The sequence below is a fragment of the Lotus japonicus genome, chromosome 5, assembly GCF_012489685.1.
Source record: "Lotus japonicus ecotype B-129 chromosome 5, LjGifu_v1.2".
NCBI lineage: Eukaryota > Viridiplantae > Streptophyta > Magnoliopsida > Fabales > Fabaceae > Lotus > Lotus japonicus.
In genome coordinates, this window is record NC_080045.1 from 64,982,152 (window position 1) to 65,047,955 (window position 65,804).

General features: G+C 34.8%; 10 protein-coding genes across 14 annotated transcripts; 5 read left to right on the forward strand and 5 right to left on the reverse strand.

The window, feature by feature from the left end:
* Positions 1-274: 274 nt before the first annotated feature.
* On the reverse strand, positions 275-3,827 carry LOC130716959 (fruit protein pKIWI502). Its single transcript, XM_057567029.1, has 5 exons — positions 3,118-3,827; positions 1,844-1,943; positions 1,659-1,754; positions 1,490-1,570; positions 275-481 (listed from the first exon to the last, which is right to left on the reverse strand). The coding sequence occupies exons 1-5, from the start codon at positions 3,654-3,656 to the stop codon at positions 419-421; spliced, it is 879 nt and encodes a 292-aa protein (XP_057423012.1). The 5' UTR covers positions 3,657-3,827; the 3' UTR covers positions 275-418.
* A 2,978-nt stretch (positions 3,828-6,805) lies between these two features.
* On the reverse strand, positions 6,806-10,458 carry LOC130717166 (ATP synthase subunit beta, mitochondrial). The gene is made up of 9 exons (XM_057567303.1): positions 9,895-10,458; positions 9,251-9,326; positions 9,056-9,144; positions 8,837-8,954; positions 8,651-8,754; positions 8,395-8,553; positions 8,084-8,308; positions 7,684-7,995; positions 6,806-7,194 (listed from the first exon to the last, which is right to left on the reverse strand). Exons 1-9 carry the CDS (start codon positions 10,375-10,377, stop codon positions 7,078-7,080), a joined length of 1,683 nt encoding a protein of 560 aa, XP_057423286.1. The 5' UTR covers positions 10,378-10,458; the 3' UTR covers positions 6,806-7,077.
* Positions 10,459-11,982: 1,524 nt separating this feature from the next.
* On the reverse strand, positions 11,983-17,887 carry LOC130718763 (protein DETOXIFICATION 16-like). 4 transcript variants are annotated; one of them, XM_057569386.1, is made up of 10 exons: positions 17,678-17,887; positions 17,391-17,484; positions 16,789-17,054; positions 16,024-16,568; positions 14,070-14,156; positions 13,765-13,821; positions 13,403-13,641; positions 12,859-12,977; positions 12,657-12,743; positions 11,983-12,328 (listed from the first exon to the last, which is right to left on the reverse strand). In XM_057569386.1, the coding sequence occupies exons 2-10, from the start codon at positions 17,398-17,400 to the stop codon at positions 12,263-12,265; spliced, it is 1,476 nt and encodes a 491-aa protein (XP_057425369.1). In that variant the 5' UTR covers positions 17,401-17,484; positions 17,678-17,887; the 3' UTR covers positions 11,983-12,262. The 4 variants fall into 4 exon arrangements, with proteins under 4 accessions (XP_057425369.1, XP_057425370.1, XP_057425371.1 ...); XM_057569387.1 differs by having other exon boundaries at positions 16,789-17,059; positions 17,678-17,886; XM_057569388.1 differs by lacking the exons at positions 17,391-17,484; positions 17,678-17,887 and having other exon boundaries at positions 16,024-16,564; positions 16,789-16,928.
* Positions 17,888-20,571: 2,684 nt separating this feature from the next.
* Positions 20,572-25,109, forward strand: LOC130720359 (protein DETOXIFICATION 12-like). Its single transcript, XM_057570984.1, has 7 exons — positions 20,572-20,918; positions 22,769-23,313; positions 23,438-23,524; positions 23,790-23,846; positions 24,023-24,261; positions 24,481-24,686; positions 24,854-25,109. The coding sequence occupies exons 1-7, from the start codon at positions 20,664-20,666 to the stop codon at positions 24,914-24,916; spliced, it is 1,452 nt and encodes a 483-aa protein (XP_057426967.1). The 5' UTR covers positions 20,572-20,663; the 3' UTR covers positions 24,917-25,109.
* Positions 25,110-26,016: 907 nt separating this feature from the next.
* LOC130718539 (protein DETOXIFICATION 14-like) lies at positions 26,017-30,179 on the forward strand. The gene is made up of 7 exons (XM_057569140.1): positions 26,017-26,508; positions 27,542-28,086; positions 28,286-28,372; positions 28,506-28,562; positions 28,676-28,914; positions 29,230-29,435; positions 29,704-30,179. Exons 1-7 carry the CDS (start codon positions 26,269-26,271, stop codon positions 29,764-29,766), a joined length of 1,437 nt encoding a protein of 478 aa, XP_057425123.1. The 5' UTR covers positions 26,017-26,268; the 3' UTR covers positions 29,767-30,179.
* An 826-nt stretch (positions 30,180-31,005) lies between these two features.
* LOC130717059 (uncharacterized) lies at positions 31,006-34,534 on the forward strand. Its single transcript, XM_057567163.1, has 4 exons — positions 31,006-31,143; positions 31,255-31,348; positions 32,042-32,251; positions 33,738-34,534. Exons 1-4 carry the CDS (start codon positions 31,063-31,065, stop codon positions 34,460-34,462), a joined length of 1,110 nt encoding a protein of 369 aa, XP_057423146.1. The 5' UTR covers positions 31,006-31,062; the 3' UTR covers positions 34,463-34,534.
* Positions 34,535-35,643: 1,109 nt separating this feature from the next.
* LOC130717060 (sec-independent protein translocase protein TATC, chloroplastic) lies at positions 35,644-38,933 on the reverse strand. Its single transcript, XM_057567164.1, has 4 exons — positions 38,588-38,933; positions 37,529-37,836; positions 36,453-36,743; positions 35,644-35,979 (listed from the first exon to the last, which is right to left on the reverse strand). The coding sequence occupies exons 1-4, from the start codon at positions 38,817-38,819 to the stop codon at positions 35,770-35,772; spliced, it is 1,041 nt and encodes a 346-aa protein (XP_057423147.1). The 5' UTR covers positions 38,820-38,933; the 3' UTR covers positions 35,644-35,769.
* Positions 38,934-39,780: 847 nt separating this feature from the next.
* Positions 39,781-43,824, forward strand: LOC130717058 (origin of replication complex subunit 4). 2 transcript variants are annotated; one of them, XM_057567161.1, is made up of 15 exons: positions 39,781-39,922; positions 40,032-40,179; positions 40,267-40,314; positions 40,805-40,855; positions 40,944-40,987; positions 41,063-41,126; positions 41,328-41,414; positions 41,673-41,764; positions 41,844-41,925; positions 42,328-42,413; positions 42,496-42,605; positions 42,839-42,934; positions 43,004-43,068; positions 43,184-43,327; positions 43,558-43,824. In XM_057567161.1, the coding sequence occupies exons 1-15, from the start codon at positions 39,816-39,818 to the stop codon at positions 43,585-43,587; spliced, it is 1,254 nt and encodes a 417-aa protein (XP_057423144.1). In that variant the 5' UTR covers positions 39,781-39,815; the 3' UTR covers positions 43,588-43,824. The 2 variants fall into 2 exon arrangements, with proteins under 2 accessions (XP_057423144.1, XP_057423145.1); XM_057567162.1 differs by having other exon boundaries at positions 42,842-42,934.
* A 2,103-nt stretch (positions 43,825-45,927) lies between these two features.
* Positions 45,928-49,471, forward strand: LOC130718623 (palmitoyl-acyl carrier protein thioesterase, chloroplastic-like). Its single transcript, XM_057569238.1, has 6 exons — positions 45,928-46,346; positions 47,030-47,163; positions 47,764-47,877; positions 48,067-48,235; positions 48,322-48,390; positions 48,798-49,471. Exons 1-6 carry the CDS (start codon positions 45,984-45,986, stop codon positions 49,143-49,145), a joined length of 1,197 nt encoding a protein of 398 aa, XP_057425221.1. The 5' UTR covers positions 45,928-45,983; the 3' UTR covers positions 49,146-49,471.
* A 690-nt stretch (positions 49,472-50,161) lies between these two features.
* LOC130717119 (CDP-diacylglycerol--serine O-phosphatidyltransferase 1) lies at positions 50,162-57,282 on the reverse strand. Its single transcript, XM_057567236.1, has 13 exons — positions 56,793-57,282; positions 55,299-55,492; positions 55,113-55,178; positions 54,959-55,018; positions 54,047-54,137; positions 52,985-53,039; positions 52,581-52,660; positions 52,346-52,462; positions 52,116-52,200; positions 51,541-51,632; positions 50,986-51,239; positions 50,660-50,748; positions 50,162-50,563 (listed from the first exon to the last, which is right to left on the reverse strand). The coding sequence occupies exons 2-13, from the start codon at positions 55,460-55,462 to the stop codon at positions 50,436-50,438; spliced, it is 1,281 nt and encodes a 426-aa protein (XP_057423219.1). The 5' UTR covers positions 55,463-55,492; positions 56,793-57,282; the 3' UTR covers positions 50,162-50,435.
* Between the last annotated feature and the right edge of the window lie 8,522 nt (positions 57,283-65,804).

A 65,804-nucleotide genomic window follows, 5' to 3' on the forward strand; every position in this document is an offset into this window, starting at 1 on the left:
GAATCAATACAATATTTACATTTAAATTAAGTCGAACTTGATCAATTAAGGAGCCAAAGCTTGGCTATTTCGAGAAATTATTGTTAGCTTCCATTCCTATAACAAAGGACTCCCTTCGTTAATCTAATCTATTTTCTTTGAATTTTTTCATGCCTGGAATTCCATCCTATATTTGAATAGCGAAAATGGTTTCCAATAAACAATTAATCAAGCGGCCTATTCCATCAAATAAGATAAGGTACATGGAACAAGTAATGCTATAATGGGCAGAGCATCGTAAAAGTGGTTTCTATTATATGGATTGAATTCCAAAAAATGTTTATGCTATATTCCATGCTGAGATGCTTGATCCCCAGCAATGGCAATTTGAAAATATGTAATTCAAAATTAATACAACAGTGTCAAAATTTCAATTTGGTCAGAAGTTCTTCAATATCTTCTCAGCTGATACTCCATCAGCAACAAGAATAGATGTAACTTCCTGCAACAATAACATGGACTCTGAAAGGTCATACTTTGGAATTACGACATAAGAAATTCTAGTAAAATACTATTTGTCAAACTTTTTTACTAGTTCGCCTAGATTATTTAGTTGAGCTCATATGAAATTTTCCCACAAACAGCGTTTAAAAGAAGGAACAAATAAATGTTACTAGCATTCATCACCAGGGCATTGTAGAAAACATAAAAATTATTAGCTACATCGATAACAAATCTAGAAGTTATTTGTAAGAAATCACTATCCTTTGCCACGAGGCAAGCCAACTAATAAATATGCACACATGAACAATAGTGATATGTTATGAAAATCTATTCCATCTAAAGAATCAATTCATTTATACAACCAAATTCTATTTGGCAAGTTCAGTTTAAAGGCACAAAGCTTTATGATATGCAAGGATGTAAGAAATCCTATTCGGTTATGAATAATCTCTTACGCACAGATGCACCTTACTCTCATCCATTAGTTGCCCAGCTCTTCAGCCAAGTTTGAAAAGTTAAGAAAAATGAGAGCAGGAAAAAAAACTATAAGAATGTAGTGAACATACATAACTGGCAAAGATTACCTTGTCAGTTATTTTGAGTAATTCCATTGTTGCAATTATCTGGTTGTTTAAACTTTTAGTTGTTATGGTTGCTTAAAATCTTAGTCGCAATGGTTCCATTTGAAGTCTACATAAGGAATTGACCACAAAAAAAGAAGTCTACCAAAGGAGGAGGAATTTTTTTTTATTGTATGGAAAAGGAGGAGGAAGTTAAGAACATACACAGATATGTTTTTTTTAATTCAAGAGTGCTATTCCTAGGAGGCTCAGTTTCCTCAAACAATCATTATTGTCATGTTTCTCAAATTCTCTACTTTAGGTTTCTTCCTATAACCTAACCACAAAGACAATACTACACTACCAGTGACCAGAGGGTTTTACTCAAGAACAATTTTCGTAAGTGTTTCGGCAGAAAATTAAAGCTGATTAAAAAAATAGCACACCTCAGTCATCTGTTTCTGCCCACAAAGTACAGCACCAGTTGACAAAGGATTAGATATTTCCTTTGCTCTTGTAAATGCAGCCTGCAAAGGTAATCATGTGTCAAAACAACCTTTATATCACGAAGGTGATCATGTGAAAAACTGGTCCTACATGCCCCAAAGATTTTACCTGTACATAGCCACTTTCTCCAGTCCAACTATCCTCTGGTTGAGACAATACAGGCACGATCTTCACGCCAGAAGATTCCCATTGTTTAAATTTGTCCTATAATATACACGAAATTGTTGTTAGAGCAAGCTCTCGTTGAAAGTACAAGGTTTCCCATTGTCAAGCCAACAAACAAACTAACTAACCTGATAAGCCATTCTCTGAAGGTTTCTGGCCCCATAATATACTCTCACATCAGATCGCTTGTCAGCACTAAATCCTGACTCAATAAGCGACCGAATTGGACTGCACATAAAGGAAACAAATGAATAACAGCAAATATCAGAGTAAGGAAATAGTCTAAGATTCTAAGCACATTAGATCATTGTTAGCAACTTAGCAATGACAGACGCAATGTAAACAGTATCCAATGATCTACACACAAAATCTGTAGAGAGTCATGGCAACATAAATTCTACCTTACACTAAAAAAGGAAAGAAGAAATTCCGAGAAAAGGATAATAGGCTAATATCCTTAAAAAGAGGAACAACAAAAGCAAATACAAAACCAAGATGCCAAAGCACGAAAGCACTGCAGTTACTCTACTAGCCCACCGAGGAAACTTAGCCATTTCACAGCCACCTCAGCGAAAGTATCTAAACTTAGTCAAATTAAAACACAGCAAGTGTCAAGGGAAAACCTAAGTTCGAATCAGACATTCACGTCCAACAATGTTACTAGCTGCCAGACAGAAGCTACAAGACAGAGCAACACATATACACTAGGAGACAATGCTCTATACCCTTGGAGACAATGCTCTGTTAGGCCCAAATATCTGCAGTTCTGCACCATATAATTAGCAATAGCATTAATCATAATGAGGACCATAGTGCAGATGGGCCACTTAAGAGACTCCAGATTTCCTAGGGGGCTGGCTGGCTGCTTTCCAAACGAAAAACTCATAATGAATACGAAAGCCGATGATGGTCTTAACAAGAAAAAAAATGCCACATGCTGCAAGGCAATTGTACATGGGATGCAACGACTACTAATTTATTTAATCTCCCCAACCTCAATACCAAATCCTCAAACCAAATTATCATCTTGCTTCCTCTAACTATGAAAACACAAATCAAGCATCAACACAATTCCTCACCAATCACCAGTCACCACATAAAATTGTCAACCTATTTGGATCTACCTTTCTTCACCCCAAAAGTAATTCTACTTTCAAGCTCCCTCTCACAACTTCATGCTATGATTGTGTGCTCAGTGCTCACCATTGTTCTAAATACATACTATAATTCTAAATTTGTAGTTCAAGCTAAACAACAACTAATGAATTGCACATTGCATTGATAATGGATAGGAGGATTTAGAATCCAGCTTTCAAAGTTCATCAGCATCAACATCAAATCATATGTGAAATAAATCAATACAAAATCTAATTCAGAAAATGGGGCAAATCATGGAACTAACCTAATTCCAGATCCAGTGGCAAAAACGATAACGGTTCCAAATTTCTCCGGCGGGTCGATCTGAGCAAGATCAAACCCGTTCCCCATGACCTGGCTGAGCTCAACCACATCCCCTCTCTTCAACGCGCACAAGGCTTCGGCGGTGGACCCGGCCACGCTCTTCACGAGAAACTCAAACACGCCACGAGCCGAAGCGAGCTTCGGCGGCGACGCGATTGCCAGAAACGACGGCTTAGGTGCGTCAGGGACGCGGAGCTGGAGGTACTGCCCAGCGCGGGTGTGGGACTCGACCAGGTCTTGCGCGTCGGAAACGTCGATGGACACGTGGAAGAGGGACTCAGCGGCGGGCTCGATCTCGGAGAGAGGTGCCGGAGTCCAGACAGTGGTGTCCTGGCGAACGGCAGCGGCGACGGTGGCGATGCGGCGGCGGTGGTGGTTAGAAAGGTTTAGGTTGAGGCGGCGTAGGAGGGACATGGGAAACGGGGAGGGGCTAACGTGCGCATGGGGGTGGAGGGTAAGAGGTGAAAGTGAGAGTGACATGGCTTTTTATTGTTTATGGTGTGTCTGTAGATGAGATTGGTGAGAGTCGGAAGCGGCGGCAGAAGTGGCGGCTTGTGATAAAATGCGCCTAGTGTGCGTATTATTGAGGTGAGGCTTATCGTGTGCCACGTGTCAAGCTTCGTTGATGGTCCGATAGAGCTGGAGTTGAAGATGATGTGAGTAATAAACAAAGAGGAGGTCAAGAAAGAAAATTGTACTTTTTTATTTGTAGTTGAAAATATGAAGAATATTAGAAAAGAAAATGAGAAATGTAGGTAAACCAAAGTCTTAATTGAGTAGTTGTCCACTCATATCATTTTGTTAATTAATTAAATCAGATTTTTAAACACATTTCATTAATCAAGAATGATATTCAAAATATGTATTTACCTTCCCAAATTTTTTATATCACATGTTTTAATTAGTCATTATTAATTTTTCTTAATGTGTTTGATTTTCACATATATATCCCATTTTTTCTGATTAGGACAACCGAATTTAAAAATCAAGTAGAATTTTTTGGTTGAAATGAAAGGGAGATTGACTATAAGCCATATATATGATGTAGCTCTCCTTGAACATGATGACAGCAAGAAATTAAATGGCCTCTCCTTTAGATTAACATATAGGATAGTTCACAACTGAAGCTATACGTGCTAACTTGCTACTCTTGAGGATGACACACGTCACACTACCATGTTGATAATTAAATAACCAATAATATAACTTCTCATAGCTTATAGTAGTAGTGTTTGCAAAAAAAAAAAGCTGTGTGAGGGAAGGATCGAGTTTCATATCACAAAGGTGGGAATTTGGACTTTTGAAAGAGGTAGGTGCTCAATCAAATCATCTATTTTTCAATATTTACCTGCACAGAGGCTTGATCAGCACCTTCTATTCAAAGTTCACAAGTTAGAGAAGACCCTATTCCTTGCATTGCATTCTTTTGCAAACTGCTCAGAGGAAATGAAAATGAAGGTGTTCTATGTTGTTGTACGCCTTTGCTGTTTAGTTCTCCTCTTCCTCCAAACCATGCGGGCCAGGTATGCATAACTATTGAGGAAAATGATCAGTACTAATTTCCCAACAATCAACACCTGTACATTGTGGCGACCAGCTTTAGATAAAAAAAAAAAAAAAAAAAAAAAAAAAAAAAAAAAAAAAAAAACATGTGCGGTTTAAGCTCATAAAATTTACAATTTGTAAGTATTGAATGAATGTCGGGAAATAAGAATGTTGATCTAGGGTGACTTAAGAATTAAATATGTACTAGAATATATAAAATATGACATCAGTTTCTTTCCACACCATAACAAGTTAGGCGTTTATAAATTGACATTTTTTTCATCAGAATCAATTCTGAAACTCATAAGCTACTCACATATACTTTTCATGAAATTGATTCTCCTCGTTGGAATCAATCATAAAAGATTTTCCAAAATGCTTAACTTGTTTGTGAGTTATATATAGCAAGGCAATACCATTAGTAAACAAATGGTTTTGATGTGTTGTTGTTGACAGGCCACTTGGACGCTGGCAAGACCAACCAGTACAAGCTTCCCAACTTTCACCACCTTCTGGTGGCCCTTCCAATCGTCCATGACAACAATCAATCGCGAGCACTGGTTAATCAGTGCAATTATCTGTTGATTTATAAAGTCCGAGGCCTAATTTACTGTGTGAATTTGAGTTTGAATTTATATTCAATAATCGATTTGTCATATTCTCAACCAATTATTTTGTTCATAAGAAAGCCTTGATTTCATCTAGAAAAAAATAATCAAGGTCACTTTGATCATAATCAGTTATAGTTATAGTGTGCTCATCATTAGTGGATTATTTATTGGATCATAATCAATTATTATGTTCATGGATTGTGATTTTTTTTGCACAAAATCAAACTTCTTGAACCATATAGTGCCGTAACATGAACTACCTACATTTTCTGAGTAATTCTCTTTCCTAAGGTTGTACATAAGGGTAAGGAATTTAGCTTTGCGAGAATTTAAAGACTTGTGTTTCCTCATAGAGAGACTGATATACCTTTTTTTGACAGAAAAAAAAGGTATACCTGAATGAATATATCTGAATGAATTACGTTCGCCTTTCTTGCTAAAATATTAGGAATATCCCAGATAATCAAGAAATGAAATCATGACAATAACTTCTTTTTTGATAGTAAATCATGGCAATAACTAGACTAGACGAATAAGAAATGATTTTATACTCATTTAATGAGTATGACGTGGTTAGTAGGAACATTATAAGAAGAGAACTATGGTAAAAAGGAGGACCATCATTATTCACCAATCTATCTTGGTTTTCTGCGATCACTATGTTAACAATGTGTATCAATTAACTAACTAATATATAATCTCAGGCAAAAGCTTGGGGAATGGACAGAAGGCATAAGAAGTTCATGATCAAACTAAAATAGACTGTAGTTTGTTATTCTCTACTCACTTCAATTTTGTTTAAGATTGTTCATTGGTAGGGAAAGTCATGAAGAACCTAAGGGTCGATTGCTTATCAACGCTTGTTAATAACTATAATTAATCAACTTGAATACATTCAAATTCACATTTTTTTCCATCTCAATTTTACTAGCATTCTCCTCTTATCTTTTCATCTTTTTTATCACATCACTTATACTAACTTTCAAATATCCTTGCATGATTCTCCATGAGCCGGTACTTAACATTATTCCTTTTAAGCTTTTATGGTGTTAAATAGATAGATGTCATCATTTATTCAGAAAACTCAAGTTGTCACTCCAAACAACAGCCAAACAAATGATACTCAGAGGGTTCAAACTTGTTAATCACACTTAGAGGGATCTAGCTTACTTACAATTAAACCAACATTTCATTAGTAATTGAAATTTTATTTCAATTTTGGATTAGACACTCATCTAAACTTTAAATAAAATTAGAACTTAAATCTATAGGATTAGTAAGTTACGTGGAAATTTGAAACATGCACACTTTTTTTAAAAAACAGTGAATGTATAATTAATTTTACAAATAAAACTAATCTCTTCCTAATATTGCATAATTGAAATAAAATATCACCATTTGGACTGCATAATTTTTTTACTCACAAAAGCAAAAACTAAAAAAAGGAATCAACTTAAGCTGCACATAGAACAGTTGATGCATCCAACGTTTTTGAATCAGGAAGTAAAAATGTACAACCTCTGCCTCTCCCCTTATTAAAACAACACACCAGATAAAAAAAGGGAGCATTTGGTCACCTCAAAGTCCGCAACATTAAAATGAAAGGAATAACCTTACACGTTTCCAAACTTTAAAAATGGAAAATTGTGGTTTTGGCGTTGCCAAGAAAGAGTAGAGTTCCTAGATTATTAAATTTCGCCATTGTAAAATAAACAAGTGATGATTAAAATGGAGGTGTAATTTGATCAAGATGTTGCTGATTCCTTGGAAATCTTTTCTGCCTTAGCAATCACCTCCTCAATACCACCAACCATGTAAAATGACTGCTCGGGGAGATCATCGTACTTGCCATCCAACACGCCCTGTCAGTTACAATAAAACAAAGGTATCACCATTAACCATGCATTAGTCCACATAGAAAACCATGGTAAAACAGGTTATGGAATATGATTGAACCAATGAGATTGAGCAAGTACAAATAAATCGCTAGAAATGAGCCAAAGATATTTAAAACGAAGTCCTAAAGTAAACAAGGAAAACATAAAATAGGAATAGCACTTAAGTCCAGATAAGACAACCAATTGCATGAACTCCCACAATAAGAGCTTCTATTTGACAAAATCAATAAAAAAAATAAGGGTAACAAACAGAAATCAAAGTGACATTGCAGGTGCAGCTTAATGGAAACCAAAATTCAATTTACATGAAGATATAGGATGGCATTCATGAAGGGGGGGAGGGGGGGAATTTGCCAAACAAAATAACATACAGCACATAGCAAGATGAGAAACCAAAGCCTCTGCATACTATTTAATGTCATTTTAAAAAATATTAAATGACAAAAAAATTACCTGGAAACTGGTGATGTTCTCCTTCAAGTCAACATATTTGCCTGGGGCACCAGTGAAGACTTCTGCCACGTGGAAAGGCTGGCTCAAGAATCTTTGAATCTTTCGGGCACGGGCAACAGTCAATTTATCGTCTTCACTGAGCTCATCCATTCCCAAAATAGCAATGATATCCTGAAGATTCTTGTAGTTTTGAAGAACCTTCTGGACACCACGAGCAGTTTCATAGTGGTCCTCACCCAAAATAAGTGGGGAAAGCATACGAGATGTGGAATCCAAGGGGTCGACAGCAGGATAGATACCAAGCTCAGAGATCTGCTCAAGATCATCAAATCATACTATTTAGCAAACTATAATTATAAAATATATCAGCAAAATGGTCATTATAAATAACAAACCAAACCTGTCGTGACAACACAGTTGTAGCATCCAAGTGAGCGAAGGTGGTAGCAGGAGCAGGATCTGTCAAGTCATCAGCAGGCACATAGATAGCTTGGACAGAAGTAATTGAACCCTTCTTGGTTGTTGTAATACGCTCTTGGAGACCTCCAAGATCAGTAGACAGTGTCGGTTGGTAACCGACAGCAGATGGGATACGTCCAAGCAAAGCAGACACCTCAGAGTTAGCCTGCACAATACATAACAATGTAAATTGAACAGTGGCAAACAATATCATCAACAAAAGAACAGTTATTCTAGATAAGATGTCCATACTTGGGTAAAACGGAAAATGTTGTCAACAAAAAGAAGCACATCCTGTCCTTCTGCATCACGGAAGTGTTCAGCCACAGTAAGACCAGTGAGACCAACACGGGCACGAGCACCCGGGGGCTCATTCATTTGACCGTACACAAGAGCGCATTTGCTTTCACTCTGATCCCATGAAACGCCCATAGTTAATAAAATTTGTTAACAGAAACTAGAATTATGAATACTGTTGAACATGTATAGAGAACGGAAATGTGCTCACCTGCTTATCACCTAGCTTAATAACACCACTCTCGATCATTTCTCTGTACAAATCATTACCCTCTCGGGTTCGTTCCCCAACTCCAGCAAATACAGAGAAACCACCTAACAAATGAAAACCATAAGCATACAGTACAGAAAGGTAAAAGAATATCAACTGAAGATATGAAGTGCATTAAGAACAAACCATGGGCCTTGGCGACATTGTTAATAAGTTCCATAATAAGCACAGTTTTTCCGACACCAGCACCACCAAACAACCCAATCTTTCCTCCTCTTTGGTATGGTGCAAGCATGTCAACAACCTGTAAGGAAAAAATTATGCAAAATCAGTACTGAGTCATAACTCATAAGCTCCACAAACTAATTTCAAACAATAAAAAAATAAGAAACATAAAAAGAATACCTTGATCCCAGTAACAAGAATTTGCTGTTCAGTTGCTTGCTCAACAAAAGAAGGAGCTTCTCTATGAATGGGCAGATAATGCTCGGTTTCTAAGACAATTCACACAAATTACCATCAGTTAAAAGCATTCCACAGATATCATAGAAGATTTCTATCTATTAATCAGTTTAAAAAAAATATTCATAGGTTACTTACTGAAGTCACCCTTCTCGTCAATAGGCTCTCCAATAACATTCATGATTCTACCAAGGGTAACCCTTCCAACAGGAACCTAAACAGAACACACACAAAGCATATTAGAAAATTAGAAAATAAACACTATTAACAGACAAAAAAATCAAAAATTAAGTTGCCAAATCCAAGCCTGCAAAATGCAAGTCCAGCACTAGAGGACACTGTAGCAGTTGAATCAGATAACAAGAACAATGACCATATACTTATTCATTAACAAACAAAAATGGTGCCTCAGGAAACAACACAACCCTAAAATGAGTTTAAATTCGAATTCAAATCACACAGGAAATCTAGACTACCCACATGAAACAATGAAACAGATTTCAAAATATTGAGAGAATCACGAAGTATACAGTGACATGACAGCAAAATCGATAAAAAGAATCATCGATCGATTCAAAAGAAAATTGAAACAATTGGATCTTCCAATCAACACACAGTAGCAAACTAGTTCATACAAAACATCAAATCAACTCCAATTTTTTCAAATCTAGTCAATTCCCAAATCGCTAAAACAAAAACCTAGATACAGAAATGATCCAAAATCAAATCAAGGATTTTCAGTGAAAAGAAAACGAAAATGGAGCAAGAGATTGAGCACTTACAGTAATAGGAGACCCAGTGTTGAGCACGCGCCACCCTCGAACAACCCCTTCAGTACCATCCATAGCAATAGTCCGAACAACACCCTCACCCAAATGCTGCGCGACTTCCAACACCAACCTCGAAGTGTGATCCAGAACCTCAAGCGCGGTCAAGATCGGAGGCAAACCCTCCTCAAATCTGACATCGACGACGGCACCGATGACCTGGCAAACCTGCCCGATCGCGCCTTTTCCAGTAACCTCATCAGTGATCTTCCCACCACCGGGGACCTCCTTCTTCGCCGGAGGCGAGGAAGGAGCAGCAGCGGGAGCCGCGGCGGAGGTGGCGTACTCGGCGACGCGGTTGAGGAGGTAGCCGTAAGGGGCGGCGGAAGCAGGTCGGGATTGGGAAATCCGCGATGCGGAAGCGGAAATGGAGGGTTTGGATTGAGATCGACGGAGGGAAGATCGAATCAGAGACGATGCGAGTCTGCGTGAAGCCATCGTTAGAGAGAGAAAGAAGAGAGAGAGTGAAGATGGCTGGTTAGGGTTCGAGTGAGGTAGTGGAAGCTAGCTATATGCAGTGAAGCTCATCGAAACGGTGCCGTTTCGTTCCATTTTTGTGTTTTTATGGTTTTACTGTTTTTGGGGGGAGGCACGTGGACGACGTCGTTCGAGTCTCTTGGGATGTGATTCGTTTTCCGCATGCGAATATGTCGTTTGAGGCTTTTGACTTGAAATGGTTAAATGGGATATGACGTGGCATTACTTCAACCCTTGTAAATTTTTTAGTCTATTTGGCTTATTTCCAAACTCCTCATAAACTAGTTTTATACCCGTGCATTCACGGGTGACATTTGGTATATATCAGTAATCATTTAATATGGTTTATAAATTATAAATTAAATAGTTTGACTAGATTCAATTATTTTTTACTTCACATTCATTTTGCTCTTTTTTTTACATCGAAAAGATACATTCATTTTACTTTAGTTATACAATTTTAATATTTTAGCATGACGTTTGGATCAACTCACACGAGGTTATTTTAGTTTATTTGGCTTATTTCCAAATTTTTTAGTCTATTTGGCTTATTTCCAAATTCCTCATAAATAGTTTGACTAGATTCAAATATTTTTTACTTCACATTCATGTTATACAATTTTAATTTATTTTACCCCAAACATATACAATTGACAAGAGGTTATTCTCACTTAAAACATTTATAATGATGTTTCTTTACTTAAATTAGTTAACACTATATGTGAGCTGAAAATGCCACATAATAATTTAAGCAATGTATAAATAATTCATGCAGGTTTTACTACAGTAGTGAGTTTAAAAAAAAAAACTACAGTAGTGGTTCTTAGTTTTATTGTAAACAACTTGTATAAAAAAAATCAAGAAAAAAGTGTTATTAATAATAAAATTTTAAAAAAAAACTTCTAAGAATTGGCTCAACAATCATTGCTTAATTTTAAGTAACAAGCATCTCCATGTAAATAAGTGTGCTCTAGGTGAGAGAAAAATAAGTGATGATGCTCAGTCTTAATAATTGGTTAAGAATTTTGAGTCTGTCTTTTTTAAAATAAGTGAGTAAGTAAGTCATCAAACCATGATTAAATTGTTTTTATTTGCTTTTTATCAAACTAGTGAAGGAGAGAAATGAGATTTATAATTCTTCAGTTTCATTTCGTACCTTTTGTCTTTTTACGTAATAAAAATATATGATTGTGTAATACATCTCAACGAACCATCAAACATGTAGAGAAGCTAACATGAGACTAATCCACCCTAATTTGAAGTCTCGGGTTTGAACTTGGGGTATACAATTACATTAAATATTCATAGGGATAGTTTTACTACTTATAATGATAATATCCAATTCATTATAAAAAAAAATTATCACATCCAATTCAATTATGATTGTGTTATGTGGATGATACATTTCTTTTTAGTGTTATAATATTTTTGGCGTATTGGTAAGATTAAGATGATACTTTTGGGAGAAAATTTTCCTCTTTATTAATGAGACCAATTCGAGATTTCAATCAACAACAATAAATTTGTTGACAATATCATTCAACCATATTTACTAGCATATCGCACTTTGTATCAAGGGGATTTCATTCTATTTTTAATAGGGACTTATATTTGTATACAGAAGTACTTGACAGCTTTGAAAATATTCTGCACCACCAATTATGAACAGTGAACATTTATATGATGGCAAGCCTTCCTAATACTCAATTTACCAAAGTAATGAAATATCAAATCAATGTACAGCACCACTCCATCGTAGTAAAATCACTATGTGGCTCACAGAAATATTGCCATGACTTCCTTCTCTATATTGCTGACTGCCTCTGATGTTTATGACATTGTCAACCTATGGTTCTGTTTCTGTAACTAGTTTAGTATTCAGAGACAGAGTCGAATGAACTGCTTTCCTAGCCTGCATGAATTCAACAACAAATGAAATCAATTATAGCACATGTTTGGAATTAACACAACAATGGTCATTTTGGCTTTTTAGTGTCTGCTTGGATACCAGTTCAGTGCAATGTGAACGAACTTTCATCTCAATCTATAAAAAAGAGTTTAGTACCCGTTCACTTTTTGTCCCGTGCACTATGCCAATGAGTATCCAAACATAACCTCAGTTGTTTACTCTTGGTCAACATCTTTGTTAAGTTACACTTTTCAATAGATTGGGTTCTTGTTCTCCTTATGCTTTCAACCAATTTATATTATTGAAAGTTTGAAACATTAAATAAGCTTACCTCTCTATCCCAATCTGTGCAGGCATTTACTGTAATCAGGGCTATCCCTTGAACAGAAAGTGCACATATGATTCCTATCCAAAGTCCCTGCCAATACCAATTTTAATTTCAGTGAGCATGAACACACAAAAACAAAAAGGAAACACAAATTTAAAAGCAAATACTGCCTCCAACAATCAGAATTTGCAACAAAGATACCCACCATCCCACCAATATGGAAGACAAAGGCGAATATGATAGCACAAGGAATTCCCACAACATAGTAAGCGCCAAGGTTCATAAATGCACATAGATTTTGCCAACCACACCCTCTGGCAGCCCCTACAGAAACCAGATATTAAAAGGAAACCATTACTTACTGTATGTTGAACCTTAAAATCATATTTCACCGAGTAAAATCACTTTTGAATGACAACATAGATGTTTGTGAGTCATCTTTGAGAATTGAATTCAGTCTCACAATCAATTCTGCGTAGAAGCTTATGCATTTAACATTATCAATTGTGAGATTTTACAATTGAATTCCACAATATTACTCTATAAAAATCACTATTTCATAAATATGTACAAACATAAATTACTTCACTTTTAACACACTTCGACTTACTTTTACCATAACCAATTTTATCCAAAATTAATTATGATAACGTTGCTCCAGACACACTTAATTGATAAATAGGTATTTATGAGCAGCTTAATAATCATATACATGATCACAGGATTTGGTTGTTGTGCAGAATTAGAACCTGAAAGCACACATTGGAAACCATCAAGGAAGTCAGAAAGTGCCAGCAGAGGCATCATCTTGGCAACATATTTGATAACTTCATCATCATTGCTGTAGAGCTTTCCCCAGACATTCCTTACCAAAATGGTAACCAATCCTACTGCTGTACCCTCTAGTATGGAAATCACAACCATGACACGGAGAGCCAAAAGTGCACCTTGTGCGTTCCCACCACCCAATTCATTTGACACTCGGGTGCTTCATTGATATCATTTGGTCAGTAATTATATCAGTAACAGAAGAACAACCCATGGGAAAAAGTAACAAGCATGCAGCATAACAATGCCAGTATTATCAAGAAGGAAACCTTTTGTCACTGACCTTATGGCACCTCCAAGACCAACAGAGATCATATACACCATCCAACAGGTATTAAGGCTGGAAGAGAAAAGAATATATGATTAAAAGCATGTTTGGACTTTGGAAATTCTTCTACAATTGATTCTAAAGCTAAAATAAATTATGTGGAGAAGCTTCTAGGTTCCATAATTTATTATGAGAAAAGATAAGTTAATCCAAACATGTTATAAATCTCAGCAAATTGTTTTTTTCTTTTTCCTTGAGCAGTTAGTTAACCATGATGAAGTCTTTATATAATGTATTGTATCAGGGGGTTAACAGTTTACCTTATTGATAAAACTGACGTCTCTAGTTGTGGATTTGGCAGAAGACCCGAGAGAAGAACAACCATCTCAAAGGACCAATATTCAAAACTGTCAATGACAAAAATCCAGGAAAATTAAAAGCAAAAGATGGAAAGGTCAAATCATTTGATGAGTTAACTATCTCAGAAGTTTTAGCGTTTAAACTCAACCTTTTTTTATTAGAAAAAAGAGGCAGCAAAGATCGAAGGCTTGAGTCTAGACTGACCACTTGGTCATAAAAACTCTTATACCATGTCATGAATCAACTATTTCAAAAGTTAAGTTGTTGAGTGAATACACATTGGTGGTTTTATATTATACTTCTAACAATAGTGAACACCTTAATGATTAGCAGTGGCAACATAAACTCTACCTTTCACTAAAAAGGAAAGAAGAAATTCTGAGAGTAGGATAATAGGCTAATATCCATAAAAGAGGAACAACGAAAAGCAAATACAAAACCAAGATGACAAAGCATGAAAGCACTGCAGTCACTCTACAAGCCATTTCACAGCCACCTCAGCGAAAGTATCTAAACTTAGTTAAATTAAAACACTGCAAGTGTCAAGGGCACACCTAAGTTCTACGAATCAGACATTCACGTCCAAAAATGTTAATAGCTGCTTGACAGAAGCTACAAGACAGAGCAACACATATACAGTAGGAGACAATGCTCTGTAAGGACTTAATATCTCATAATATAATTACGATTAATCATATTAAAGACCATCGTGCAGATTTCCAAAAGGGCTGGCTGTCTGCTTTTCAAGAAGGAACAACTCATAACGAATAAGAAATTTGAAGATAGTTTAACAAAACAAAATGCAATTGCTGCATGGTAAACAAGGGATGCACTTTCTATTGATTTATTAAAAGGCATCCAGTCACTCAACAAGCCTGCCAAGGAAACTTTGCCATTTCGCAGCTGCTGTTGGAACACATTGCCCTACTTACCTCTGCCATAATACATTAGTCCAAAACATTAGTACAAATTGCAACTAGCTGCAGGGTAAAAGCTTCATAATAGGGCAAGACGTATACACTAGGAGACAATGCTCTGTTAGGCCCTAATATCTGCAGTTCTGCACCATATAATTAGCATTAATCATAATGAGGACCATAGTGCAGATGGGCCACTTAAGAGACTCCAGATTTCCTAGGGGGCTGGCTGGCTGCTTTCCAAACGACAAAACTCAATGAATACGAAAGTCGAAGATGGTTTTAACAAGAAAAAAAATGCCACATGCTGCAAGGCAATTGTACATGGGATGCACTGACTACTAGTTTATTTAATGACCCCAACTTCAATACCACATCCTCAAACCAAATTATCATCTTTTCCTCTGCCATATATGGAGACACAAATCAAGCATCTATACAATTCCTCACCAATCACCAGCCACCACATAAAATTGTCAACTTAAATGTGTGTTTGGATCTACCTTTCTTCACCCCAAAAGTAATTCTACTCTAAAGCTCCCTCACAAGCTTCATGCTGTGATTGTGTGCTCACCATTGTTGTAAATACACACTAAAATACTAACTTTTAGTTGAAGTTAAACTACAACTAATGAATTACATATTGCATTGATGGATAGGAGGATTTATAATCCAGCTTTCAAAGTCCACCATCACCAGCATCAACATCAAATCATATGTGAAATAAGTAAATACAAACTCTAATTTCAGAAGAAAAAAAGTGAATTTTTTTAACATTTAACGCAAACTAGGGCAAATCATGGAACTAACCTAATTCCAGATCTAGTGGCTAATGGTTTTGTATTTGCTTTTCATTGTTCCTCTTTTTAAGGATATTAGCCTATTATCCTACTCTCGGAATTTCTTCTTTCCTTTTTAGTGAAAGGTAGAGTTTATGTTGCCATGACTCTCTACGGCTCTTATCAGTTACACTAGGAGAAAGATGGATGTTAATTACCATATCATAACTGCAGAGGCAACTGCAAGCTTTAAGAAACTAAGAACATCATCCAAGGCCTCTTTGGTAAACCCTTTCCAAGTGGAATCACAAGCTGAAGCTAAATTTATGTACAATAATAACAGGAACACATTAACCCAACATGACATACTGATTGCCAAGGCTGCTCCTTTGCTTCCCAACTCAAATTTGAAGACTAAAACCCAACAAAATAGAACATGCACCAAAGCTGTGATTCCAGAGCTTACCAGCATTGGAAAAACATTGTTTTGGGTTTGTAGAAACCTGTTGAGGCATTGAAGGAGACCGTAAGCAAAAAGGGCAGGGATCATCCACCGGTTGAACGTTCCTGCTTCGGCTGATATCTCATGGTCTTGGCCTAATGCTATGAGAATGTTGCTTGTGTAGAACCAAATTAATGCCAAGGGAATGCTTAGTCCTAGAAGGACAAGCATTGCCCTTTGAGTGTGAACACCTAGCATGTGATATTTCTTGGCTCCATAGGCTTGGCCACATAGTGTCTCCAATGCACTCCCCATTCCTAACTTCATTTGAAACATAGAAAGTTCAGAGAAGCGTGCAACCATTATAATACTAATCCATGAGGTAAAATTTGCATTAAAATATGCTAAATGACATAAACATGTTTACTAGGATTATAAGTTGCGTAGTAAATTAGTTTTAAATGCTGTGAGGAAGTTCATCAAGTACATGTTTGAAAACCAAATCAAAGATGTTTGCAGAAATTGAAGAAAACCCACTTACCAAAACACTAAAACCAGTGACTGAGGCGAAGGAGTTGCCCAAGGAAGCACCTGAAAGAGGAAGCTTCCCAAGATGGCCAACAAACATAATTGATATCAGTTGTAAGCTAAATTGTAGCAGGCTAACAGCAATAAGCGGCACTGATAGACGCAGTTGCAATTTAACTTCCTTAACAATATCTTCTCTGAGGCAGCAACATTGTTCAAATGTCTCGGAGTGGAGTTCATGTTGGTTTGAAGTCAGTGGAGTCTCAAGATTCGATTTACCTGCTCTTTCCATCGTAAACATGAGGACAAGATATTACATAGTCCACAATCAATATCTAATGTATCATGTATGTACGTTTATGTGTTTACTTCTTCTTCTTCATCAATCAATAACACAATGGTAAGAGCGGTTCTACCTCCAATCATTCTATATATTACAATCAAAGCATAATATATTGTTGAATCATTGATTTTTTTTGGTCTGCAGTTGGCAGTTGATGATTTGCATGCATACGTTCAATGAATTTTTCCTTCTAATGGATACAAATACAAGTTTTAATAATCTTACAGACAGAGACAGTGAGATAAAATCAGAGTAACCACCATTAAACTTACCGCTTTCCATTTCAGCGTTGCAGAAAATTAACTCTTGAAGCGAATTTCAGATTCCCCAATCAAAATGCTGTATTGGTACAGCACACAAAATCACCTATTGTTACAGGTAAGTAACCGGTTAATACAAGAAATTGTAATTTATGAATTTGGCCATGAAGTTTAAAAAACTATAAAGAAGGACCTAGAGTTTTTGTCTTTTGCATATTATGATTCTAACAAATACTACTGTACTGTAGCCTCAATAAAGTGAAGTTGGAAAATTTTAAAAAGAGGAGAAAGCATCATACCAGAAATTGGGAGAAATTGGTGCGGAGCAGATCCATCAGAGGCACAAGGCGGTGGTCGTCATCGTCGGCGGAAGGAGGAGATGAAGAACGCCGTTGACGACGGAGGAAGAGGAGATTGGCGCGTTTTTCTCTATTTTCCCAGAGAAATTCTTGGGTGGACACACACGTAACACATCACTTTTGAGCACAACCACTAATAAGTTTACACCTAATCAAAATAAAAACAAAATTAAAATGGAAAAGAAAGGGCACGTCTCCCTGACTTCTCATCTTCTTCTCGTTTGCTTGGTCCCTGCATTAAATGACTATGTACAACTTATTTACACTATCGGTACATAGAAATTAACCTCTTTTTCAAATGTCTCAGATATAGATACCTATTAAAAAATTAATTCACATGTGCTCTTTTTTAGTAAGATCATATAATTAATTAATTCCGTCAAAAAAAAAAAATCATATAATTTTTTTTAAACTAAAAAAGATCATATAATTAATAAAACATAATAAATATGTATAAACTTTGTAACCAAACAAAATATGACCCAGTTTGAAAGAGTTTATTTGAGCTTATCTGACAGCATAAGCTCTTATGCCAGTGTTTGGGAGAGCTTATGCAAATAGCTTATGACCTGCCATAAGCTATTTTCAGCTTATTTTCATAAGCTACTCATGACAGCTTATGAAAAACAGCTTATGCTTATATACAGCTTATTTTTTATTTATTTCAATAAATTTTTAAAAATAGCTTATGAATAAGCGCTTATGACCATAAGCGCTTAATTAAGCTGTTTATCCAAACGGGGCAATGTATAAACTTAATTGCACACTACTTAATTTTTATATGGATATTGTATTTTTGTATCGGTATTACTTTATATATTATATATTTATTTTAAATTAATATTACTTAATTTATAGCAACTATACCGGTTAGACCACAATTGAACCAATGAAGCTTGAACCAGTGTCATCACCAATTTTATAACCGGTCTGGTTTTGATAACCTTGCTCTTAACTCATAATCTATGTACGTATTCACACACACAAAAATCTCTATCTATATATATATATATATATCACAATATCAATGAAAATTAGAATACTCTAATCTCAAGTGTGACTTGGTTTTACAATATTAATCTTTAGCAGAAAACAATTATTTTCGAGTAGTGAACATTCACAAATGGAATTAATTTTTATAGCACAAATTTTTCCATACACTACAGTAAATGTACATATAATGCATGAATGAACCTCCCGTTAGTGAATTAGTCCATATATTATAAAATAAAAACCATAATTATTTGTAATTCTTAACACATTCCTCACATTTCATTAGACAAAATAAATTTATAGGGTTATTAGCACTTTTGGGGTTTCTAATTCATACCATGTGTTATTTTGGTTGCTTTAGTTTATTTGAGCAAATTGAATCCAGTTACGTTTTAAATTATGCAAAATTAGTCTTTCTATTAACTTTTTTATAGAAAAATGCTTATCTTTACAAATTGAACCTCTACGAATGTGTAAGAATAGAAGTGATCGGAGTATGGATGACAGCGACTTGGGTCAGGTGTTGCCTTTTCTAAACCCAAACCCAATCCATCAGGTTTTGGGTTTACTCAAACCCATTGTAGCTTTAGACCTATGCCCTAACCTGACTAGATGCATAAGTTTTTTTAAAAATAAAACGCAGCTTATGTAATTTTGTTGGAAAATAAAATCATTTTATATTATTTTGCAAAAAAAAACATGGTACCTTACTATTCAAATATGATTGAATTGACAACAAATTAAGAGATAAAACCCACTAATTTTTGTATATAGAGAATAGAACATAAGAGTATTCAACCAATATAGGTTACAAACTCTTATATCCATGACTTTCAATAGTTAGTTAGTCACCAATATAATATATATATAAATAATAGAAGTTTTATAATTTTATATATATATCGATGGGGTTCGGGTGTAGATATCACCAATATCAAACTCGAACCCAAACTCAGTTATAGTGGGTTTTACCCGTTAAGTCAGGTCGGGTTCGAGCGAGTACCCACTGATATGGATTTATTGCTAATTCCTACGTAAAACCTTCCTTCTATCATAACGACTCTTCTATTTTTTATTTTAGTATTCATATCTTTGTTGCTCTTTTTAGGGGTTGTCATGGTCTACTTAGATCCATATTCAAAGAAAACAAAGGGAGGTGAAACAACAACTTCCTCTCGCAATTAACCACATAGGGAAACCGTTTCATGATTCCGAACAAGAATTATCGCGCTTCCTCCTGCAATGTTTTCGATTATGATAGTTATTGTGTTGATTTCCTCATAGGTTAGCCCGTCATGCTAAAAGAAACATTAATAAAAAATTAATAAATAAATACTTACCAACAAATTGAGTCTCCCTAATATACACCACTCGATCATAGCAAGTCATTACATTTTTTTTTAAAATTTAACATATAACAAAATTTTAATGCCTTTTTTTTGTAAAAAAGATGTGTCTATGATCGGTCAAAGCACATTTATAAAATTGCACCACTATAAGTAATTGTATATTAGGGAGAATCCGACAAATCATCAAACCGTAAAGAACAGCGTTGTTCATGAACCTCAATATTTAAACTAGACATATTTTCCAATGTTTTTGTCAAGTGGACCCGGATTGCATCCAGTCGCTCATTCAGTATCGAGTGTAAACCATAAATAATTGTTGAATATTGACTTAAAGAAAGCCAAACAAAACACAATTGCAACTCTTATATTTATATTTCTACAACAAAGAGAAAAAGAAGTGTGGAACGTAACGTGATAGAGAAATAATGATTTTCTAATCAATTAAGAATTTCTATAACTCTTATAATATCATATATCATATATAAGGTACCAAAGAGGAGAGGGCCAAAACTTTCATACTGACCCATTCATATCATATATCAGACTCTGTCTGTGGGTTTGTGAAAGGACATAGAAGAGAAAGCATGGAAGAAGGTCTTCTAGCAAAACAGAGGGATGAGAAAACAGAGCATGAACAGCAGAGCAAAGTAACATGGGAAATTTACGGTCAAGAAATGAAGAGGATTTGCCACATAGCAGGGCCTATGGTGGCGGTGATTTCATCCCAGTATTTGTTGCAGGTTGTTTCAACCATGATTGTTGGTCATCTTGGTGAGCTCTATCTCTCTAGCGCCTCCTTAGCCATCTCCTTTACTGGTGTCACGGGTTTCAGTTTTCTTGTAAGTTCACTACTCACACTACCCCTGTTTGCCTCTTTGACTTCTTCTTTTCAATAATTGCATTCAAAACTAATATGGCTTGGTCGATAAGTATGAATCATTTCCTTTCGGAAGATTATGTGTTTGATTTTGATTGCGCTGTGTTTATGAGTGATATGTAAAGTAACATTATGATTGACTTCTGGTTTAATGCTCTGGCCCCGGACCCACAATCTCATTCAAAGTTTTTCAATACTCATAAGTGATTTTCTCTTGTTTGATTGACCATGTCTCCGTTACTCTCTTATTTATTTTGTATTTGTTGTTATTAGAAAATGAGCTTGGCATTCTTATGTTTTATTCGTCAGATTGATTGTATTTTGGAAAACTAGAGATGAAAAATGTTACTACTTACTAGACATGTTCCACCCTAAATAAAGGATGAGAGAGATACAATAGAACAACTCAACAACAGTCACAAAGATAGATACATTTTTATGTGTGTGTGGAATAATGACATTTTGTTAAAAAAACAATTAGAATATAGGAGTTGGTAATTTGGTATCCTTCCTACTCATACAGTCATTTTGAAAGTTCTTCACATTTTGTCCTTGAGTGAAGAACAACTTTTTCAATTTTCTCTGTGCTTTTTATCTTTTTGTTGTTTATTTAGGGTTTATGGGGTCCATTTCCTTAATGGTTGGATCTTGGATCTCATTCATGAATGCTGATTCATTTCACATTCTTCACATTTTCCTGAACGGTTTCATACAATTAGCTATTTGGGATAGTTTATTTGTATTTCTGTTTTCTAAGGTAGCAATGAAAAAATATGAATGGAGTAAGTTTTTTGTTTGAAACTAATGGAGTAAGTTAATTAGGCAGGAATCGAATTCAAAAAAAAATAAAAATTAGGCAGGAATCTAGCTGTATACCTTCATCTTTGAAATAAGCAAGTTGGTTGGGATTTCCCCGTATACTATCGCTTGTGGAGAAACATTTATTGGGAGAGATCTACACACTTAATGTGATCTCAGAGCTTCGAAGGATTAGTCGTATGACTACCTACTGTGGAGATATATTGAGAAACCAAAAAAAGATAGTAAAGCAATATTAGCCCTAATTAAGCTTAAGGGGTGGAAGTATGGCCAATCGACCTGTTAGGGGTCGCGGCCCGACCCATCAAAGACCTGACTGGTTTATTATAAAGGTCAAACTTAGACTTTTAAAAAGTCCAATTAACTATAAAGGTTAGGTTTAGGATTTAAAAACATGATTGGCTTGATATATAGGCTAACATAATATCATTTTTACTAATAATATAAATAAATGTAAATGCAATGTAAAATGACATATTTGTCTGTTGGCCGGACCGTCTAAAAGGCTAGGACATATCTAAAAATTTGGCGTGTAACAGGCCACATGTTAGGTTTGAGTTGTAAAATTAAAATGACGATCAAGCTTGAGTTGTACAAAGTCTAACCTAATCTATTTTCACCCCCAAGCTTCACTATCGTTTCAATTTCTAGAAGGAAGATAAAATACATCACAATTGTTCTCTGTAAACTTTTATATTATGGAAATACTAAATGATTTTCATATTTTTGCAAACAATTCTCTATTAAAATCTAAATAACTTCACAGTCATTTTGTATTTTATAATTCAAAAAGCACTTCAACCTTTACAACTGTCATCATATCAGTATTAAAATGAACTCTATAAGCAAATACAACAATAGAAATATTAATGGTTTCTACCATGTTAGTTTATCATCTTTATCAATAATTTCTACCATGTTAGCTTGTTCAAAATTACCAAAATTTTCTTGTACCAATTACTCAGTGCATTGATGATTTGCACATACTAACAGATGGGAATGGCTAGTGGACTTGAAACTATCTGTGGACAAGCTTATGGAGCTCAACAATATCACAGAATTGGAATGCAAACCTACACTGCCATATTCTCCCTCATAATTGTTTGCATTCCATTGTCTTTCATTTGGATCAACATAGAAAATATTCTAGTTTTCGTAGGCCAGGACCCTCTAATTGCACATGAAGCAGGGAGATTCACAATCTGGCTTGTTCCAGCACTTTTTGCATATGCAATTCTGCAGCCACTAGTTCGGTATTTCCAAATACAAAGCTTGATTCTTCCCATGCTTTTAAGCTCTTGTGTCACTCTTGTTATCCATGTTCCACTATGTTGGGCCTTGGTTTTCAAGACTGAGCTGAATAATATTGGTGGAGCAATAGCAATGAGCATCTCGATCTGGTTAAATGTGATTTTTCTTGGATTGTACATGAGATACTCTTCTGCGTGTGCGAAAACCCGTGCTTCGATTTCTATGGAGATGTTCCGAGGAATCGGGGAGTTCTTTCGTTTTGCTGTACCTTCTGCAGTCATGATTTGGTAATTTATTATCTTTCCCTTCAACTTAAATTCAAATTGCTAATATTGATGCTTTTTCAAGAATTGTATTGTTTTTTCCTTAATAACTCTATAACATGTTTCCTTTTCATGTTGATGACTTTAGCCTTGAATGGTGGTCATATGAACTGCTTGTCTTGCTGTCTGGTCTGTTACCAAATCCACAACTTGAAACTTCAGTTCTATCAGTTTGGTATGTTCATCACTTTTTTCTTTTTGAAACTAACATATGATTTTCGAGCCCCCTTTTAAAGCATGTTTGTATAATATTTCTTTCCTAAGATTCAATTATGAAATTCATAAGCCACCCACACAAACTTCTCCCTGAAATTGACTTTGGCTCCAGAGTCGATTCTGGTTCTAGAAGAATTTCCAAACATGCACTTAGACTGCAATCTTCTCTTTTGAGATTTTGTGTACTAATGTGATTTTACTAACTCTATCATTCTCATGTACAGTCTCAATACCATTGCAACTCTCTATACAATACCCTTTGGAATTGGTGCTGCAGCAAGGTTACATTAAGATACTTTTTCATACTACATGTCATAATATGTTTGGATTAACTTATTTTTCCTCAGAATCAATTCTAGCTCCTACTCACAGAAGCTTCTCTCCAGAATTGATTCTGCCATACATGCACTCACTATATATCTAAACTAATTATCCTTACTCCTATTTGATTATGCAGCACAAGAGTTTCAAATGAATTAGGAGCTGGGAATCCATATGCTGCCCGCGTAGCCATGTTGGCTGCAATGTCTCTTGCAGCCATAGAGACGAGCATAGTGAGCGCATCGCTCTTCGCCTGCCGCCACGTTTTCGGTTACATCTTCAGCAATGAAAAGGAAGTTGTTGATTATGTCACTGTCATGGCACCTCTGGTTTGTTTATCTGTCATTCTTGACAGCGTACAAGGTGTCCTCGCAGGTACATGTCTCCATTGTCTATGCTTGACTAAGTTAATGTTAGGATTTCTTTTCTAAAATTGATTCAAAAGCCAGAATTAATTCTGGAGTGAAGCTTTTGTGAGTAGTTTTTGGCTGTCAAAATTGATTCTGAGGAAAAACAAGCTGATCTAAACATTCTATAAATCTTATATAGAAGACAAGCCTTTTCTCAGTTTATTTTACTATTCTTTTGGTTCAGGGATTGCTAGAGGTTGTGGATGGCAACACCTTGGGGTTTATGTTAATTTAGGGGCCTTTTACCTATGTGGGATTCCAGTTGCAGCTGCATTGGCATTTTGGATAAAAGTGGGAGGAAAAGGACTTTGGATTGGTATTCAAGTTGGTGCTCTTGTTCAATCTGTTCTCCTTTCTATCATAACATGTTGCATAAACTGGGAACAACAGGTATATAAGCTCTTCACCCTTTTATTCTGAAAAATTACTCCAAACTTCAAATTTCATGAAGTTAAAAGGGCAATAATAACATATACCAATTAATCTTGTGGTTAATATTTTTGTTATTCTTAATAAAAATGAATGCCCTTCAAATGTTTTTGGTCTTGCTAATGCAGGCAATGAAGGCTAGAAAGAGGTTACGTGATGATCAATTTTCAGCAGACAGTAGATTGATATAAAAGGCAATTTTTGAAGGCCAATTTTTGTGATGAGGGTGACAATTCTGCACAAAATGAGGAGTAGGAACTTATTCCCATTATTTGAAGTGTGGAACTAAAGTTTGACATGTATCATAGATTTATGGTAATTTCATTGCTTATCCTTGACAGTTCCAGTATTAATCTTTAACTAAAATTGTGCCATTCTATTCTATGAACTAATGTTAAAGAGACACCTACTTGCTAATAAGTAATAACCCAGATAAGTGGTGACATCTTTACCATTTGCACATTTCAAAAAAAAAATTATTTACCATTTGTAATTGCGAAAAAAATGAATTATAAGTCTTGAACTTAGTCCAATTCAGACACGTCCATGTTGAGAGAAAATTAAAACCATACAAAAACCAGTGATCGATTTGGACAAAAGGTTAAGCAGGTCACGCTCGTTGATTGCAACTTTTGCTCTTGCTAAAAGCCAAGCATCATTGTCACATCACATACACTAGAAGCTGCTTATAAAAAAAAAACATGCATTAGAAGCTGAAAATGTCTGCTAGCCTGGATCAATTGGTTAACATTTAAGTTTGCGCTTGTATTTACGTTTAATTTAGTCAGCACATTCACATGGAATGATAAGAAAACACATTCGATTTATCTTAAAATGTCCACCGATAAAAATACAAACACACCCTAACAAGTTTGATGTGATGATGTTTTCCAAAACCTTTATAGAGTAATAAATAAATTATTCAATTGTTTTAGACATAAATAAATAAAATATTCAATTTCTGAAAAAAAGCCATGGAGCTAGAATTCGCAGTTGCGTGAGCAGTGCAAACGGCTACAAAGGAACACATTAGAGATAGACATTATTTTATGTATAAGAAAATAATCTTGATTTTTTTACATTATTTTGTATTTTTATTTGTCTATTATATGATATCACTTATTATTTTTGAATCAAAACTTCATCCCTAAAATAGGTCAATCATGTGTCGATTTATGTAAATGGGAAAAACTCTTTTGTCTGCCCTACCGTGCTCGGACCATGAGACACATCTACTAAGGGATGGATCATGGATGTTAGAATAAAAGTGTATTACTTATTATATGTGCATCTTTCTCCATTTTTTTATAATCTCGTGTTGAGGGTTAGTTGTAGCACTTTTCCTGAAAAGAGAGTGACAGAACGACATTCTTCAAATAAACAAAGATCGCATGATACGAATTAATAGTATTCTTTCTATAAGATCATCTTCAAGAAAACACCATCACATGGAAGTGCAAGTGCCGCTATTTATTCAAATAACAACCTAAAAAGTGTACCAAACGCCGAGGCTCTGGCTTTTGTAACCATCGAGAGAGAGGATATGGAAAAGGGTCTATTGGAGAAAGAAAGAGAGGGTCTCTCATCAAGCATAACATGGGGTGTCCTTGTTCAAGAGGTGAAAAGTCTTGGTTATCTAGCGGGGCCTATGATTTTTGTGACTTTGTCACAGTATTTTCTACAAATTATTTCAATGATGATGGTTGGTCACTTAGGTAAACTTGCTCTCTCTAGCACTGCGATTGCTATATCTCTCTGTGCTGTCTCTGGCTTCAGTTTTCTTGTAAGTATTCTCTTCCTATGTCTTGTGATTAATTATCTCTCATAGCGTGTTTGGTTCTGCGATGGGATAAACTACAAAGTGTAGCTTCTAGAGTTGCGGTGTTATAGATTGTGTTCCGCCACAATTCCAAACATGTACAATATTAGGCACTTCACATGATTTAAGAGCTACAATTGCGCTACGTCCAATCAGTATTGCTTACTGCTTAGTGCCTATTTGACAATGTAAACGAAAAACACACATCCCAACACATTAACAGAGAAGTGAAAATTTGTCACGTTAACTCAAACGTGTACCCATGTTGAGTTTAATGGAAATTTGAACATACACTTATAAAGCAGGAAGGTTACATTTAAAAAAAGAGAGAGAAAAAGGATTGGGAATGTTTTGCATAGTCAGATAGGTTATCTTTTTGTTGATGTCCATGTTCTTTGAGTAGAGGTAGAATTTATACTATGTTTAGATATCCATCAAGTTATGGAATGAAAGGGAATCATATGGAAATGAGGTCAGTGGAGTTAAATGAAATGAAATGAATCATTGTTTCATGGTTGGATGTTTTAATGATTAAATTAAAGAAAAAAACTTGTACTATCCCATTTCACCAAAAAAAGGAAAAATGTGAGGTATCAGATGGAATGAAATGAAATCCATTTTACAATATGTAACTCATTGTCATACATTCTACTCCATCTAATTTTAAACTATCTAGACCACAGACATCTAAATTCTAATGGCTTCATGCCATTATATTACATTGCATCCCTTTCGATCAAATATTTGCTTACTGCTCATTCGAAAATCTATCTACAATTGATTTTAAAACAAAAATCGATTAAAAAGAAAAACTTCTATGAGTAGTTTAATTCTGGATGTCATTATTGATTTTGAGAAAAGAGAAACTGATCCACGCTATTAGTTTAGATTCTACTATTACTTTTTCAATTGGCATGGATTCATGCTAGGACACTTTGTACTTTATCAGTTGGAACTTAGAATTGATTGCACTTTATATTTTATACATGTGAAACAGTTTGGAATGTCATGCGCCCTAGAAACTCAATGTGGACAAGCATATGGAGCGCAACAATATCGAAAATTTGGTGTACAAATTTACACTGCTATAGTCTCTCTTAATTTAGCTTGTCTTCCTCTGTCTCTTTTATGGATTTACTTGGAGAAGATACTCACTTTACTTGGCCAAGACCCTTTGATTTCACAAGAAGCTGGAAAATTTGCTCTGTGCATGATTCCTGCTCTTTTTGCTTATGGAACACTTCAGGCCCTGGTTCGGTACTTTCTGATGCAAAGTTTGACAGGTCCTCTTGTCATAAGTGCTTTGGTTACTCTTTGCTTCCATGTAGCTTTTTGTTGGCTACTAGTTTTCAAATCTGGATTAGGAAACTTAGGAGCAGCATTGTCAATTGGTACTTCATATTGGCTGAATGTGATTTTACTTGGATTATATATGAAATTTTCTGCTGAATGTGAAAAGACTCGGTTTCCTATTTCAATGGAGATCTTCCATGGGATAGGAGAATTCTTCCTCTACGCTATTCCTTCAGCTGGAATGATATGGTGAGTTCCTTCCTCTTACATTTGAGTGCATGTTTGGAAATCCTTCTACAATTGGTTATGAAGGCAGAATTAGTTATAGTGAGAAAAGAAAAACTGATCCATAAATTATGTTTTATTGAATCTGATCTTGTATATTGTGTTTTTAGTTCCCCATTAATTTTTAACCATGATCTGTTTCTTACTTATTTGATCATTGCAGCCTTGAGTGGTGGTCATTTGAGCTTCTTACCTTGCTTTCTGGTCTTCTACCAAATCCAGAGCTAGAAACTTCTGTATTATCCATATGGTACAACTTTTCTTAGTTTTTTAATCATGTTTGACCTTGTGTTTCAAAAATTGTATTGAAAGTGATACTCATGGTTACATATTGTTTTCCATCATAGAGTGATGCTAATTTATTGCTTGAATGTCCTGATCAGTTTATCAATCACCACAACAATCTATACAATACCGGAAGCAATTGGCTCAGCAGCAAGGTTTCGATTCACCTAAGTTATAACCCCATCAATTTGTGCATGTACATTTTCCTTTACTATAATAGTAAATCTATTCCTTTCTAATTGGTTTCTCTTTTGGGTGAGTTATTCAGCACTAGAGTTTCAAATGCATTAGGAGCTGGAAGGCCACAAGCAGCGCGAGTGTCTGTTTCAGCTGCCATGACTCTTGCAGCTTCTGAGGCTCTTCTGGTGAGCTCAATCCTTTTTGCGTGCCGCCGTGTTTTAGGTTATGTATTTAGCAATGAGCAGGACATTGTGGATTATGTCACAGATATGGTTCCTCTCTTAAGTCTATCTGTTATACTGGACAGCTTGCATGGTACCCTTTCAGGTTGGCCTTTTCTTTTCTCTTATCAGTTTTCTGAGGAAAAAAATCTGTTTGAAAAAGATGTTTTGGGAAGTTGAAAGACATGCGACTTGAAAGCTAAAATAAAAAATTGAAAACATATTTGAGATGTTTTGAGTTTTAGTTTTAAAAACTGAATTTAAGAACTGTTTTTAAGGATAGTTTTTGAAAACAGTATATCTCAAACATGTTTTTTTCTTTCATTCTAAAAACTAAAAACTGTTTTACAAAACATTAATCTAACAGCCCTGAAGGGTGTGTTGTGGCATGCAATGTCATACTTGTTCATTATATTTATAGGTATTGCTAGAGGATGTGGGTGGCAGCACATAGGAGCCTATGTGAATCTTGGAGCCTATTATGGTTTTGGAATTCCAATTGCTGCTACATTGGGTTTCTGGGTACAGTTGAGAGGAAAAGGCCTATGGATTGGGATAATGATTGGTGCATTCTGTCAAACAGTTATGCTATCCCTCATAACAAGTTTTACAAACTGGGAAAAACAGGTTTGTCTCCACGTCCATGTCTTTGTGGCTATACTTTTGGCAGTCTAAGGCCAAAAGCATTACTTTCACAAAATGTTATATCTTCTCTGATCAAGAGCTACTATCAAACTAAAAAAAATTGAACTTAAAATATTAGTTAAATAAGCTAGAGGAAACAGTAAAAGAAAACTAGCATTTTAATCCATGCAATGTTCTTAACAACAGTTTTGAACATGTACTAGTACTGCTAACTGAAATGTACTAATTTCTTGAATGTCTGAGATTGCAGGCAAGTAAGGCGCGAGAATGGGTATTACAGGGAAGTTTTGCAGAAGAAGATAGATTAGTATGAGCAAATGGAGTAGAATCCTTGAAGGTTTCTCAGCTTGTTTAATTGACATTGGTGAAGATTCAACCTTTGGTTGCAGAAAAAGATCAAACTGCAGTTACATTAAGGAGGAAAAAGTTTTCATCCCAGGAAAATTATAATAGAATCGAGATTTTTTCTCAATTCATTTTCTGTCAAAGTTTTGCAATGTTCATGTATTTTTGTTTCATCTGAAATAAAAGCATTAGATGAGTTCACAAGCAGTCACGTCTTTGTGTGTGATTTACGTATAAACTATATTGTATTTCAATATCTTAACAACAAACAAAGCCTATTGTCACTATATGGGGTCACATACATGAGTTCACCATAATTTCCCCTTATGCATAAAGTGTAGAGGTAACTCATTTATCTTTAAATATCCCCCAATTGTTTGATCTATTCTGTAACAATTATTTAATCTTGTCGACTCCACTCAACCTCCTAACATTTAGTCTCCCACAACATTGCAACCTGCAAGTCTCATAATTGAGCAGGTTTTAATTTAGTATGTGTGCGTTTAGATTTCCGTTAAACTTAACGTGAATTCATCCATGTTGAAGTCAACGTGTTAAAATCCTTTTCTTTTATCCACATTAAACTTAATGTGTCAAATTTCAGCTTCTCTGTTGATACATTGAGATATGTGAAATCACGTTTGCGTTGGCTCTAACGCCAAAACAAACAGACATTGTTCCCAAACAAGTTTGAGAAGCAATATACGTTTGTAATTTCAAAATCTTCAATGACTTACTTTGAAAAAAAAAAAGCGTGTCTAAGTCATACTAGTGCCTAATGAAAAAAGTCGCATAATACTATTTTTCTATTATTGATTAAAAATTTCAGCACTTTCAGTGTAAAATTTACAGAAATATCAAATTGATTTACATCAAATCATAAAATATATTCTATTTTGGTGTAAAATTACAGTGACAAGTAACAGTGCCTCACAATTAAAACTTTTTTACTGCTGCAAATTGCTTCTAATCTTAAATATTGTGGTTTACCTTTTCAAAAAAAAATATTGTCGTTTACATCAGTTTTAAATTTACATGATAATTCACAAATAGAGCCCCAAAAGTTTTTTTTTGGGTTACAGAGGAAAGGCAAGCCCAAAAAGTTTGAAAATAAACTTGAGATGAGAATTTGAAAAAAAAAAACATATAAAAAATAAAAATAAATCTTTTTTCTAAATAAATTTATAAATTAAATATACGGGAAAAAAGGTTTGCTGCATATACTCCAGTCCCAGGCAGCGTAGCAGAGAGTGAAGTGAAGAAGATGGGCGGCGTAAGAGCAGAGAAAGAGCACCTTAACCTAATCCTCGGTTCCCACCTCACCACAATCCATGACACCCTTCAGGTATGTATATGTGTGTGTGTATATATATATATATATATATATATTCTTCAGTTTCACCCTAATATATTGTTATTGCTACATGAACTCAACTGTGCCTTCCTTCATTCCTAGGTTTTGGATCAAACTGCATCTTCTGCTTTTGAAAAAGTGAGCTGGGAAGATGTCATTAAGATGGCTGATCAAGTCTCTAAACAGGCTACCACAGGTTCATTCACTAACTATCCTTTAATTTAGAAAATAGAAAAAATAATAATGTGTTTTTTTGTCTTCTGGGTTTCCTTAGTTTCGCTGCCGAGGTGAGGGTTGTATTTGTAAGTATCTCTGTAAGCGATACTTTGACTTGTCTGTCGTCGTGGTGACTGGAGCCGAATCCACCCAAAACTTTATAAACTTTGACTATGCTTATTTAGCCGGTCCCAAGCCCGAGTAAATGGGGAGGGTTGTGTTAAGTCTACGGTAGCCAACGTAAAACTATGCCGATGTCTTCAATATAGATCAAACACCTACCAATAATTACTAGTAGTTATCCCTCTAAAACATTAAGGATATGTTTGGATTGATGGAATGGCATATAAATAGGTTTCGTTGTTTGAATTGGCTCAATTTGAATTCATGTCATTCGATCGATCATGAGATATCCAAGTATAGCTTAAGTTGGCATTGGACTAAATAATTGTGTGTGCTGATTGCTGAACAGTTGTTGTTATATGGGAGGATGATTCTATTAATAAAATCATTTAGACTGGTAGATTGAGAAATTGCGTTTAATATTTCTTGTTGTTTGTATTCAGAATCAGAAGTGCACCGTTAGTAGACCATCAGGTTTTTTCATTTGAGTTGCTTGTGTATGTAGAGCATGATCTTATTTAATGAAATATATCTACTTGCTTTTCTGCAGTTGGAATGATTTGGACTGGAGACATGCCAGAGTCCAAAGCAGTTGAGGAAAGTATGGCATCATACTTCAACACTCTTCAAGGTTTCCTTTTGCTTTCCCATGGCTGTACAGTAGGGGCAGGACCCACCTTGTCTTCCTGTATTCATGTGTCTGTGAAGCAAGTTGTTGATTCCAGCTTCAGGATGATGAAGGAAACTGTCTCTTTATATGGTAAGTTCTCTCTCCCTCTCTCTCTCTCTCACACACTCAAACACTTATAGTGTTCTGAACCTTGATTATTGACGTGAAAACTTATTTAATGGTCTTTATAAAATACAAACAAAAAAAAACTAATCTAACTTATGATATCATATAACCTTTGGAATTTTAGAATGTTAAGATTTCCAGGATAACTTTTGTGACTTATGATTCAATTATCTCGGAAGCTCAGTATTGCTTGTGATGTACAACAATACTTACAACAATACAACAATATTGCGTTATGGTTATGGCATTGAACTTGAGTAGTTTACAAAATACATAAAGAAATCTGATATAAACCTTGGACATTGGGTACTATTATATAGAAGAGGTAGATACTTTTTGGTTATGGAATGAGCACATCATGCTTTTATGAATAGGCCTTAAATTATCAGCCTCCATGCAATGAGAACACAATCTGACTGCTTTTAAGGTGAGTAACCATATCATTCTCAACAAGCAGTATCAATCCTGGATATCGATGCCTAGCGGCCAACCTCAAAAATACTATAGCAGGATTGCTGCTACTCTGGAATTTTTATACAGAATAAATAATTTATACTGTACACATTTAAATGCTGAAAAGTTAAATAGGTACTTAAAACACATATTAGGATGAAAAAAAGAAGACAGGTATATATAACAAGAGAAACATGAGGGGTATTGAAACAAAAGGGAAAACAGTGGAATCGGTTGCCAGAAATCTAATGTTGCTGGCCTGGTAGGAAAACACCAGATCATGACTGAAGAGTTACCAGGGAGCAATAGGTCACGAATTAGCAGTCGCAAAATGCAAGACTGAAGGGCAAAGGGTTTGCTTTTGCCAGAAAAACAATGTGTCGTGGGCTCGTGGCCGGAACGTTGCCACATATAACAAAGGGTCGCCACAATAACAGAGAATGGAGGCAGATATGAGACTGACATTAGAGGATCAAAGGGTGTTATTCCCTATTCAAACCCTTTTTTTCCTCTGACTGTTGAAAAATTGAGGGGGACTTTCCTCACATTTTAGAATCATAGCCTAAAAGTGTGCAATCTTCTGTGATTTCCGCTGCTATAGCGGCCTGAAATGCAACGCGCTACATGTGAAGTATGTAGTAGGATGAACTTCTCTGAAATTGTGTTTAGCTATTACTGCTATTATGTAGTATAACAACGCATTAAGCTCTAGTGCAAATTTATTTGTTTACATTGACATTTAATATTATCATCCTTGATATGCCCATTAATTCACTGTTCCTTTGCTCTATTGCAAGTCATTTTAATTTCTTTGTCATTTATTAATATCATCTTTGGTTGGCTCAATAAGTCGTTGTTCCTTTATATATATTAGGTTCACTAGATTATCATGTTTCAACTTTCTGCCTATGTCCTTCCTGACCCTTCGTCAGATTTTTTCTCTGATTCTGTTGAACTGTTATTGACAATGTTACATTCTCTCAACGTAAACCAACAGGAACCCGTAGTGAAAGCCAGAAACTATCAGTTCCACAACTGGTTGGTGCTGTATGGGAAGCATGTTCTGCCCTTAAAAAGACTCCTTCAACAAATATTACGGCAATTGGGCGAGAAATGACACGGGTTGCGGTTTCAGTAAAGGACGTCCTGCGTGAGATGAAAGAGTTGAAGCCAGGTTCGTCTGATGATTCAGGTGACAAAGCTGTAGGTGAGAGTTGTGCAGAAACAGAGTCTGAGCCACATGATGATAATTCAAGTGAAGGTGATGATGATATAGGGAATGACTTGTCACCTGAAGAGATGAAAGTGGCTGAAAGAGCTATTGCAGTTGTGTCCGACACTCTTTCGGTCGTAAAAGAACTTATTCGCTCCATCACAGGCCTGATTAAGCTAGAAAAACCAAGTGACAACAGCGAGTTTGTAAATTCACTGGAAAAACTGTTGCAGCTTTGTCAAGAACTTGGTAAACAGATTGATGAGATTGGAGCTTGCCTCTATCCCCCGCAAGAGATTCCTTCCATAAACGCAGCTCTAGAGAAAATCCACAGCACTATTGATGTTGTACAAGTGGAGGTAGCAGCACTTCAAGGTACATCAGATGTATTTCTGGAGGCATGCAATGCTTTGAGGAGCTCGCTGAGACAACTTGTGTCTGAACTAAGTAGCTCTAGTATTGCTGATTTAGAATCCAAAGTGGAAAATATTACATTAACCAATAATTAGACTGTGATGAGTGCACTTATATTTGACCATGCAGAATTTATGAAAATATATTTTGAATTGTAATTTTACATATATCCCTTTGTTTCTGGTCAACATCGGATTTGAACTTTTAGCTACCTTGGATGCCATTCTTTCTGCTGAATACTCCAATAGTAAAACAGAACTGAAATTGCGGTTCAAAATTAAGGTTTCAATGTTGATAAATTAGAACCATCAGATCTAAAAGAATTCAATGCATAATAATGAGTGTAATAGTGTAACAAGAAAACAAGATAATAATTAGTTGAGGGTTTGGATAAGAAACAATCGAAGTCTTCAATGCAGACAACTGAACAAGCTACCCGCGCCTGTTCATGATTCCAAGCAATTGCTGCCCATCCCCAACCCACTGCCGCTTTTGCAAAACCCCAAGCCGCTGCGGCTACTGCCGAAAGATTTCGTGTATCCCCGCACGCTGACAGAGCTAGCCTCATTGTTGGCGAAATTGAGTATTACTCACGAAATTGCAACGCAAATTCTTAAAATTCACTTCCATACAGCTTAGGGCGGAAGAGCATGCCTTTAGAACCCCCGTCAAGCCAGAGACTTGGACCAACATTCCTTGCTAGTGCGAACAGTAGGTAGATAATAAAATAAATACTGAATCACTCAATAAATGTATGAATCGGTATGATTTGTATCATTGTTATTTACCAATTTTAACCTATTAGAGTGACCTTTACAAAGTTTTTTTTTTCTTTCTTGAATCTATTGTGATTTTAGTCATTGGTTTATGAAAATATTTTAAAAAGTCTCTTAATATTACTATACACATTAATTCAATAATATAGGATATTGCCTCTGTGAGGAACTTGGTAAACAGATCGATGAGAAAATCCAAAGCATTATTGATGTTGTACAAGTGGAGGTAGTAGCACTTCAAGGTACATCAGATGTAATTTTTGGAGGCATGCAATGCTTTGAGGAGCTCGCTGAGACAGCTTTTGTCTGAACTAAGTAGCTCTAGTACTGCTGATTTAGAAGCCAAAGTGGAAAATACTATGCGGATGGCCTAAGAAGTACTATGTAACAAAACGTAGAACTGGACCAAATCTAACAGTGCGGATGAATTTTTAAATCAATACACACCTCCAATTACCAAGACAGAATGGAATTTAAGAATGACAAGAGACAGAATAATATGACTAAACAAATCAAAATATAGGAAGTGTAATGCTCTGGCACTAGTAAAATATACATTATATGTGTGAATGTACATTAACATCTGTTCAAACTGAAACATTGTAGCACATATTGTGGGACTAAAGTCACCGTCCTGTAAGCTTGACTGCCCATGCACCCCCTAGGTAAAGACCTAACAAGGGTCCTGCTAGAAGAACTTGAGTGAGAGGATCGGTGGATGGTGTAACTATCGCAGCTGCCACTACTGCGCCAACCACCACATACCTCCAAACTGATAGCATCTGGTCTCCAGACACCAATCCAACTTGTCCTAATAGAAATTGTATAACAGGTACCTGCAATATGGCTTCCATTAGATTACATTATAACTAAAGTTTGGAGGAAACAAGCATTGCAGCTAAGCACAGTGTGATACTCATACTATATAAAATATGGCTTTTCTAGTTCTTGTTTCCAGAAGCACTAGTTAGAAGGACAGCCATATATACAAAACTGTAATCCCAAAGAATGATTGATCACAAATGGTGTGTAAACAAAAACTATCTTGAGCTTTTTTCTACTTGTTATCAAACGCACTAGCATGGCTTTTATTTAAATTCCCAACAAAAGAAGCATATTGGAATATATAGACATACTTATAAGTATAATAATATCTCCTTTCCATATATTTATCATCTACATTTCTTTTGGGAGCAGAGGACATGATATTAGGTCAATGATCTCAGTGACATGTATTGGTGTCCACTAGAAGGTGCTAATCCTCACATATTTATAAACAAAGGAAGAATAAACCAGGAAGAAAAATTACCTGAAAAGACAAGCCTGTACTGAACATGAGCACCAGAACAAACTCAAAGTATTGATCTATGGACCACAATGATTCAACAGCACCTTCGGCGTAATCAACAAAAAAGTTTAATGCTGCAGGTGTCAGAACTAAGTAGGAGAAGGCTATCCCGGCATAGAAAAGAACCGATGAGCCTAAAACAATCGGCCCTAGAAACCTTCTTTCAGATTTTGTTAGACCTGGAAGCACAAAGGCTATGATTTCGTAGAGGATGATGGGACTTCCCAATAGGATGCCAGAGTATCCAGACACCTGCAGTACAAAATTACAAAAATGTTGATAAGTACAAACACTAGAAGAAAGAAAAAACATTTTATTGAAGAAAAGCCAATAAAACTCCTGAATATTCGAGAGATTCAGATCACTCCCAGGTGTCCAATCACAAATGATCCCAAAAGATAACCTCCATCTCTCTCACTCCCACTCTAACGAACTCTCAAACTAACTAAAAGTCTAAAACTACCACAACTAACTAACTAAACTATAACTAACTAACAATGGTAACCTATCAAATATTAGTTCCAGTAAGGTGGCTTCTAATCTTGTTCAATACTAGTTTTGGTCTCAATTTAGCTGGGTATGCAGGATGGTTATAATGATCACAAATATTACTGACCCCCACTTCCAAAAAGCCCAAAATAATTAAAGGAAAACAACTGGCAGAAATTTATTTTAGTATACACAGGGACAAATGATTTCATGAAGGAATGTTTTCCACCATGCGTCAGCCAAAGATCGTACCAATTGATGTTATGCAAGTAGAAATAAATAACCACCTCGTATTCACTCTCAAAAGTTTCCATGGTTCGCCCAAGAACAAACATAAATATCAATTATCCTATGCCATTAACCTTATTTGGAACTACAAGACACACATAAGAATTCAGGGTGCTTTTATGTTTCTGATTAAACAAGAGCCAACAGCGAAGCAGTGGTTTAATTTTACATTAAATACCTACCAAGAAATAGAAGATGATAACTCACTAGATAGGGAAGGAAGAGGTAACCATACTAGAAATAGATATAAGAAATCTTACCTTTAAAGTTGTGAAGAAGAATTCGCCAGGAGCTAGCTGAAGAAACTTTACACCCTCTGATTTAACTGGAGCTTCAAGAAGCTTTACCAGTTCTTTGGAATATGCAAAGCATCCCAAAATGCTTGCTCCAACTACTAGAACTGATACAAATATTCTCTGTCGCAGCTCTTCAAGATGATCAAATATGCTCATTTCTTTATCATCAGGAAGAAGCTCTTTACTAGGATATAGAAAATCATAGAGAGCACCTTTTTCACCATCTTGCTCCAAATTTCCCAGTGTTTCTTCAGTGGTACTATTAAGCAGATCTGTATTTCGTAGCATAAGAAAAATATCAGAATCTTAACCATATCTTTTTGTAGAAACATATCATGATCATCATTCAACATATGGAGGATAGAAATGTTTTTTAGCATAATTTCAAAACACCTGCATTAACACACTTTTCAAAAGAAACCACCCAAGGATGTTTCAAGTTGAATAGCAGTTTATCAACAAAATCGATATGCTAACTATCAATGAAGGCATCCCATATTTCCACATGTTAGTCATATCTGTTTTGAGCTTATTTTCATAAGCTACTCAAGATAGCTTATGTAAATGAGCTTATGCTTATATATAACTTATTTTCAATTTATTTCAATAAATTTTTAAAAATTACTTATGAATAATCGCTTAATTAAGTTGTTTTCCCAAATGGGACCTTATTGGAGCTTATCTACTAGAAAAATCACTACATAAGCTCCAGTAAGTGCTCTTTGATTTGCATCCAAACGCGTTCGCGGGTAGCGGAGCTGTTATTGTAAACTCCAAAAGCTACCTTGAGGCAAAAAAAAAAAAGAGTAGTTCTAATGATAAAGGAAACATCAAAGGACAAGCAATTAAAAACAAAAACTACTTGAATGAAACATTGAAACCTATCTAGTCTCTAATGAAAGAAAGGAAAAAAATCAATAATCAACTCATGTGAAGTTTCATTTCCTATAACTCTTCTAGGCATATGAAGTGGAAACAATGAAACTGTATGAAATTAACGAGGTGGGTTTTGGTGAAAGTTACCAGTAGCAGGTCTTTCTTCAAGGGCGGAGGCGGGTCCAGTTGCGGTGGTGCTCAACGGTTGCTGGTTCTGTCTGGCGTCGTCATCAGCGGCGGCGAAGCAAACAAATCCAGCTAAACTGCTCCTTCTGTTCCGGGCGGAGGTGCTGACCCGAATGGAGGTGGAGTGGTTTCGGAGCGGCCCGAATTGAGGAACGATGAGGTTCATATGAACGGTGGTGGTGACCAATCCCATACCGGAGTCCGCCACGCTACGCCGTCAAACGGTTGGCTCCTGTTAGCTAGATACGGTTGGCTTTGCCTGATATTTTATTGGAGTTGCACACTTTCACTTATTTTACTTCTATAATCCATTTTATATAGATATCAATTTTTTATTTGTTACTTATAGATATCATATCAATGTAAAAGAGCTTATAAATCACTTTTTTTGTTATCAAAGAGGAAAATAAAAATCACTCTTTCAAAAGTTAATTTTTGGGAAAATGAAATGAAATGAAAAATGCATTAGTAGGTCATAACTACTTTTAGAAGCATAACTAAATAACTAAATATTCATCTAAAAATATCAAATAAATTCTTTAAAACACATTTTAAATAATTGTTTATTTGTATATGTGAAGGTCAAAACAAGTTTGGTTCCTAATTTTTTCACTAGTTTTTTAGGATCTAATGTTACCATATATTTGGGGTTGTTTCATACCCGCGAGGATTCCAGTGTCGTAACGATGAGTTGGTCGGCCCACTATCATAACACTCCATAACCCTCTAAAACTAGGAGTCAAGAGGCATCAACGATGAAACCTGGCTATGAAATGGATGGATTTGTAATGGACCGGACATGCTTGAGTTATCCAACCGGCCCAATACTTTAAAACTTAAATCTAAACAACTTGAAGTTTAAATTAAATTAAATAACTAGAAAGAATTACGAGAAGTGGTTTTTTGTAACAAAAAAACAAGAGGTTTTGCGTTTCTTCACTATAGTCCTAACCTTAATGCAACCTAAACCTCTATCTTCGACAAAAGAAGGTTCGAACACAACTTAGCGGGATCCTTGAACAGAGACAAAATCATGTGGAAGAAAGGAGGACCATTTTTGTGTGAAAATTTTACACTAGTTGGGCTTGACTGAGGCCCATGGATCACCATAGGTTTTGGGCTTTGATCTTCTAAATATAAAACAGGTACCCTGCTCTGTTGATGCTGTTGTTCCCGCCAATAATCGAGAATGGAGGGAGAGGATCACAAAATGAAGACACTCAACCTTCTTCGTTCCAGAATCTGCGATCCCAAATTCATCTTCAGCGATTCTTCTTCCGATGAAGGAAACTACAGGTACTCTTCATCTTCTTCTTCTTCGCAGTTTTCTCATTTCCCAATCAAATCTGCAATTGAATTGAAATCGAACTGAAATCACTTAATTTATACTGCTTGTTGAACACAGCAAGCTCAAATTCATGATATCGAGTTCCGTCACGGAGGCGTGCAACAATTCAATTCTGCTTCTCGGTCCCCGTGGCTCCGGTAAACTCGCGGTTTTGGAGCTTGTCATTCAAGATTTGTTTCAACAATATCCCGAATCTCTATCACTGGTACTTATTTATTAATTGATTAATTATTTGATTAATTAATTGATTTGTTATCAATTTGAGATGTTATATTTCCATGGATTGTTGCAGATTAGGTTGAATGGGTTTTTACATTGTGATGACATCTCTGCATTCAAGGTTGGCATCCCAATTGAAACAGCTAACTTGATGTTATGGCCTCTTTTTAATTGTTTGTGTAAATTTTCATGTTGACTCATGCTGCCACTGATGATTTTGATGACATTAGTTAGGGATGGAAATTGAGAAAAATGAGTTTAGGGGCGAGAACTTGCCACATATTAAGTAAACCTAGTTAATTAGAGAAGGCAGTGTAAAAATGAAAGGGGGCAAATGCAGCAGTTGAAATCTATTATTTAAGTTTTTTTTTTCCGTTTGGGGGCGGCTACCCCATTTTTGTATAGGTGGTTCCATCATGTTTTGTATACAATCAACGGCTTCTTGTGAATCTACAAAAGAACTGGATGGTGATGGGAGCAAGTCAGGAGTATTATAGAATTATGAATCTTAATAAATAGATTGTTTGAACTTTGAACCGTTTGATTTTAGTTGTAAAGGAGCCTCATCTTGTATAGTGTTTAATTTGTTGTTGCACATGATGATTGAGCAGGAAATAGCTAGGCAGTTATGCATGGATCATCAATTACTATTCTCAAAATCGGTAACATACTTGCCTGTACATGATTTGTAGGATCTATTTTCAACTATAGTGCAGTTATTTTGTTGAGCTTGATATGCGACTTTTGTAGGCATCATTTGATGACAACTCCCAATTTATGGTAGCCATGCTCAAGTGAGTGAAGTTCTCTTTGGTTAAACAAGGAAAATAGTTTGAAGTCATGAAGCACTTATTATCTTTGTTTTGCAGGGAATGTGGATTAGCACATAAAACTATAATTTTTATTCTGGATGAATTTGACCTATTTGCTCAGGTAAAGCTCTATTTTCTTTTACCCTTTTATCATTTCTCAAAAGCTTAGTGTAACTTTTTTTTTATAATTGTAGTTGTGATTGACTTCTTGCTATATTAAACAGTCCTGCTTGTGGTCTGTGTGAACTCTTTTTATTATACAGTTTTGGTTTAACTTCTTTAATCCTAAATTTACTACTATCTCAATCCTTATTCTATGCAGGGTAAACAGCGTTTACTTTATAGCTTGCTAGACGCAATGCAGTCAGTAACATCGCAAGCTGTTGTAATTGGCATTAGTTGCCGGCTGGTTTGTGCTTTACAGTGATTTCCTTTCTCTTTCATGTAGTCTTGAATATTATCATGTTTGAATGTCTATACATGACTGATTAAAAAAAAGGTTTTATTTAAATTGATATTTTCTTTTGTTATTTACAAACTACTATTATTGAATTTGTATTTTTCCTACTTTTTTCTGCTCTATATTTTAAGAAATTAATCTATCATTGCATTAGGTTCTTGAAGATCATGTGATAAATTTTACAAATTGATATAACCCACCTCGCAGGATGCAGATCAGCTATTGGAGAAAAGAGTGCGATCTCGTTTTTCCCATAGAAAGCTGTTATTTTTACCACCTTCAATAGAAGACTCCCAAAGGTAGATAAATTGTAATTGCCTTAGGAATGACTATGCTGAATATGATCTCAAAGACACTGTTCATTTGCTTGTTATGCAGATTACTGGTGCACATGCTGAATTTACCAATAGATTCAAGCTTTCCTCATGATTATGCTGTTGAATTTAATAGAAAGGTCCAAGTATCCTTTTTATCCGTAGTGTGATGTGTGTCTAGTTGATTAGTAGACCTTCAGGATGAGTAGGAGGACCAGACGTGAAAATTTATTATTTTCACGAACCACTTGGAGTTTGCTTGCCTTCTGTGTTCTGCATTCTTGAAGACATAATATTTAAATGCTAACTTATAATGCATACATTTTTTCATGTTTGACAAGATTCACTTATTTTTGCATGTTTCTCACTAACCTCTTTAGTTCTTCGCATCACTGTATTTGTGATTTTTGAGTAACTGGTTTCATCAACAGCTTGTTCATGTTTATCACAACTGTTGTTTGTGTAGGGAAATTTAAACTTCTGAATTTTCTTGATCGGTAAAATTTAATACTTCTGCTCCTGGTAAGGAAACCCTTGACAAATTACAGAATATTATAGAAGACAGAAGGTTCAAAGACACTTTCAATAAGTATTTAAGTCTTGACTCCTCTGTCAAACATTTGCTGAGGTTCCTGTAAGTATTTTTTCACACTTGTGTTAGGTTTGTACGAAATTGATTAATCTCCAAGACTCAAGCGATTTTATTGATTTTCCAGGTTCTGTGCAGTCTCTCATATGGATTTGAAGACAGGATTTTTGTCACCGGAAAACTTTGAAACTGCATTTTCAAGTATCCAGAGGCAGCCCAAACTAGAATGTTTAAAAAGTATGGCAATTTTAGATACTAATGACTGTCAGCACACACACACAAATCTTAATATGCTCTTAATTCTGTACTAGAGGTTTTATTCGCATTGAAGTTCCTACTTTTCTATAACCTTTTATATGTATTCACATTCTACACCTGATTTTTAACACCCCCTCCTTCAATATGTGTATGGTACCCAAGCTCTTGATGGAAAAGTTGATGGCTGTTTGGTTATATTTGCAACTTTCAAGCAGGTTGCTCCATCTTAGAACTTTATATTTTGGTTTGCATGAAGAGATTGGAAGTTAAAGAGCAAAGTTTATGCAACTTCAATGCTGTAATGAAAGGTAATTTTTGTTATGTTTTTCTCATTCTTATTACATTATATTCCTGAACGTGGCTACCATATTTTGCAGAGTATAAAAGTGTACATGATTCCTTCAAGACTGCTGATTATTATGCACGGAATGTCTGCTTAAGGGTGTGTGCACCTGCTTTGATGATTTATTTAAGCTAGATGTGTTTATGGAATGTTTCCTATGATTTGTCACCAACTCCAAGCTTATTTGGTACTATTTTTTACTTTGCATATGCAGGCATTTGAACATCTTATACATCGTGAATTAATATGTTACACAGACAATAGAGGGCAGAGTTTGTCTGCTGAATTTCGTCCTGCAAAGCTTTTAATTTCACCCCCTGAACTACATCAGGGACTAAAAGCGTATCCTTCATGCCCTGTAAGTAAATTGACACAATAAGCATACCTGTATTTTATTTTTGTGTCACAGTAAGAAATAAGAATCGCATGGAACTCGTTGAAAGCATTTTATCGTGTTAAGTGTGTTATTTTCCTTTTCTGTTTTACTATAAATGTAACTTCTTTCAATCTTTGTTGAATGTCAATGATGTCACATCTATGGATGTAGGTAATGGGTTAAGTAATTTGTAACTTTGTATGTTTTGGCAGCCTATCCTTCAAAAGTTAACTGCACCGTGAAGGCTAAGAACCCAAAGGACACACGACTTTTCGCTGCTTTATGTTAGACATTTATATGGTATGGTATGCTCCCAAATTCTGATGCTCAGCCTGTTTGGGAAGGAAGCAGTCGATTTTGTTTTGTCAAACTCTTTCATTTGTTATAGTTTATGTACATGGAAATGAAATTATTGTTTTCCCTTCTTCTGAGTGAACAAGTTGCAATGTTTATTATATCCTAAAATCTAGTTATCCTAATTGTGTGTTTTCATTGTCACTGAAATCATAAACTCATTTCAACCTTTACACTAAATAACCTATGACATTTTCCAAATTTAAACATTCTCTTATCGTTATGTTCACCCTTCCATTCAATTGAATACTGATTTGAAGTTGCGTTAGGGGGAAGTGATAGATGTTTGTGGACAATTAGAATTCGGTAATCCAAATTAGCTCATAAAATGAGACTTTCCACACTTCATTAGCCTCTACTTCATCTATATTTCTTGTCCATTGGAAGACAAGTTAGCTCATAAAATGATATCCCTTGCAGTTTTGACTTTTTTGATGATGGTGATCACTTTCCTAGTGGATAAGAACTACTTAAGAAAGCGTTTGAATGATCATTATGCCAACAAACAAAAAATATATTGCTCATTATTTTACAGAAAAATTATAACAGTATTAAATATTTAACATTTGTTTCTCCTTAGAACAATGTGTAAAGAATGTCGGCCTTTGACCCTTACAATAACAAAAAGAAAAATTGTAAAGCATGTCACGGATGACATCAACAGAGATCCTTGGCTGAGCATTTCGTAGCTGAATAAGTTGATAAGAGGAAGGAAAACCTCTACCAATTCGATTTTTCTCCTAGTTAATATCAGAATTTCCAACCTTTGTAACAAACAAAAAGCAGAAATTCTAACATAGTTTAGATTCCTCCACGCAACAAGAATCTTGAATTTCCAAATAGGAACTTCCAGCACTATTATAACTTCTCTTATCGGAAGTTTGCTTCCTTGCAGCCTCAACCAATAGGAGCCATAGCAATTACTGTTGATATTCTCTGTAATAATGGACAAAGTAACTGACTACACGGACAAAAGTATTATTTGTTGGTACGAAAATTATTTGTAACGTTTGTATGAATGGAATATGGAATGGCACTTCTGTTGAAACTTTGAGATATTACATTTGTATGTATACATCTGTTTTTTATATCCATTTAATTCATTTTTTAAGCAATATGTTATTTTACACTTTTCAAACAATCTTCCATTTAGAAGAGCTTATTTAAGCTTATAATATAAACGCTTATATAAGTGTTTGGTAGAATTTATGTAAATAGTTTATAACATAATTATAAGTTGTTTTGAACTTTATTTCCATAAAATGTTTAGCTTATGAATAAAAGTTTATACTAATCTATGATATATTTTCAATTTCTTTCAATAAGTTTCTAAATTTAACTTATCAAAAAAGCACTTATGCAATTACCATAAACACTTAATTAAATTATCCGAATGCACTCGTATATGTAATCTGTAATATATCTGATTTATACAATTAAGAACCTTTGGATAGTACTGTTTGTGATTCCACATGTCTATGTACTCGTTATTAACAAAGAAAAACTAAGCAAGAATGTAATTTAGATTGAGTTTGAATCTATTCTCTTGTCTGATGTCAATTTTTTGAGGAGACGTTTGCAATTTTTCTCGTTTTATAATACCAACTACCTGTCTAATACTAAGCACTATGCCAATTCATAGGAATTGAATAAATATGGAAGAAGAGACAATTCCAACCTCACTCTTTTAAATTTCGGAATCAATCTCAGTTTTTAAACACCAAAATAGTAACACTAAGCAAGTAAATCAACCAGCACGAGATTGTTTTAGCTTAGCATACATATTGAGTTTGAGTTTCTGTTGAATGTAGTTACGTTAAATATTTAGTAGAGAAAGCTTAGCCGTTCATAAAAGTCATATCCGGCTCGAACAAGATTGACTCAGTGGAGGATACATGTGCATTAAACAAGCAAATAAAACCAAAATAGTAATCAAGTGCTTATGGCAATTGCACAAGTGCTTATTTTGGGTGTATATGATTATGAATCACTTTTGTTTCAGAATCGACATAAACTAAACAAGCTTTTGTTCACTTCATCTTATCGATCAGTTCTAGGGGGTGTCATTTTTCACATGGCACAGCTAAAAGTTGCTTCCGCAGCAAAAACCAATGCCTCTTTGATATGTCAGTTTATTCCAAGGTTCACTTATTTGTCACTCAGTGTTCCAACCCGGCTCTGTTAATGCCGTCTGAAGTTAAACTATAAAGAACATTCATTCCAAACCTCTATCCTCCCACACCAGTGGGAGAGAAAGAAAAGAACCAAAAAAATAGAAAAAAGAATGGCTGCTACTTTCACATTTCCATCCTCTGCCTTTGTTGTTAGGTGCTGTGCCATGAGAGAAAACCATGACCAGCATAAGCAACAATTGAACAGCAACAGCATCAGAGTGAATGGGAATAAAGTTGAGACACTTAGCCACAAAGCTGAATCATCAGCAGCTACTACCACTACTACTCTTCTCAGTTTTGCTGAGAGTGGCCAACGCCAGAATATCCCAACAAAGAAGCAGTTGGTTGATCCTCATCGCCAAGGGCTCATTGCTGAAGGTGGAGTTGTTTACAGACAGACTGTTGTTATAAGGTCCTATGAGGTTGGCCCTGATAAAACTGCAACACTTGAGAGCATCCTCCATTTTCTTCAGGTAATTCATTTGACAAGCTTCGTTAGAAATATAATATAAAATTGTTTATATGGTTGTTAGAATTCGGGTTAGACCACCCAACATTACATCAAATACTAGTCCAGGGTGAAGATTACTCTACCCTGTATAAGGAGTTACTTAGCAAGTAGTCAATGTGAGACTTCTTAGCACACCCCTCTCACGCCCAAGGCTTGACGAGCGTGAAGTGACTTGAAATCTGCGGATACCCTATTTATAAGTGGTCTTCAATGAACGGATCCAGCATAAGCTCAGACCCCATCTTAGAAGTTGAGTTAGACCTAGGCCTACCTGAAATTCTAAGATGGTATACTCTTTCCCTTGACACTTGAAGCTTTTGGAATAGGTAATTCATGTCATGGTATCAGAGTCATAATAATCAAGTTGTCTAAAGTTCGATTCTTATTGCACAAACTTTTCTAATAAAATACATTCAATTTCAGCACAAAGTAGTGAGTCTGTGCATTGTCTAGGTTTTTATGCATCCTCGCCCAACAACTTCAGTTTTTGAGGTAGTTAGTTCATGAGTCATGTTAGAAATTAATATGAAAGCATCTATGTGTCTTAATTTAACTACTTCATGAGAAGGTCTCATGGGCTTCAGTGTTTTGTTGCTACAGCTTGTAGCTACATAAATGCAATCTCAGAGTGTTTATTACATGCAGGAAACAGCATTAAACCATGTATGGATGTCTGGACTGCTGGGTGATGGTTTTGGGGCAACACATGGAATGATAAGGAACGATCTCATTTGGGTTGTCTCAAGAATGCAAGTTCTCATTGATTACTATCCCATCTGGTTAGTATGTCCCTCTCCTTGGTAATTTTCACATAGGTACCCTTGTTTGAAAACAGAATCAAATTTTAAAATTTCACCTCATGTCAGACAAATCTTAATTGACAAAATTGTACCATTTCTTGAAGGTTATCCTAGGAATTTTCTCCATATACAAGATCTCTTGTCCTGTACCCTTTTAGCAGAAGAAAACTAATAACAGCTAGCCGCCAGCTATTTAAGTAGAGATATGTTTTAACAATGACATGCATACCATATCATCATCAAAATATGGAATATTTAAATCCATCATGGACCATGGTCGTCACAAACTCTATTAAAATGTGTATACAAAGAAAATGAATACATGATCATAGACAGACTTGTAACGTGTTTGGATTAGCTTCTATTTTCTCAGAATCAATTCTAACACACGAGCTACTCACATTAATCGAGTCTAACTTTGGAATTAATTGTAAAATGATTTCCAAACATGCAGTGCAAATTTGTTGAAGATTCCAGACAATTTTATTGAAATGAAGTTTTAGTTTAACCATCAAGTCTCATCAACCATCATGGTATGACAGAACTATACTAACAAGTAATGCACTTAACATGTATCAGGGGAGAGGTGGTTGAAATTGAAACATGGGTTGGAGCATCAGGCAAGAATGGAATGCGGCGGGACTGGCTGATAAGAAGCCAAGCAACAGGCCAAGTTTTTGCACGTGCAACAAGGTATACATGTCTAGGACAATTTTTCTTACGATTTTGCAATGTCCAATATGAACGGACTTTGATCTCAACCCATAAAAATAGTTTCGTTCACTTTGTCTTAAAGTACTTGATACTATCCGTTTGGACTACTGCCGACGGATATACAAACATAGTCTGTACATGTACTGATTGAGATTAGCCATCAAACAGCACATGGGTGATGATGAACCGGAAAACAAGACGCCTCTCCAAACTGCCAGAAGAGGTGAGGGGTGAACTTGCACCTTGGTTTCTAGAGAAGCAAGCAATAAAAGAGGATACTCCTGAAAAGATTGTCAAGTTGGACAAAGAAGCTAAATACATGAATTCTAATTTGAAGGTAGGCCATTTTATGCATTCAGTTAATTGCAGCTAGCACAAAAAGTGTACACAGTTAATGACTCTGTACTCATGTCCACTTTGCAGGCCAAGAGAAGTGATTTGGACATGAACCAACATGTTAATCATGTGAAGTATGCAAGATGGATGCTGGAGGTACATGACAAAATTGATCTACTCATCATTCTTCATTGGAGTCATGAGCCAACTCCACGCTATATTTGTCATGAACCAACTATCACAAAAACTTAAGTTTTTGAGCTTCTGAGTCAATACAGATGAATGGATTTTATATTATAGTTCTAAAATGTTTCCACATCCTAGAGCCAATTGGTCTTGAAGCACAAACTCACTTACCTTATGCTAAAATTCAACCTTTTATTGGAATAATAAGGGAAACAAAAATCAAACTCTGTAACATCTTATAGAGGCTCTGATATCATGTCAGGAACTGTCCTAATTTCCTAAAAACTTAAACTATTGTGTGAAGCCAAATGAATGATTTGTATATTATATATCTGCCAGTATTAACTCTCAACCTCTACTATTGATTGCTTTAACAGACTATCCCAGAGCAAATTCTTGAGAGCCACCAATTATCTGGTATCATACTAGAGTATAGAAGGGAGTGCAAAAGCTCAGATATAGTTCAATCACTATGTGAACCAGAAGAAGATGAAATACTTCATGGTGTGGTGGAACCAGATTACTACACAAGTCTGCTCAATGGGTTGTCCTTGGCATCATCAGATATTATAAATGGTGGTGGGGGAGTCCTGACCTGCCTTGAACAGAGGCCAATAAGGTATACACACTTGTTACAACTCAATGGAGACAATCAAAGAGATGAAATTGTCAGAGGAAGGACAATGTGGAAGAGGAAGTTCACTACAATTCCATTTTCCACCTAGCAATAAGTGTGGAAGTAGTAGCCATTGGGAACTGGGAAGAAACAAAAGAATCAGCTTTTACTACTCTGGTGGTGTTCTTACCAAGAAATTTCTTGGCATAAACATAAACGACATGAAGAAAAATTACAACCAGGAACATTTGGAGATAGAAACCATACAAGTAAAAAAAGTAGCAATACCAATGGAGTGTAACTTACAAATTGCAAACATGTTTTTAATTTTAATTCATGATACTAGTGTGGAGCGCAATAATTTGTTTGCGAAAAGATGCAATTTTTGTGAGATTAAATATAATATAATTTATAATGAAGTTTCATTCACTTTGACCTAGAAAGAGTGATCCAAATGATAAAGGTTTGTAGTATGCCTTTTGGTTCAAGAGTTTATCTATGAACAAAAATTAGATGCTAGACCTATTAAAGCGGTACGTGAGCTAGGTTCAGAACGTCGTGAGACAGTTCGGTCCATATCCGGTGTGGGCGTTAGAGCATTGAGAGGACCTTTCCCTAGTACGAGAGGATCGGGAAGGACGCACCTCTGGTGTGCCAGTTGGTGTACATCTCAAATTAAGAGGCCCACCTTCTCCTTCGCACACTATGATATGCTATCAACAAATCTTATCAACAAATCTTAAACATATAGTTTTTTACACGACATATTTTTAAAATCTTATTGGTTAACCGTATACAAAATAGTTACACCGTCACAGTTAGTTATTCTAATTATTTGGTGTGAGTATTTGGTTGATGGGATTTTGATATATATTTTTGACAAAATATTTCTTATTTTGGATTAGTTGAAAGTACAAAGAAAACTCCATATAACTAATTTTATTTCAAATTATGTATCCTTCGTGTGGTTCTGTCATTAGATTTGATAGACTAGTTGAGAGTTAGATTACTAATTTACTACTAGTCTACTATGTTCCGGTCGGGGACCTAGAGTGATTCGTGACATAAAATGTGGACAAAATTTTGAGAGAACATAGTCAGGGTGATGAAACTCGCCATACATAATTGCAGAAAATCAATGTATACACGTGATTTCATTCAAAATTTCATTCAAGGCAATGAAATTGACCAATTTACTAATAATGGAAGAAACCTATTCAAATAGTAAGAAATTAAAATTGCCGCTGAAACAACCTTTGATCCACTACCCTAGAAGACTCATCACGTAGGCATTTACAATTATGAGGTTGATAATAGTATTTACACCATGTATGGCTACTATGAATACCCATAAAAATTAACAAGGAATGAAAGAATAATGCACCACAACAACAGGAACTCATCGCCTCTTTTTCCCAAGACTCCGATGGATTTGCCAAGACCACAAAACCAAAAATGTAAAAATAGCCACTCCTATAGATGACCAAAAGATTACTAGCCATAAAGGCATTGGCTTAGGATACAACCCTGTGGAAACACAATGAGTGAGAGTAATCAGTTAATCAAATATCATCCATACATTAATAAACATTAACATGACATATCACATATTAGGAAACTTACCATGTCCAAACTTTATGCAAATCAGAAGTTCTACAATGCAAATGGCAAGGGACAACCAACAATATGCTCCAACCTTTTTCACTGGCGTCCTGAAAATTTCACAAAGAACACATGATTAGATAAAATGCTAAGAATTCATTAGGATGCTTCAATTCCACCCTGAACGGAACCAGAAAAAATGTCTAGGAGGGGGACGAAAATTTAAGACATTATGCAAAATGAACGATAGATAACTGGAGTAGGCAGTATAACAATTCTGAACGGGCAAATAGAACAATTGAATACTATTTTATTTGTCAATGAAACTAGAGAGATGGACAATGTACCTATCTTGAAGGTATGAATTGTACTCGCGAATAGTTGGAATCGCAAGTAGCCACCACAAAATCAACCTATATATAACAACTGAATTTCGTGGCGGTATCCACAGAGAAAACTTCAAAAAGAATGTGTTGAGCTCTACTGTCAAAAATACAGTGCAAAGACTGAGGACTTGAACAAAACGCCATGGACCAAGCAATGGATGCCACTCATCTTTGTCCCACTGAGCGGGGGTGAATTGGCTTAATGTTCGTTTCACCTAATAACAATGAAAGAGTAGCGAAGAGCACTAAGTCACATATGTCTTCTTAGCAATGATAACAAATTAAGAGCAACAGAAAATTAACTACACATTCTGTCAAAGTTGATTCACTTTTTTCACATGGTGAAAGTGGAAGGACTGTACTAGTTACATATTTATCAATATTCCCTATTGATCCAATAGGCAAAGGAAAAGTATTATAGAGGTTACTGTGATTTCAGTTTCAATGGAAATTACAGATTCAAGCATAATGGAAAAACGGGTGAGTGATGAGAAGAAAATAAATCAGAAAACATACTTTTCCCATTATATTAGGTTGGCGGCTTAAGCCAACCCAGTTGTATGTTTTCCCATCAAAGTACCGAACAGTACGCATTCCTGCCCAAATTCCTGCATATTCCAAGTAAAAAAAAATGTCACAATCAGCTCTAACAATTTTAACCCCAGGAGGAATAAACTACAAAATAATGCGAAAAAATATATATACTAGACTCGCATCAAAAAACTGAGTCATGTAGCTTTCTAGTTTCTAGGGGAAGGGCAGGAGGAGGAGAGATCAGATAATTCAATTCAAATTCTTAACAATTGTATGAAATTCAATGCAAGAATTTTCATCCAAGATAAAAGCAAATACACAATTCCATCCACCTTTAAAATTTAAAGTAAAGATACATTGACCAGTATTAGTGTCCTACAAGCTTTTGCAAATTGCATTTGTGGGGCTCCCTGGTTTCGAAATTTTTAAAATGCATTCCATTGAAACCTATTTTTGGCATGATGATATAATACCTATGTTCATGCTTCAACTAATAAACCACATGCAACCTGGCAACTTTCCAAAAAGTTGAATAAAAATTGATCCAAGACTCTTACCAAACCAATTGCAGATGAAGATGTCAAGAATAATACTGTCCCACCAGCACTCGTTGAAATTTGGTAACATGTGACGAAAAGTAAACTGAAAATGCCAATATAGAATGGTTTGTAAACAATACAGAATATATAAACCGAAACAAGAAAAAAGAGAAGCTTTATTGATAAACTAACTCACAACTAAACATATATGAAAAACCATAGAGTTTATTATTAAGATCAGGGCTAACCTCCATACACTCAAAACCAATTGATAACACCCAAAGAAGGGGCTGATTACGAATCAATATGGCCTTCCCCCACCACCCAATAATGTGAGCAAGAACAAACTCATCAAAAAGTGTCTCCTGAAAATTGAAGCATAACATATAACCTGTGTTAGATCAAAATATGATAAAGCAAAGAATAAACTGATATTTGGAGAAAACTGCCAAAACCACAAGGTTGTGAAAGAAGAAATCATACATAAACATTCTTAAACCTGCTCGTAGGGTTATCAGGAAGATATATGCGGCAATCGGCACCATAAGATCTTTCAGGAAGTTCTGCAAAGTCATACAAAGTAATAACAAATTTAGAAACAAGGTAACAAACTGATCCATAACCAGCTAACCTTTTTAAATCACAAAGACAACTCAAATTCATAATGAATTAATTCCAACGAATTCGAAGCTAAACTAAAAGGAATCAGATTGAATTACCAACTCCAAGTTCTGCAAAGTCATACAAAGTAATAACAAATTTAGAAACAATGTAACAAACTGATCTGTAACCAGCTAACCATTTTAAATCACAAATACAACTCAAATTCATAATGAATTAATTCCAACGAATTCAAAGCTAAACTAATAGGAATCAGATTGAATTACCAACTCCAAGATCACCATGAAGAAACTTCATAAACTGCCGAGCATCATCACGCTTCTGTGGGGAAAAGAAAAGATTAAGAATATAAATTAGTCCATTTCCATTCACTTGCCGGAAACAGAGCAACAAATTACGGAGGATGTTGTTAACAGATGCAAATCTAGAAAGCATGCAAAATAAAGTGCAAAGATGCACCAGAAAAATGTATGAAATTTTAAAAGTATGAATTAGATATTATACTGACATACACTCATCAGCAGCTTGTAAACCATGTCTATTTTTCACCTGATGGGCAATGGGTGGCAAGTGCATCTTTCGATAAATCTGTGAAGTTATGGAATGGCACTACGGGGAAATTTGTTGCTGCCTTTCGTGGCCATGTTGGGCCGGTTTACCAGATCAGCTGGTCTGCTGATAGTAGACTTATTCTAAGTGGCAGCAAGGACTCTACACTTAAGGTTTGGGATATTAGGACTCGTAAGTTGAGGCAAGATCTTCCAGGCCATGCTGATGAAGTTTTTTCTGTTGATTGGAGTCCTGATGGGGAGAAGGTAGCCTCTGGTGGTAAGGATAAAGTGTTGAAGTTGTGGATGGGCTAGGCTACTTTTTGGATGAATATCTACAGCTGGTGTATCTCAATGGTGTTGCCAGTGCATGGAAATCAAAGGTTGACTTTTATGTGGATGGTAAAGGTCATGTTTAAAATTACTCTGCATTGCCCTTGAGTGTAGGCACTGCACTGGTAGAAGTTTTGCTCAAATTGAGTCTCAGGTAAAGAAGCTGATTGAATTACTTGGGGGCCTATAATATACTTTGCTGTTTTGTTGTGTGCTTTGAAGGTTTTTGTTGAACTGCTGTAGGGTTCATTGGTAATGATGAACTCCAAGAACATGGGACTATATGTAAAGGCTAGACTGAGGATAGATTTTTGTTGGCGTCTTTGAATGGAGTATTTTAATTTTTAAGATTTGAAATGTAATGAAATTATATTGCATCTAATTAATTCATTTCATTTACAAAAAAAAAAAAAAAAAGAACTGTCAAACCAAGACCTGATAACCAACCTGAAAAAGCAAGAATGTGAGGGCAACCAGGTAAACAACAGCCATCCCATGAACCATGCGCCACATTGCAGGATGTGGCCTAATAAGAACCCTGAATGGAAACAGAAACAAAAAAAATTATACAAATAATACTCTCAACAGACGAAATTTACTACGACAGTACAAATTCAGCTGAAGGAGCCAATAATCAGCTTCTTTTACATTATCATGTCATTTATGTTAGTATTATCCAAATTCATAATGTAGTAGAACAATTTTAAGCAGGATCATGTTAAAATTTGTATGTAATATGCTACCAGAAAAAAAAAATATACACTTCAGATTTTTAGTTCTCTCCATACATGTCCATACCTCTCACATACACTATCTCCCTCTCTCTCTCTCTCTCTCTCTAACCCCGACCCCTAAAAGAAACATTTTCCAGTGGCTTTTCTTCCCAGTACACTAGCAGCAAAGCAATTTCCCTTTGCTCCAAAGCTCTAAAGCTTAACATCCATAACTATGAGACCTTGAGTATCTCAAATGACTTGAACTTTTACATAATGTTCTAAAATGGTGATACATAAGGGTTACTTATTTTCTAAAAGTAAACTCTTAGTTAAAAAAATATGAAATATGTCAGCTGAGAAAGTCTCTAATAATTCTTAAACACCATCTCCTAAATCGCATACTAAAGAATCAGATACTGAATCCCCTATCAGGTATAGTCACAGAAAATATGAGAAAATAAGGAAAACCTCTTTACAAACTTTGGATCTAAATCTAAAGTTGACAAATATACCAGACAGCTAAATTTAGTATAAAAATAGAATAAAAGACAACAAGATTAATATATACATCCAATAACATTAAAGCAAATTAAAAATACTAAACTACACCAAAATAAAATTAAAAATCACTCTGATTACTCACGTATCAGGAGCTTGCAGCAAGCAGTAAGCAAGAAAAACAGCAATCATTGCCCATACACCCCTGCAGAAAAACAATTGTGAAGGCATTTAGCAAATTGTACACATGGTAAAATGCTAAATAAACCATATGAGCACTAATTAACTAAATACCAGACCTTTTAACGGAAGTAACAACATCACCGGATGCATCTCTTTCCGGATCAAGTGCTCCACTTGCCCAACTAGCATATGCAATAAAATAAAAAAAATCACGTGGGGAAAATTAAATATATTAAAGAACAAAATTCAAGTTTGTAAAAATACACTATTGACTATATGAACTTATCTAGGACAGCACTTACATAAGAAAGCAAGCACCAATGAGTAATAATGTGATTGTACGAGGCTTGTAAGCCCATGCAGTCCATGGATCAAATTCATCATGAACATTTGACAAATGGGAATCACCATTTTCTTTAACATTATAGTCATGTTTCTTTGCTCTTCTATGACCATTGGACTCCATGTTTATTGTTCTGGAGAAGCTACTTTCTACCTACAATCAAAATCAAAGAAATAAGATCATTTGTAGATGATATGAGCAATAGCCCCAGAGCTCTATAGGCATCAAGAGATCACTCCCAAGAAGCACACAACAACAAATTGTTACAAAAGATCCATACACTTAATTCAAAATTTCTAATGAAATCCGTCAAATGAAAAAGATCATATATTTAGCACACCAGACACTTAGTTAACAAAAACTAAAAAGCACACCAAATATTGATATAGTACACTACATGGAGCATTGACAAGATTCTGCTAACTATCCATGTGTTGCTGCATTTCAGTTACATGTTATGACTTATGAGCACTTCATCCCATGAAAATATATATTTATCAATAAACGTAACTAAGTGCATGTTTGAAAATCTTTCTATAATTGATTCTAGTGTCAAAATCAATTCAGAGGAGAAGCTTTTGTGAGTAGCTTTTAGCGCTAGAATTGATTATGAGGAAAGACAAGTTGATCCAAACATGCTATAAACCATCATAGAGTTCAAAATTGAAGACCAAACAAGAAACTTTTACAAATCCACCAACTTTGCAACCCATGGTAGTGCCTGGCAGATAATTTAATGTGAAAACATTTAATTTTTCGTAAACACGGTAGACTGAGAGCTCAACTGTTCACCTCAAATTCTACAGTGTACAATAGTACTCAACAACCTTATGCAAGTCTAAATAGCATTCCCAAACAACAGAAGAGGACACTCAACACAGATGACACCCACATGCATATCAGAATTAAACCATAATTTACAAAATGGTTACCACAAAAACATATTATATAAGTAACAACTCCAAAAATCAAATAAACAAATATATAGAATACATTTCATAAAAATAAAATAAAAGAGATTTAAATTTCCAAGGCGGTTATGGCAGCAAGATGGATCTAAATCTGGCATCCGAAACCAAAACAAAGAAAACCCATCACATAAAAATGCATAATTGAACACAGAACCGATGCATGTAATGAAACAAAAACTGATCAAACCCTGAATCAAGTAGAATGGGCAAGTGGGGTGGACCAAAAATCAAAACTTTCTTCAAATTTCTAAGAATTAGACTCCCCCAGAATGGAAAAAATAAATAAAAATAAAAAGGGTGGAATGAAATGAATGAATGACGTACACTGAATGAGAGGAGCAAGTAGATGAGTGCGTCGTGTGTGAGAGTGATGTGTGAATCGTGATTGAAAGAAAAAATGAAAGCTTAGCATATTTTTGTTATTTGTTCCAGAAGAAGAAGAAGAAGATGGTGATGGTGATGATGATGATGATGATACTTACGTAGAGAGAGAGAGAGAGAAAAAAAAAGAGGTAGCAGAGAAAGGACCCCTGGCCGTACGATTGGAGAAACGAGAAGATCGCAGCCGTTGAATAATGAATGAATGAATTGAAATCGCAGAAGAAGGTGAAGAAGAAGAAGAAGAAGAGATAAGTGTTTGTTTTGTTTTGTGGTGGTAATGAATGAATGAATCAATGAATCTATATATATATATATATATAGAGAGAGAGAGAGATGGTTTTCTTTCTCTCTCGCAGTGGCAGTGATGACAGGGAAAGGGGTCAAAGGATGTTGTTGTTGAATGTTGAATGTTTTGGTTTTGGTTTTGGGAGGAAGAAGAAGAAAGCAGAGAGAGAGAGGAGAGAGAGAGAGAAAAGGGAACAAAGGGTGATGATGAGAGAGAGATGAAGGTACGACGATGGTCAAAGAAAGAGAGAGTGTTTTAGATACGCACGATGATGATGATGAAGAATTGATGGACCAATACAAATGCAAATGCAATGCAGTGTGTGTTTATGAATCAAACATTTATTTTCTTGTCATGACACTAATGTCCCTATCTCTTCTCATTAATTGCACAAGCATATGCTACTAATATTCATATCCATAGCTTCATTTTGATTCCTCTGCCCTGCTCCTTCTACTGCGCTTCACTCAAATTACCCTTTCACCCTCACATATTTAAGAAAAATCCATTTATATATTACTTATGACCGAAGTATCTTTTGTACCATAGAGTTTGATGATGTCAACCGATGGTTGGTTTAAGTGGTACATGTTTGATTCTTCTTAAGTAAAGTCGATCTTGGATTCAAATATTGTGGATGAATGAAAAAACTTAGTTGAGAGAGTTAGGTGCATCGATGTTCCCGACTCGAACATGATTGTTTTCCTAATCAATAACATTTGTAAGCACCAAGAAGTTGGGTTGTGTGAGCAAAATTCGGTGTGGTTGGTGTGCCATGACTTCCTATACTCATTTGAAAACAAGAGCATTGGTAGGCAAGGACTCATGGCACACCAACCACATTAATGTTTAATATGTTTGAGCCAACTCGCTTAACCTACCAAGTACATCGAGCGAGGTGGGTTAATGCTCGCCAAATCCCATAACTTGTCTCATTTAACCCACCAACCTGTGTGGGCTAACTCCGCCAACCAATTTATCTTTCAAAAAATGTTTTTAAAATGTTTTGGACAAGTTTATTAGATCAACTCGTGGGCCAACCCATCAGTTTTTTATTTTTTGGTACATAGGAAAATTTCCAGAGATTTCTTTTTTAGAACTTATTTATCATATTATTTTCTTTTTACATATTTTCTCACTGACATATAGATACACGCCATACTATTTTTTTTTTGAATTTTTTATTTATAGATATATCAATCCGCCACTAAGTGCTTAACTCACATTCTTTGACGAGCTAACTCGACTTAACCCGTTTTGCATGGGGCGGGATGAATCGGCCGCATTTGTCACCCCTAATATGTGATATATTATTACTTTATTTTATACATAAATAAAACAACTTTTAAATAATATTAATTTTTTACAAAGAAAAACAAACAATGATAAATAATATGTATTATTAATATACTTCTTTGAAAATATCCATCAACTATGAAGTTCCACCTTAGGCAATTGATGTCAGGACAAAACATTACAGGACACATCACTGTAGCAATTTAGATGGAAGAATATGTGCTGATATTTTTGTCACCAACATTATCCGGTGGAGTTGAAAAATATCATTATCAATTGAGATTCCCATTTTTCATTTTCATGCCACCAATCAGCAACCAACTATAAAACAAGAATACAACAGGGGAATAAAGGTCGAGTACAACCTACAAGGGTATACAACAAAGAACGATAATTAGTTTTAGTCAAATAGCACTTGATTCCAATTGCATCCTTTGTACTTATTATCCTTCTCACAAAGCCTTATGAATTTATTCATCATTACAAAATTATTGTATATTTACCTCTAACAATAATATTATTTTAAGTATAACTAATTCAATCAGTTCAAAAAAAAGTATAGCTAATTAAAATAAGGAATATTCTTTTTGTTATATATAATTATAAATATATTGTTAAAGAATTAAAAAATGAATAACTAATAAAAAGCACAATACTTAACATATTAAAAAACTAATTATACCACTAGATAAAAAATCAAGAGTAATTATTGAAAAAAATGACAAATAATACATTTCTAAGTTTTTTGTTTACTTCACAAGGTAAGTTTTGACTTAAACCTGGTGAAAATCCATTCAATAGAAATTAGGGTTTAACAAATCATTTGCCTTGCATGGATGGGCGCGACTTTTACTAGGTGTGGTGAAGGTTTTTTTTACAGTGTGGTGAAGGTTAATTTTAATACTTTTGTTACCACATTTAGCTCTGCGGGTTTTGGTTTAATCGTGCAAGATGCCAACAGTTAGGTCCTTGAGGCGGCAACTTCAACTTCCCTTATAGTTTTATCTCATGGCTTGTTGAGAATATGATGCTTTTGTTAGTCTCTTTGTTTAGCTTATGATTTTTGCTTCCATTAGGTCTATTTCGAAACGAATTGCATGCTTTTGTTGAGACTTAAAAGAGATATTTCGAAGGAAGTTTTTATTTATCTATTATTATTCGTGTCTGTCAGGATTTAGTTTCATGTTTGGATTTTGTTGTTTTTGCAAAACTTTCTTTTTCATCCAGTGATTATTTGGATGGAGGAAGTTCTACCAAAGCTTATTTCTTTAATCAAAGTTGATGTACTAGCATCTGTGTCTATTATTTCTTCCATTTTTTATCAGGTTTAAAAAATCATTTGCCAAAAACACTCAAACCCAAAGAGCACTCCTTAACCCAAACTCTTGCAAGATAGGAATTAGCTAGTTTGGATGATAAGTGTTAGGTTTGAGTCGTTTAACGTATGCTCTGATGTCAAGCTGACGCTAAACAGCTTAATTTATTCATGTTTTTATTGTAGTCAGCTCCAAAACAATTTCCAGATATATGATAGTTAGCGATGAAAATTACTAATTGTAATTGCACAATACTATTCATACAAATTAAATCAATTTAATAAAAGATGTACCTAAATCATTCCACTTTTAACCCATTTATTTTATATCATATAACCAATTTTATTCAAATTCATTCATTTATAATCAAATATGTAATTCATTTAAAAAAAAACAAAATATGTAATTAATATTAAATAAATTTGATATACTGATCTTGTTTGTGAATAGACCAATAATAAAGTCTCTTTTCAATTCAAGTAAGGAGAGCTTTCAGCCATATGTGATTATTCGGATGGTCCCTATGCAAATTGATCTTTAGATCATCTTAAAGTAGTGGTAGATAGTACCTTCATGAAAAAAAAAAGTAGTGGTAGAAAGTAGAAACTATACAATAAAAGTAAAAATAGTGGTAGAAAATAGAAAGAACTATCTAACGTCCAATGTTTGGATCCATCATATCCATACCATAGAAGTAGTTATATGAAAGTGTCTGTCCACCCCATTTTCCTTTGGTTTTGGGATCATGTCCATTTCCATCTAAATTTGGAAATTAGAGATTATTATGATTTTCCAAGTATAAGAACTATTAGATCGAGCACAATTTCCTTCTACTTAACTAGAAAAGTAATAAATAATTTTTTTCTTGTGAGGGGAGTATATTAGTAGAATTTGATTCGATGCAATTCCCTGCTTCAGTAATTGAGTTTTCCCCTCTCACCAAGGCACCTCAACTAAAGTTTAGGCTCAACTCTACTCCCTATCTCTGCCTCAGACCTCAGTCAAATAAACTGAAGTTTGTCTCCTCCTCAATATATAATACAACATGCTCTGACTCTCTCCTCCTCTTCCTATTTTTTCCATCCCTTTCACTTATCATACCAAACGCACGATTAATGTTAACTAGTGGTAAAAGATAGAACATTGTTTTGCTCAAAGTTATATAATTGTGAGTTCAAGTTTGTATATCGCAATGCAACAGTGATCAACTGAAATTATTCAAGATATTAGATGCATGGCATGACATGATTAAACTATGATTAGACACATGTAAGAATATTCTACATCACGGTTTTGACTTTGATAATCAATGGCGTTGTTGTTCACGTGCTACCACTCACACAAGCTGCCTCAGGCATGTGACACAGAGTCACAGACATGCTTTTGGTGTCTGTGTGTCCGATTTTGCAGTTCCTCATAATAATACATGTACGATGTGTGGGCTCTTAATTACTCATTTCAACACCACATGCATGATCGTGACCCTCAGCTATTAACACCTAATGGAGTATATATCTACACCATCCATGTTCATATCATCTTTTTTATTATGTTCCACCCCCCACACACTTCAACCCAAATTATTAATCAATCATCAATGCAATGCATAGAGCATTCAATTCGCCTCGCAACCCGCAAGCCAATTTAGAGTGATCCGATCATCTAACATACGAATCAAACAAGTTCGCATCATATTAACCTCTCGAGTCAAATACTTTATTTTTATTTTCATAGATGATATTGAAAAATTTGATTTTATTGAATGTACTATTTAAATTTGTTACAAGTAGTATGTACATCAGTAAACGATCAATTGTCCCATAGACATTTAAACTCATCCAAACTTTTGTTTCAAAAAGAAATAGCTCTCACAACTTCAAGTTTTTTAATTCGTCAGTAGACAGTAGACGGGCTCATTTTGACAATTCTATCAATAAATGGTTGATTCAAGATGTATATATTTTATTCCTCTTAATAAACCTTGAATTTGAGGATAGTGAATAAGTTTTTTTCTTCATAGAAGAGCTAATTCCACCATATGCGAATATTTTCGACTTGAATAACTTGTCCTGAATTAAACATGTAATACACCAAAAGAAATAATTAGGTAATCTGACAGCGAATTTGGAATGGGAATATTGACTCAGCTGTCAGATACGACCCTTTGAAGGAAAGATGTTGATGTCATTTCAAATGGGTGTGTCCTTTGGAAGTGTTTGAATGGCATTAACAACTCATATCCCTCTTTTGGTTTGTGCTGAATTTTCCCTGTTTCTTTGTGTGAATATGAATATTGCATTGTGTGTGTATGTGGTTTGGTCCTGAAATAAATATCCAGGTTCTATGATGTAACTATAGTATCACTGTTGCTAACATTCATGTGAATGTGACTTGTAAAGCATCCCAAAGATCATCAATTTTTTGAGGAATTGGTTACTTAATGAAAGATTGGGATTCACAATGTGTGGTCACTTGTCAAAGACTTGTTTTTGTTTCATGTGTGGGTGTCTTAACAATTTGTGGTTTGATTCCATTTCTAGAGGAGCTAGGTGTCGTGCATTGATTATGGTTAACAATGCCAAGTCACTTATCAAAGACATGTTGTGATTGTGATGAATGATTTTTTCAGCTAATTTTATTCATATATCATTATTAGTACAACTCAAGCGAGTGAATTAAATTAGTTCTGTCCCAATCTACAAATTAAATTTTGCTATTCTTATGTATTATTTGGCTACTACAGAGACCTCTGTTCTTTTCATCACCCTTTCAAGTTTTGATTAGTTTTGCTTAATTTTTTAACTAATTAGGACAATTTTTAATGCATGATTACATCACCCTCCAATAATGTATGTTATAAGAATCTTTTTTTAAGCCTTCACAATTCCCTCGTATATCTTTTCAAAGTGTAGTGGAAAGAAAAATAATAATGTTTTTTCTTTCTTTCATTGAAGCCACAAATGAGAATGATATTCACATTATCGATAGAAGACTGAACAATCTTGCCCCCGCAAAATCAGAGCAAAGGCCGAAACAAATTATTTTCTTGAAAATAAAAGTGAATTGTCACAAATCCATTCCACCACTCAAATCAATATGAAGTTGGATTTGCGAAAGTTGTGTCAAAGATCAAATCTGCTCTTGATACCATGTTAGGAGAAGTAATACAAAAAAAATAGGGAGAGAACGAAGAGAGAAGATAAGAGAAATAGAAGTGCGCTAGAATTTACATTGTGAATAATTTAATTCAGTACATTAAAAGATAAAATATTTACTCATATTTATTATAATTGGAAGACTCTAATCCTAATTAATTACATATAATATATATATATATATTATTACTAGTATTTTACTTTCTTTTTGTATTGCCATTTTCTTAGTTTTGGGCTTGTATATATGGACATGTGTTACTCACTTACTCCTATAACCCGCACAACTTCAACGCACAAACAGACGTATATGATCTACATATGTATGCATACAACTTTTCTTCCTGAGAATGGATATGATGCTTCACGATGTCAGAGATATGTTGCTGGTTTATAGGTGATTGAAGCACTCATTGTGAAGCATCATATCCATTCTCAACCTAGCAGCCACATATCTCTGACATCGTGAATTATTAATATTTTGTGTTGGAAACTCCATTCCTAGAAAAAAAAAAAAAAAAAAAACTAATTGCATGTAGTTCCTTTGGCCACGAAAATAGGGTTTGGCATCTCTTGCTTTCTTTCATGTGCCGTTGCTTTTGCATCACCAAATTAAACAAGAACCACAAATCAATGATCTATGTCTTTCAATCTAAGCACAAAAGAAGGGAATTGAGATGAAATATTACGTCACGCAATTTATAGTCCCAACATCAAAACACCGTCTTCTTCACGTAGTTACCACTCTCTCAATTCCGGTGTGCCCCTTCTCTTAATCCATATTGGTCATAGCAATACACAATATCCAATTTAGAAACCATTTAGCTGATACAGCCAAAACCATTTTCGGTACATTCTCATACTACATATATATAAATGTTTATACATGACATCTAACTAAACACATGAAACGATGCTTTAAATTTCACTTTTTCAAAATCAAAAAAAAAATTCACTTTTTCTGTTGTTTTATTTATCACGTGTAGAGAATTAAAAACCACAAATTGCATAGACCTCCTTTTTTATAATCCGTGCTTACACTCCAAGCTTTCCTTTTGTTTCTTTAGCCCCCAAAGGCATGGAAAAATGGTAAATTCTGAGGTACCCATAAAATATTTTGGGCATGGTACTCGCGTTGAGTAATTTAATAGATGATTATTATATTTTTTTAGGTAAATTTTACATTTTCACATTTCATTTTACTATTTAGTTAATTTCATCTCATGAAATTTGTTTTTTAATGAAAAATGGTTTAGTTGTAGAGATGAATGATGATGGTTGAGATGCGCGCAAAATGACCATAATTAACGGATGAGCAAAGCCTAAACGAACACAACATACAAATCTCATGTCTCTAAGAATGAAACGTTGCATCATTATGATAAAATAACATCAAAATTATAACTTGTACATACTTCTTTATTATTGAATTATCTCATTTTGGGTACCATACCTTGATTTGGGTTAAGATACCATAGCAAACACCTGGAAAAATATCTCTTTATTGTATTCGTAATATAAAACTATTTAGGGCATGTTTGAAATTTGAATAGACTTATTCATTGTTTTGGATTGACCGGATTAACTCGATAATCCTATTTTATTTTATTTTTATTACAAATGGAAACTCGATAATCCTATTTAAACTAACTTACTAGATTCAGATTAATTAGATCATTTTATATCAAATCTGAACCAAACTAATTGTTTCAGTTCTTTGATTTATTATCTTTGAACCCAAACTAATTAACTTGATCATATGATTAATTTTTTCTTGAAATTAATCTAACCTTTATATTCATAACTTTTAAGCTTTATTATATATTGCTGTTATATTTTTAACATTTTAAAATTATTTTGACTTTATTAAGTTGGTTGTCATGTGCTATATTTATTATCAATTTTTTTTAAAGATATTTTAGACAAGAAGACCATAATGAAATATCAAGTACCCCTATGTGGTACATCAAAAGAAGACTTGAAGTGGACATCTCGCTTAACCATGTTAGCACTATTTGACAATATGATATCTCACACAAATTTAGTTATACATCACTTATGGGTCAGCTTGACAAAATAGCCAAAAATGTGAGCTAAAAGTTAAAAGGCTAATCAATTGAAAAGTGTTTATGATAAAATTAGTCATTGTAACCCTTAATAAATGTGTTTTCATAATATTTGAAAAACTTAAGCTGGCAGGTAAAAAATTATAAATGATTTTATATTATATTTTTAACACGTCTCTCATATAAGAGTTTGTTTAGGCTTGAAGCATTGACAATGCACAGTGTTAAAAAATTAAACCAACTAGATAGCTCAGCCAGTCTAACTTCCAATCAATGAGGTGATTAGTTAGTTGAAAAAACCAATTTTCCCAAAACCGAATTGAGCCTGTCCAAAACTGTGTCAAAAGTTGAGTTGAACTCGCCACTAGCATTGAACTAATAGAATTATTTACGGATATGTAACCAAAAAATAGAAGTTGTTACCATGACGGTTTAGAACTATTTCAGTGCATATAAAAAATGATTTATTGAGAAACTCACTTAATATAATCTCAAACTTTCAAAATATTAGTCTTATGGTTCCTGACAGCAAATAATACCTTGAAAATAAATGGGTTACTATATCTGCATATAAAGCACTAGTATGTATACCCGTGCCGATGCACGGGGGCATATTTCCGAGTATATAATAAATTGTTTTTAATATATATAGTTATTTATTTTGTATAAATAAAAAATAAATATAAATATAATTTTTTATTTCATTAATTTGTTTATGATATAATAATATAATAAATTGTATATTTTTGTTTTTTTTCTTTTATTTTTGTTTTTCCTATCTCCAAATAAGTCTACAAAATTTATTACTTATAAAATTTGATAGAAAATATGTATTACATATTAAATTACATTTTTTTACATTATATCATTGTGATTTCCTAAACTCTATATAACTAAATACATCTGGGTATTCAAAATTTAAAGAATGTAATAATAATTCTGTTATATAAAATACTATAATACCTTGAAAATAAATGCGTTACTATATCTGCATATA

What these genes read in the sequence shown, in the direction of transcription:
- LOC130716959 (XM_057567029.1), bottom strand. Translation starts at nt 3,656, where the DNA reads ATGTCACTCTCACTTTCACCTCTTACCCTCCACCCCCATGCGCACGTT. An exon ending in TTCAGAGAATGGCTTATCAG is followed by an intron (nt 1,755 to 1,843) that starts GTTAGTTAGTTT and finishes TGTATATTATAG; the next exon opens with GACAAATTTAAACAATGGGA. An exon ending in GAGAAAGTGGCTATGTACAG is followed by an intron (nt 1,571 to 1,658) that starts GTAAAATCTTTG and finishes TTACCTTTGCAG; the next exon opens with GCTGCATTTACAAGAGCAAA.
- LOC130718763 (XM_057569386.1), bottom strand. An exon ending in TCACTGGTTTTAGTGTTTTG is followed by an intron (nt 16,569 to 16,788) that starts GTAAGTGGGTTT and finishes TTTCAAATGAAG; the next exon opens with TTAGGAATGGGGAGTGCATT. An exon ending in ACGTCAGTTTTATCAATAAG is followed by an intron (nt 13,822 to 14,069) that starts GTAAACTGTTAA and finishes TTTCTCTTCCAG; the next exon opens with CCTTAATACCTGTTGGATGG.
- LOC130717060 (XM_057567164.1), bottom strand. Translation starts at nt 38,819, where the DNA reads ATGGGATTGGTCACCACCACCGTTCATATGAACCTCATCGTTCCTCAA. An exon ending in TGAAGAAAGACCTGCTACTG is followed by an intron (nt 37,837 to 38,587) that starts GTAACTTTCACC and finishes TACGAAATACAG; the next exon opens with ATCTGCTTAATAGTACCACT. An exon ending in TCTTCTTCACAACTTTAAAG is followed by an intron (nt 36,744 to 37,528) that starts GTAAGATTTCTT and finishes TTTGTACTGCAG; the next exon opens with GTGTCTGGATACTCTGGCAT.
- LOC130717059 (XM_057567163.1), top strand. Translation starts at nt 31,063, where the DNA reads ATGGGCGGCGTAAGAGCAGAGAAAGAGCACCTTAACCTAATCCTCGGT. An exon ending in CAATCCATGACACCCTTCAG is followed by an intron (nt 31,144 to 31,254) that starts GTATGTATATGT and finishes CTTCATTCCTAG; the next exon opens with GTTTTGGATCAAACTGCATC. An exon ending in CTCTAAACAGGCTACCACAG is followed by an intron (nt 31,349 to 32,041) that starts GTTCATTCACTA and finishes GCTTTTCTGCAG; the next exon opens with TTGGAATGATTTGGACTGGA.
- LOC130718623 (XM_057569238.1), top strand. Translation starts at nt 45,984, where the DNA reads ATGGCTGCTACTTTCACATTTCCATCCTCTGCCTTTGTTGTTAGGTGC. An exon ending in ATTGATTACTATCCCATCTG is followed by an intron (nt 47,164 to 47,763) that starts GTTAGTATGTCC and finishes AACATGTATCAG; the next exon opens with GGGAGAGGTGGTTGAAATTG. An exon ending in ACATGAATTCTAATTTGAAG is followed by an intron (nt 48,236 to 48,321) that starts GTAGGCCATTTT and finishes TCCACTTTGCAG; the next exon opens with GCCAAGAGAAGTGATTTGGA.
- LOC130717166 (XM_057567303.1), bottom strand. Translation starts at nt 10,377, where the DNA reads ATGGCTTCACGCAGACTCGCATCGTCTCTGATTCGATCTTCCCTCCGT. An exon ending in TTCTTGTTACTGGGATCAAG is followed by an intron (nt 8,955 to 9,055) that starts GTATTCTTTTTA and finishes TTTTCCTTACAG; the next exon opens with GTTGTTGACATGCTTGCACC. An exon ending in AGAACATCACCAGTTTCCAG is followed by an intron (nt 7,195 to 7,683) that starts GTAATTTTTTTG and finishes TGTAACTGACAG; the next exon opens with GGCGTGTTGGATGGCAAGTA.
- LOC130720359 (XM_057570984.1), top strand. Translation starts at nt 20,664, where the DNA reads ATGGAAGAAGGTCTTCTAGCAAAACAGAGGGATGAGAAAACAGAGCAT. An exon ending in TCACGGGTTTCAGTTTTCTT is followed by an intron (nt 20,919 to 22,768) that starts GTAAGTTCACTA and finishes ACATACTAACAG; the next exon opens with ATGGGAATGGCTAGTGGACT. An exon ending in CGTACAAGGTGTCCTCGCAG is followed by an intron (nt 24,262 to 24,480) that starts GTACATGTCTCC and finishes CTTTTGGTTCAG; the next exon opens with GGATTGCTAGAGGTTGTGGA.
- LOC130718539 (XM_057569140.1), top strand. Translation starts at nt 26,269, where the DNA reads ATGGAAAAGGGTCTATTGGAGAAAGAAAGAGAGGGTCTCTCATCAAGC. An exon ending in TCTCTGGCTTCAGTTTTCTT is followed by an intron (nt 26,509 to 27,541) that starts GTAAGTATTCTC and finishes CATGTGAAACAG; the next exon opens with TTTGGAATGTCATGCGCCCT. An exon ending in GCAATTGGCTCAGCAGCAAG is followed by an intron (nt 28,563 to 28,675) that starts GTTTCGATTCAC and finishes TGAGTTATTCAG; the next exon opens with CACTAGAGTTTCAAATGCAT.
- LOC130717058 (XM_057567161.1), top strand. Translation starts at nt 39,816, where the DNA reads ATGGAGGGAGAGGATCACAAAATGAAGACACTCAACCTTCTTCGTTCC. An exon ending in AAACATTTGCTGAGGTTCCT is followed by an intron (nt 42,414 to 42,495) that starts GTAAGTATTTTT and finishes TTGATTTTCCAG; the next exon opens with GTTCTGTGCAGTCTCTCATA. An exon ending in CTTCAATGCTGTAATGAAAG is followed by an intron (nt 42,935 to 43,003) that starts GTAATTTTTGTT and finishes CATATTTTGCAG; the next exon opens with AGTATAAAAGTGTACATGAT.
- LOC130717119 (XM_057567236.1), bottom strand. Translation starts at nt 55,462, where the DNA reads ATGGAGTCCAATGGTCATAGAAGAGCAAAGAAACATGACTATAATGTT. An exon ending in GCAGGTTTAAGAATGTTTAT is followed by an intron (nt 52,463 to 52,580) that starts GTATGATTTCTT and finishes TTCAATTTTCAG; the next exon opens with GAGACACTTTTTGATGAGTT. An exon ending in CTTCATCTGCAATTGGTTTG is followed by an intron (nt 51,633 to 52,115) that starts GTAAGAGTCTTG and finishes TGGAATATGCAG; the next exon opens with GAATTTGGGCAGGAATGCGT.